General features: G+C 48.1%; 1 protein-coding gene across 1 annotated transcript; it reads right to left on the bottom strand.

The window, feature by feature from the left end:
- Positions 1–10,794: 10,794 nt before the first annotated feature.
- Positions 10,795–61,843, bottom strand: WNT4 (Wnt family member 4). Its single transcript, XM_035118064.2, has 5 exons — positions 61,547–61,843; positions 19,632–19,867; positions 15,623–15,754; positions 13,628–13,770; positions 10,795–11,831 (listed from the first exon to the last, which is right to left on the bottom strand). The coding sequence occupies exons 1-5, from the start codon at positions 61,621–61,623 to the stop codon at positions 11,364–11,366; spliced, it is 1,056 nt and encodes a 351-aa protein (XP_034973955.1). The 5' UTR covers positions 61,624–61,843; the 3' UTR covers positions 10,795–11,363.
- Between the last annotated feature and the right edge of the window lie 9,637 nt (positions 61,844–71,480).

Here is a 71,480-nt window from a genome sequence, read left to right as displayed (position 1 = left end):
TGACACCAGAGAGCAGATTTAGAACCATTGATGGGAACTACAGGGAGGTATATCTCAGTTAAATGTTAGGAGAAACGTCCTAGTGGCAAGTTCTGTTTGACAGTGGGACAGGCTGCATCAGGAGGTGGTGGAAGGCTTCTCCTTCGCTGGAGATGTTTAAGCAGAGACTTGACAGCTATTTGTCAGGCATGTTGTAGTTGCATCCTGCATTGAACCCATGGTTGTGCTGGATGACCTCTTAAGGTCCCAGGCAGTTATGTGATTCTCTGAGCACACTGCTTTTAAACAGGTGGAAGGTGCCATAAAGTGACTCGATCTTTTAAATCCAAGCTGAAGGCTCAGGGGCAAGAGCTGTGGGAAGACCAAACCAACAGTAAGCTAAAATCGAGTTCAGCATTTCAGTTGTAGTCAAATGCATCCCTTAAAGAGCTAAGGATTGTGCCCAACAAAGATCTATTCAGAGCAGACTCGTCGAAATAGATGGACATAAGATAGAGGTGCCCATTAATTCTGTTTTGTTTACTCTTGAGTAGGACTAGCACTGCATAAACCCTGAACAGCTGCCCTTCCTTTTAACCCTGGTGGATTTGCATTAAAAATGCAAATAGACCCTACAAGCACCAGCAAGGAGCAGAAGGCGACTTGTTGAATATACTCCCTGCTAGGCCACCAGGTGGCATTATTCTAAGTCGAGAAACAGTGTAACTGGAGCATTGCCTTGCTGGATCGGACTAGAGGGCTGTCACTGGACACTTAAAGAGCAGATGTTTGCACAGTGCAAGGGGGGGGGTCTACCTAGGGTCACACGAACAACTGCCAGGATGGGGCAAGCATCTTCCCGACTGTTCTCAAGTACATGTCATGTTCGGGATAAACAGTGGAGTGTCCTCACGGCTGTGCCCTGCCCTTGCCCTTGATTGGTCCATGCTGGAAAGGAATCTTCTCTTTCCGCTTCCCCAGGTTTTGCTCTGCTTTCTGCTGGTTTCCCCCCCTGCACACTTAGAACATGCTGGGTGCCCCATGTGTCTTTGTTCCTTTCCCTTTTCCCCCTTTGTTTGTTCCTCGGCTGAGGACAACTGTGGAGGGGTAAAAGAGAAGTGTGTTTCTGTTTCTGTTTTGTTTTAATGCTCCGCCAGCAACTTAACTTATCTTCCTCTTGCATTGAGAACATCCTTCTTGTCAGTCCCGCGGGGGCTTCTTGCCAGGCGCTCTCCCTTTCTTTTCAGGAGAGCTCGTCTCATTCTTGCTGTGATCTCTGACACTTTTGACGAGGCACCATGTGTGTAGAGACCCTCCTGGTGCCGGCAGTGACCCTGTCTATTCCCATGGGCACTGATGGGCTTTGAAAGCGGGTTGGACAGATTCATGGAGGATAAGGCTACTAGCCACCAAGGCTACATTGTACAGTTCCTACACTGCCAGAGGCAAGTCCAGCACCTAGTTTCTGATGGCCGCTAACCACTGTATGGTAGGACCAGAGGTCTGATTTTTAGTATAAATTAGCTGCTTGTTTGTATACACTTGCAAACATTGAAAGGCACTTGCCATGTCCCTACCCGTTCACCCAGTTTAGAGAACACTTTTTGGAGTTTGCTCGCTTTCTCTCCCTCTGGCTTGGCTGTTTCCCTCTGCCCTCTTTCCTTCCCAGCTGCTGGGAAAAGCAGCCAAGCTCAATCATCAGGAAATGACGGCATTTGGGCAGGGGTGCGCTCCCTGCTTTCTCGAGGCAGCCATGCCATGCAGCCCTTGGATCTGCTACCATTGAGGGACGAGGGATTTGCAGGACCTCCAAATGAGGTTGGAATTCAGTGCCCATCGGCATGGCCAATGGTCAGGGATGATGGGAGTTGTAGTGCAACAAACATCAAAAGTGTGCTGCATTGGCTACCTCTGACATAAGCCGATTTGGGGTCCCTACTGGAGAACACCTAGGTGAAAAATGCAGCGTTGACATTGCCGTATCGGACAACGATCAGGATTGTACTCTAGTCTAGAGGGTAGCCCAGGGATGGGAAACTGGGAGACCAGTGGGGTTCCAGATATTGCTGAACTACAACTCCCATAATCCCTGATATTTTGGTTATTCTGGCTGAGAGTAATGGGAGCTATAGTCCAGCATAATCTGGAAGGCCACAGCTTCCGCCACTACCTGGAACAGAGATGTTGCTTCTCCCACTGGTGGAATAGGGGAACCTCAGACCTGGCCCTTAGTCATCTCTACCTGGGTGTCGGGACTCTTCTCAGTCCACACCCTCTGTTCTCAGGCTGTGCCTCTCAGTGCCTCTGTTCCCTCCTTGAGTGCTTTTGCCTGGCTGGAATGTTTTCATGAACTGTGATAATCCCTCTTGTTTTCCAGGATGGAGGGGTGTGTGTGTGTGTGTGTGTGTGTGTGTGTGTGTGTGTGTAGTAACCTCTGACTTTCACTATGCAAAGGCAAAAAAGTCATGCCTGATCCCTCACCCACTTTTGCATTTAACCCCACCCACCATGGTTCTGCAGTCCCCACAGATTGCCCATGAGGGAACATGGCCTCTGGTTGCGAAAAGTTGCCTGCCCCTAGGCTACAACCACAGGGACTAGCCCCATGCTTCTAGTGAAAAGCTCAGATTTGGCAAACGGATATTCCAGCCTTTACTGAGCCTTGCTAAATGCTGAACATCTCCCTGTCCTCTCTCTTCTTGGCCCAAGAGAAGCAGAAGAGTTCTACATTTAGCAAGGAATATAAGCTCATATGAGCGGAACACATAATTGCCAGAATTACAGAAAAATCTCTCTCTCTCAAATGGGAAAGAACCACTAAAAAATGTGAGTCAGGCTACATGATGGAAATATTGCAGCCAATCATACAGTATAAAAACAAGGGAGACCAAGGTTCAAAAAACAAGAGTCAAAAGTACCATGTGGTTTGGAATAGTAGCATCCAAAGTCTCACAGCAGCCCAGCTTCCAAGCAAAAATTTCGTGCCACAGGGGGAAACGTACGAGGGAAGTGGTCAGCCTTGGCCTTCCCCTCTCCTGAGCTGCCAACGGAGAGCAGAGTGCTGTGACAGCCAAAATGATTCAGAGAAGGGCAGACCCAAAATTGTCTGCGGCAATTTGACATTGTTTCCCCCTTGGAAACGCCATCAAAGAGAATCACAAAGGGGTTTGCGTTGAAACCCCTGCTAAAAGGAAGGTTTCTTTCCTCTGTTTTACCAGCATCTTCCTGCCAGCGAGGTGCTTTGAAGCCCTGATATCAGGTGATTGACAGACAGACAGACGGCCCTGCCCACCTGCCCAGTGTGACCCACAAGACCTATTCTGATAAGGATTGGGTCCATAGAACCAAAATGGTTCTCCACCCTGCATTAGGGAATGATTGGCCTACTGGAGTTGCCACTCCTGCAGTGATGAGGAACCCCAGGCGGGTGTGTGTGTGTGTGTGGCAAAAGTCCCCCCTGCATGCCTCTCTACCTGGCCTGTGGGATTCTCTCAAGGCCCCATACCAACTAGAGCTGAGCCCCTCTTCAGCTGTCCTTCTGACGTATTTTTGACTGGCTGGAATGGGTCCTTGAGCTCTTATAATGCTTCTTCTTTACCTCGATGGGAGTGTAGAGATATGTACATGTAGAAACTGGCCTACCGTACAAAGGTAAAAGTCACCTTCATTTTTGCCCTTGGACCCTCCCACCATGGATGTGTGGCCCAAGAAGGTTGCCCAGAAGAGAATGTGGCTGTCCAGCCAAAAAGCTCCCACCCCCCTGCTCTGCTATGTAGTTATGGCTGGAAGTGAACCTTGACAAAACAGCAACCTCTATGAAAAGTAAAGTTTGGCCTCCGTGGGTGTCAAATGCTTGCCGTTGCAAAGGCCACCTGGACCAAATGAAGAACAGAAATTCCTTTTGGAAGATGTCCCTAGCTGGAGGATTGAGCATGAAAATTGTAAATAGTTATTAAGAGTGGGTTTTTTGGGTGTGTGTGTGGGGGGAGTGGGCTGCCTGCAGGTTTTATTATTGGGAGCAAGAAAACGAACTTGAAGCATTTAATTTACTTTGCATCACTTAGGTTACTTCTGAGTGTCACATTTTCAAAGATGCTTCTTCCCACCCCCTGCTTTTTGCTTTCCTTCCAGAGAGGATTGACAGAGTCGCACAGGAAGATGCAACCTATTTTTCTGTCTCTGCATTGTCTATGCCCTGCATCAGGGAGCCATCTATGATTCTATGTGGCCCATCTCCAGATGTTGATGAACTACAGCATCTGTCACCCTTCTCCATTGGCCATAGTTACTGAGGGCTGATGGAAGTTGGAGTCAAGCAATACCTGGAGGGCCACAGGTTCCCCGGCCTTGGCCTACACTGATTGACGGCAGCTGTCCATGGTCTTCCCCACTACCTACCTGATCATTTATTACCAGAGGGGGGGGGTTGAACCTGGGGCATGTATTCTGCTGCTGAACCATGACCCTTCCCCAACTGGGGGAGGGACCGTTGCTTGACAAATCGATCTGGTTAATGTCCAGGCGCCCAATCATGCACTCAGCAAACCCACAGCAGTGGAGAACAGCCCTGCCATTATGCTCTTACTGTCTGAGTTCCTTGAGGAGGAATCTTCTTGGTAGTGAGGGACTTCTTGGTACTGGCACCCACCCTGTGGAACCACCCTCCCACCAGATGTCAAGGAGATAAGTACAACTTTTAGAAGACAGCTGGAGGCCTCCCTGTATGGAGAAGTTTTGAATGTTTGATGCTTTATTACGCTTTATGTTTGTTGGAAGCTGCTCAGGGTGGCTGGGGCAACTCAGGCAGATGAGCGGGGTACAAATAATAAAATTTATTATTATTATTATTATTAGGCTAAACTTCCTGAATTGCTCAAGGCTCAGCCTGCATCTGGGTCCTTTGTGAACCTTTGGCTGGAGTGACTTTGTGTCAGCTGGACTCCGACACTTTGCTGTGTTTGTATCTGAACTGGAATCCGGCGTAGGAGGAAAGGAACTACACTTGATTCCGAATCAACAGCCTGTCCCTCAGTGATCCCTATAGCTCCAGGGAATTGGGATGGTTCTTTTGTTTTGGGAACATAGGAAGCTTCCTTATACTGACTCAGGCCATCGACTCAGGCCTAGCTCAGCGTTGTTAATGCCAGGGATTGAATTTGGGACCTTCTGCGTATGAAGCCTAGGCTCTGCCTCCGAGCTTTGGCACACACTGCTTCGCATGCAAAGGAAGACAGGTCTGCTGTTCTGCAGCTGCCTTGAGAGCCGCTGGAACTCCAAGGCCGGGGTTAACCTCCTACCAGGGTTAAGGAGGCGGCTAGTGATGGATGGCTTCGTTTATTCACAGGCAGGCCAGCCTTGCTCTAGAGCAGTAGATTGGGAAATTGAAACCCAGCTCATCACTCCCTGTTCCAGGCAGGCTGCAGCACTCCGCAGACTCTTCCAATTATTGCCAGCCAGCTGGAGCATCAGGAGAGGAGCCAGGGCCACCCAGAGCTTCCCAGCTGCCCCCTTATGTTGTGAGGCTACCTCTTGCATTGCAGAACAATGCCAACAGCTGGTGGGGGAGCCCATCCCACAATGCCGTCTCTGGCCGTGCATTCCCAAGAAACTGCTCCATTGCCCTGCTTTCTGCTACCACCCGTCACCATGAAAAATTATCCAACAAAGACCACGGGTGGCTCAAGCCTCATCCTTGTAGCCATCTTCTTTTTAAGTGGATATGGTATGCAAAGGCACCCACAACATGGCATTTGGAGGGATGGCACTGAACCAAACTGGCCTCAAAGTTGATAGGACAAGAGACAAGGAGACCAGCAGTAGAGGGAGCTAGCGCCAATGACAGGTGGAGCCAACCTATTCCAGTTTTGTCCCCATCCTTCTCATTAAGCAACACAAAGGCAGTGAGGAGGAGGAGGAAGCTAGCAGCCAGGGCCACCCCTTAAATTGGTTGTAAGAAAGCAGACAGGTCTGTTGTGATGAATTACAATCCACCTTGGCATGAATGAATGTCAGAAGCTACTTTGGTCAGACTAGTACATCTAGCTCAGTATTGTTGACACTGTCTGACAGCAGCCCTCCTAGGTTTCAGGCACAAATTTATCCCATTCTTTCACTATATTGCATGCAAGTATTGGTCCATCTAGTTCAGTATAGTCTGCACTGAGTGGCAGAGGCTTTCTGGGGTTTGAGGCAGGGACCTCTCCCAGCCATTCCCAGAGTCTGAACCCGTAACCTCTGCATGCAAAGCAGGTGTTTTACAAGTAAGCTATGACCCTTCCCCCAAATTTGCCTTTCATATTGTTGAAAAAAGCAAGTTACATTTTTGACTAGGGTTTTTTTTTAGCATCCTTCAGACCCATTGTGCAGGTATTTAATCCTCTTGTTGTTGTTTTTAAGGAAGTCATTTGTAGTAGAGGCCACTGCGGCATCTTTTTCAGTGAGTACTGTAAAGCCTGTTAGGTTTTTAAGAGGATGAAGGAAGAGGGAATAAGGGATCTTTGATGGAGGCTCTGTTGAGACTGAGGGGAGCCTCTTCCGCTCGTGACTGAGGGAGTGGGGCTGTTGGTCTGAGTCAGGATGATGCCGCAGAGCCGAAAACATGAGGAGCAGGGGGGCCAGTGTCAATGCTGTTTCATGTCAAGAAAAACAAATCCCTAAGCTAATTTCACTTTTTTTTAAAAACAGTCAACATAAATAAAAGAAAAAGCAAATCCTGGAGCAGGCTGACATTTACAAGGGTCACTCTTCAAGCGATGTGTCCAGGAACGCTAATCATACATGCTGATCTCGGTTGCCTTCTTGGCTGTTGTCCTAGCTGGATCCGTGCGGGAAGCCTGACAAGTGTCCTGCTGGCAGCCACATCGCCGGACTCATCCCCAAAAGCAGGAGAGAGTGCCTCAACTTGAGGAGCTGCATTCTCGTACTCAGCCTGGCAACAAGGTTTTGTGAGCAGGAAGCTGGAGCAGGAAACAGTGAGGCACTGTCCTGAAAAAAATGCCATTCTGTTGAATGGGGAACGGGGTGGCATCCCGTTGAAAACACTCTTCCTAAAGATAGAAGCTGACTTCTACCCAGGCCAATGTTTCCTAAACCTGTGTCTCCAGCTGTTTTTGGGCTACAATTCCCATCGTCCCTGACCACTGTTCTAGGGATGATGGGAGTTGCAGTCCAACTGGAGACCCAGGTTTGGGAAACACTGTGACCTAGCTCAATATCTACGCCAGCCTTCCCCAACCTGGTGTTCTCCGGATTTTGTTCTGACTCCAACTCCCACAAGCCCCGGTCATTTGGCCATGCTGATGGCAACTGGGATTCCAACAACATCTGGAGAACATCAGGCTTTGGAAAGGCTGGTCTGTGTTGACCGGCAGTGGCTCTCCACAGTTTCCAGGAGTCTTTCCTAGCTCTTAACCGGAAAGGCCAGGGATTGAACCTAGGATGTTGTTTATGCCGAGCACAATGCTTTGCATGAGGCAGTGATGGCCACCAACTTGGATGGCTTTAAAGGAGGATTAGACAAATTGATGGAGGAGAATAAGGTTATCAGTGGTGTTTTGCTTCCACTGCCAGAGGCAATATGCCTCTGAATGCCAATTGCCGAGAACTGCAAGTTGGGAGAGTTGCTTTGGAACTCAGGTCCTCCTTGGGACCTTCCCACTGGGGCATCTGATTGGCCACTGTGAGAACAGGATGCTGGACTATGATAAGCCTTTGACCTGACCCCACTGCTGGGTTGAATGAAGGGACATAAACCTTGTGGTTGTCCCTGACTTCAAGAGCATGACTATTAAGGATGCGTCGTCCTCATAGGAGCATTCAGCCATACATTTGGATTGGTGCTTAAACTGGAGATGTTCAGAATGTGGATTTTTTTTTAAAAAAAAGGAGGGCTAGGTTTTCCTTCTGTGCCATGAATCACACAGGGCAAATTCTACAATTCTACAGGGCAAAATCGCTCACCTAGTGGCGAGTATGCCAGAGACCGAACACTGGATGTATCCAACGGGTATCCAGACTTTTTTTTTTTTTTTTAAGTGCAGCAAGAAAGCATCATTTGCTAAAAGGCTGGAGATGATAGGGCAGGGATGCTTTTCAGCCCCCTTCTTTGCACAGCCACAGAAAATAAGCAGAATTGGCTTCTGCCACAAGGCAAGAGAGTCTACAGGGAAGACTACGGATGGGGCAGGATGCTAGGTCCAAAGCAAGCTTCTGCCTCCTTCTCCCTCCTGGCAGACAGAGAGAGCAAAGGGGCCCATTCTGGGCAATCGGCTCGGCTCCCAACAACTGAATTTGCTGCTGTGTCGTTCAGCAGCCAAAATAGTCCAGCCGGACCTCATCTGGAGCTTGTTCCAGTGACCACAGCACTCCCCCGCCACATCACTGCCACGGCAGAGACAGCCTTGACTGTGTGCCTGCATTCCCCCCCCCCAACCTTTCCCCTCACTCAATTAGGAAGAAGAAAAACGTGAGGCCCATAGAGCAAAAGAAAAAAGTGCTCTGCTCATCCACCAATCCTACAAACTGTCCCAGAATCAAGCAGCAGGAGGTTGGGTGGTAGTGCTTTTCATGGGACTTTGGCTGCCTTATTAAGCAAATGTCCCCGAGACAAATGGGCACAGAGGTCCCCTATTGCAGTGTTTCTCAACCAGTGTGCCTCCAGATGTTTTGGGACTACAACTCCCATCATCCCTAGCTAGCAAGACCAGTGGTCAGGAATGATGGGAGTTGTAGTCCCAAAACATCTGGAGGCACACTGGTTGAGAAACACTGCCCTATTGTATAGCAGTGGCAGGTAGGAGACTTACTGTATGTCTCATCTCAGAAACAAGGCCCATCAACTCCAGTGGGATTGACTCCTACCGCTGCAATGCAGGAATCTTTTGCCCAACGTGGGTCTCGAACCCATGACCCTGAGGTTAAGAGTCTCATGCTCTACCAACTGAGCTGTCTCAGCTTGCCCTCTGTCATGGACTGCCATCATGTGGCTTGCGGAGATTTACGGTTGTATCCTTTGCTAGCCCTGCTTGGAGTAGAGCCATTGAAGTGAATGACCTGACTAGGGTTTAGGCTGCTCAGCAAAGATGGCTCCAACCTTTAGATGGGAAAGCAGTGGCCCTGAAGTTCTTGCTAGACTCCAACTCCCATCATCCTTCACTTTTGGCCATATTGGCTGGTGCTGATGGGAGTTGGGAGTCCAAAAACATCTGGAGGGGCCACAGCTTCCCCCAGCCCTGCTTTAGATTTTCTGCTTCCACATGGGTGCATTTTTGAGGTGGACACTGATTTCTTCATCTACAACCAAATCTTCAATCTTGTAAGATTGGTCTTCACCGGTTCCTCTCTCCCTGTTCCACCAGCATCTCACTCCTACCTATTCATTTGTCCCATGTGGGTAGCGAATACCTCCTGCTGATCACTGTCTGGTCTGTCTGTGCTATCTTTGTTTGCCTTTAATATGTACCAGGGAAATAAAGCAACGAGCCCAGTCCAGTTTGGACAGCAGTTCCATGGTTCTGCTGTGGAAAGAACACTTTTGATTGATTGTGCGGGGCAGGAAAGCCCCCCCCCATATATTATTCAAGTTGGCACCCCTGACTGTAACTGTAAGTGGGGTCACGTGGTGCCTCTGTGCATGTGCAAAGTACCTTTCCCACACTCTGCCGAGGCCCCACCCCTCACTGGCTCCGTTCTATAACCTCATCAAAGGCAGTGTGTCTTTGAACTGTGATAAAACCTCTCACCTGGAGAGAGGGCATCCGATCACACTCACTTTTTGCCACTCCCACCACTAGCACGAGACCCCGGAAGGCTGTCCACAAGGGGAATATAGCCCTCAGGCTGACAAAGGTTCCTCACCCCTGGTCTAGAACAGGCATCCCCAAACTTCGGCCCTCCAGATGTTTTGGACTACAATTCCCATCATCCCCAACCACTGGTCCTGTTAGCTAGGGATCATGGGAGTTGTAGGCCAAAACATCTGGAGGGCCGCAGTTTGGGGATGCCTGGTCTAGAATCTACAACAGGTATAGGGAAACCTTTGGCCCTGCAGGTGTTTTGGATGAACTACAACTCCCATCACCCCTGGCCATAGCCCATGCTTGCTCGGGCTGATGGGAGTTGTAGTTCAGCAACATCTGCAGGGCCAAAGGTTCCTCACATCTCCCTACAGGACTCTACATCCAGAGTCCTGGCTTAGATTACCCCCCCCTCCCCCAGCAAGTACTGTATTACAAATAGCCTTGGGACTGGGGTGGTGTGGGGGAGATAAGGAAGCTTATCTACAAGGCAGTGTTAGAAACAGATATCAAAGCTAGGAGCTTAATAGCACCTTACACCTAGGTTATGGACGCAACCATGTCTAGGCGCACTTTTTCATAACAAGAATACAAAGCTGAAAATGAATGAACCACAGCTAAAATATGTTCATTTTTCACATGGTCTGGTCCTTCCCCTGTCCACCCCCCTAATATTCTTCAGAGGGTCTCTTCTCCAGTCTTCAGAGAGTAGCTGGAAGTGGGGAGGCAGAAACAGGTCCTCTTTTCCTTCCACTCTGCAGTTTTAATCTGACATCTTAGGCACAGCACAGCGCCCAGCGCTCAGAAACTGCTCGCGCTAATGAAATTCCCTGTCACAAAATGCGCCTAGAACAATGGGAGTTTCGAACACTGCTAACAAGGGCTTGTGATTTTTCGGGAAATTACTTTGGCAGAGAGAGAAAGAGAGACTCACAGGTTGCGAACCTCATCCTGCACAAACCCCATAGAAGTGACCCACAATGATGCAAGAGTTCATTTTGACGAGACGTGTCCTGGAAGGTGTCTTGGCAGATTGCACCCCGCGTTTATTATGTGGGGAGATGCAGGAAGGAAGGGGAACGCGGCCCTTTAGATGGTCTGCCTCAGACGCCCCCCAACCCAACCCCAACGTCTTCCTGGTGGAAAAGCAGTTGCATCCAAAATCGTTCCATAACACCACATTTTCTTTCTTTTTTAATTGCCCCCCCCCTTTCCAGGATCAGCCACTAGTCTCAAACATGCATCATTGCAAAGGGCAATTAGTTCCAGGCGTGACCTTTCCTTTCCATTTTAGGTCTGTAGGCGGAGGCAGGAGGGTCTCGGGGTGATGCAGGTTGGGGGGGCACACTTTTACCCGCAGCAAACCCCTGTCCCTTACTCCCCCCCAAAGCCAGGAGGAAAGGTTTCTGGTTCTGGGCAATAAATACAGCAGGCCAAAGAGGACAATGACAACATTGAAAAATAAAAAAAGACAATCACTATTGGAACTTTTAAATATTTTTCCTTAAAAAAAAAAATCTGTTTCCCTTTGAAGCATCTCCCAAGCGGTCTCTGGGCCCTCCTCCTGCCACGGAGTCTGCTCTGCCCACGTCACCGGCAGGTGTGCATCTCTGCCACGCGGTGGCACTGTTTACACTTGACAAAGCAACACCAGTGGAACTTGCAGCTGCAGCGCTCCACCACCTCCACCTCGTCCGTGTGGAAGCCGCGGCCGCAGCACATCAGCTCGCAGCCGTCGATGGCCTTGGAAGTCTTGTTGCAGTGCCTGCCGCTGGTGCCCAGGACGCCGTTCCTCAGGTCGTGCTCGCAGAAGTCGGGACTGGAGTCCAGGTAGACCAGGTCCTCGTCCGTGTGGGGCTTGAACTGGGAGTTCTTGGGGACTAGCACCTTGGTGGAGCCCACCTTCCGCTGCTCGACCTCCGTGGCCCCATCAAACTTCTCCTTCAGCACGTTGCCCACCTTGCGGAAGGGGGGCATGGCCTTCCAGCAGGTCTTCACCTCGCACGAGCCAGACACGCCGTGGCACTTGCACTCCACCCGCATGTGGTTCAGGATGGCCTTGGTGGGGAAGGAGCAGAAATTCATTTACTTACAAACATGTTCCTTTCTTCCTTTCATTCTTTAATTCCCCCACCCCATAGAACAAGACACGAACAACAAAGCAGAAAATGACGACAATAAGATGAGGGCGTGTCCAACATCTGCGACGCCTTACATCAGGCATCCCCAAACTGCGGCCCTCCAGATGTTTTGGCCTACAACTCCCATGATCCCTAGCTAACAGGACCAGTGGTCGGGGAAGATGGGAATTGTAGTCCAAAACATCTGGAGGGCCAAAGTTTGGGGATGCCTGTCTTACGTCAAGGCGGCATGGGTAGCCAGGGAAGCTGAATGTTGGAAGATTCAGGGCAGGTTTATTCAGCGAATGCTTCAACTGCAGAACGTGCTCCAGTTTGGATCAAGAGAGGATTAGACAAATTCATGGAGGGCAAGGCTAGCAGTGGCTGCTAGTCACAATGTGATGTAAGCCACCCAGAGTGGCTAGGGAAACCCAGCCAGATGGGCAGGTTTTATAAATTAAAATTATGCTTATTATTAAATCGGCTATCATCACCCTCCATTGAATACCAGTTGCCGGGAATTGCAGTTAGTGCTGTTGTGCTCAGATCCTGCTCGCGGGATTCCTATCAAGGGCACCTGGTTGGCCACTTTGAGAATAGGATGCCTGACTAGTTGGGCCTTTGGCCTGATCCAACAGGCTCTTCTTATGTTCTCAACCAGGCACCCCCAAACTGCGGCCCTCCAGATGTTTTGGCCTACAACTCCCATGATCCCTAGTTAACAGGACCCAGTGGTCAGGGATGATGGGAATTGTAGTCCAAAACATCTGGAGGGCCGAAGTTTGGGGGTGCCTGTTCTCAACTGTCTTTAATTGCTGTTTTAAATTATATATGAAACTGTTTTTATTGCTAATGGGTTTTTTGTGTTTGTGTGAAATGGCTTCAAGATATTTCATGGAATTACACAAACTGCAAACACTTTAGGATTTTGAGGCTTTAGGATTTCGTGACATCCACTACCCATATGTGAGCGGGATGGGGGAAGTACTTTTTTCTGGGGGGAAAGCAGGGGAACTCAACATGAAGCTTGTTTATTTGTTTGTTTGTTTGAGGCCCAGTCGCAGTGGCATACCGCACACACACACGGAAGTGTCTGATTAATAAATTCAAGCGGAGAATGTTCTGGATTAGAAATGGCCACAACTTTATTGATTACACATATCGGTGGATTTTTGGCTCAGGCATTGGGTATATATCCATTCCAGTCCCCTAGACACCCCAAGTTCCTGCTTAAAAAACAGAACAACCCTTGATAGTGGAGAAATGAAATATACCAAATGTACTGAGAGTAAAAGTTAGTCCACATCTGCTAATGCTTGTCCACGGAAAGACAGAAGACACCCCCTCCTCCCCCCAAACATGGCAAGTATTTTAGTTTCTTGCCAGTTCTGCAAACTTTTTTAAGCGTTGCATTGTTCACTTGGCCATGAGTGACATGGTAGGGCAACGCAGTCTTAACCGACCTGATGCCCTGCCTATGTGTCGGACTACAATTCCCATCAGCCATTGCTAGCCGTAAAGTTTTGGGGCCCAGAAAGAGAAGAGATGACACAGATGCACAGAGGAGGGCAATGCAGAGTGCTTGACCAGCTGTTTCCCACACATTCAAGTTCCTCTCTGCAGATTTAAGGGCTAGAAACCTGTTCTCTTCCAAAAGCCAGCAAGCGCAGGAAGAAGATGTCTGTGGCTGCCCCCCCCCCCGGGAAGCAAGATGCACAAGCCTGCTGCTCTTACCTTCCTCCCGGCTTCGTTGTTATGAAGGTTCATGAGTGCCCTGCTGGAGGAAGCCCCTTTGCTCCGCTCCCTGACGTCAACAAAGGACTGAGAGAAGGCCACCCCGTAGGCAATGTTGTCGGAACAGCCGGACCACTGGAAGCCTAGAGCAAGGAGGCGAAGGAAAACAAAGGGCAGCACTTACGTGGGGAGGATAGCACAACTCATTCCACAGCGCTGCAGCCCATTGGAGAGAGAGGTACTCCCTCCCTCTTTCTCCTCTGGGAGGCTACAGGGCAGGGGTGGGGGAACTCAAATGTGCCCCCCCGCCTCTATCTGGCCCTCAGGACTCCCCCAGGCAACACCTTCTGTCTTCACGAGACGCCCCTCAGAGGCTCTGCTCTGTGCACACCTCAATGCTTTTGCCTGTCTTGACTGTGTCCTTGAATTGTGGCACTGCCCCCTGCATGCCTAGGGGTGATGGAAGTTACTGTCCAACAACAGCTGGGGAACCAAGTTTGAGAAAAGCTCATCTATGCCAACAGTGGCCTTCCAGATAATGATGATAATATTAAAGGTAAAGGTAAAGGTGCCCCTGACCATCAGGTCCAGTCGTGTCCGACTCTGGGGTTGCGGCGCTCATCTCGCTCTATAGGCCGAGGGAGCCAGCGTTTGTCCACAGACAGCTTCCGGGTCATGTGGCCAGCATGACAAAGCTGCTTCTGGCGATCCAGAGCAGCACACAGTAACGCCGTTTACCTTCCCGCCGGAGCGGTCCCTATTTATCTACTTGCACTTTTATGTGCTTTCGAACTGCTAGGTGGGCAGGAGCTGGGACCGAGCAACGGGAGCTCACCCCGTTGCAGGGATTCGAACCGCCGACCTTCTGATCAGCAAGCCCTAGACTCTGTGGTTTAACCCACAGCGCCACCTGTGGGTGATAATAATAATGATATTATTATCATTTATATGCTGCCCATCTGACTGAATTGACAGATTCAGTCTGACTGAATCTGACTGAATTGCCCCAGGCACTCTGGGTGCCTTCCACCAAAATATAAAAACACAATAAAACATCAAACGTTAAAAACTTCCCTATTTAGGGTTGCCTTCAGATGTCTTCTAAAAAGTCATATAGTTGTTTATCTCCTTGACATCTGATGGGAAGGCGTTCCCCACAGGGCGGGTGCCACTACCGAGAAGGCCCTCTACTTGGTTCACTGTAACCTCACTTCTCACAGCAAGGGAACTGCCAGAAGGTCCTCGGAGCTGGACCTCCATGTCCGGGCTGAACGATTGGGGTGGAGATGCTCCTTCAGGTATACTGGGCTGAGGCCGTTTAGGGCTTTAAAGGTCAGCACCAACACTTTGAATTGTGCTCGGAAACGTATTGGGAGCCAATGTAGGTCTTTTAGGACCAGTGTTATAGGGTCCTAGCTGCCGCATTCTGGATTACTTGTAGTTTCCGAGTCACCTTCAAAGGTAGCCCCATGTAGAGCGCATTGCAGATATCCTGGAATTCCAACTCCCACCAGGTCTAGTCAGCATAGTCAGTGGTGAGGGCAGATGGGAGTTGTAGTCCAGTGATATCTGGAGCAGGGAAGTTGGAGAATTTAAATGGAGGTGGCAATGGGGGCTGAAATTGCCAACTTTTGCTTATTTTGTCCCATATCTGGGAAGGAAAAAAGTCCAGTGAACAATGGCCAGGATCTTCTGCTGCTGCTTTCAGTCTGCAAAAGAGCACGTAATTGCTGTTCCTTTGCACATACAGGGATTGGGGTAGAGTAGCAAAACAGCAATGTCATTTACAAAAGCAATTACATAAAGTATGCAATTTGGGCACAGCAGACAGCACAGCAAACAATGCAACTTTGGGTGGAATGGAAACAGCGCTGCATGCGACAAACTTGGCGCAGAGCAGAAAACGTCCTGACGTCCGTGCTCTGGAGGGCTGTCGGCCGCCCACCCCTTCAATGGTCCTACCTCCACACCCTGACCTCACACTCATGTACTTACCCTGTGGGCTGACCCCATGGACCGTGCGGTCGCACCCACATTTGTCGAGTTCCCCACTGCTGCATGCCCTCGTCACGGCAAAGGCAACACCAGCGGAGGAAATTGCATACACAAAGGCGGCCTCCCGCGTCCCTGGCGAGAAAGCAGAGAAGAAGAATAGAATTGTGGCGTTGGAAAGGGACCCAAGGTATCATCTAGTCTAGGCTTCCTCAAACTCGGCCCTCCAGATGTTTTGAGACTACAATTCCCACCATCCCTGACCACTGGTCCTGCTAGCTAGGGATCATGGGAGTTGTAGGCCAAAAAACATCTGGAGGGCTGAGTTTGAGGAAGCCTGATCTAGTCCAATCCCCGAAAACGAGGCACAAGTTAGAAAATAACCTGTGCTTGGGTGTTTTAGGGGTCAAACCTCACACGGATCTGGCCAAATGGCTTGTTGCTCTGTACCAGCCCTTCACCAACCTGGTACCCTCCAGATGTGTCGTACTGACAGGAGATGTAGACCAGAACATCTGGAGGACAGCAAGCTGGTGAAAGCTGTTCTGCACGAAACCTGCTTGTTTATCTGCTTATCTCTCTGTTTGCTGTTCATCTTTGCATTGTTGTTGTTGGGAGAAGATCCACAGGCCCCTTTTGAAAACAAAACAAAGCATGGCAAGCAATGGTCTTCCTTGCACAGAGATGCAGTCTGTGGGTAAAACTGAGGTTTATTTATTTACTTAACCTCAGTTTTACCCACAGACTGCATCTCTGTGCAAGGAAGACCATCATCAGGTGAATTGCTCCCGATCTTCCCCGACCACTGGTCCTGTTAGCTAGGGATCATGGGAGTTGTAGGCCAAAACATCTGGAGGGCCGCAGTTTGGGGGTGCCTGTCTTAAACCTTTCTTTCTCTTCCATGGTTCCAGACCCACCCTGTATGCTTACTTGCTGAGTCAGTATTTGAACCCGTGTAGTTCCAATTGTAAAGGGACCCAGGTGGCGCTGTGGTTAAACCACTGAGCCTAGGGCTTGCTGACCACAAGGTCAGCGGTTCGAATCCCTGTGACGGGGTGAGCTCCCGTTGCTTGGTCCCAGCTCCTGCCAACCTAGCAGTTCGAAAGCACGTCAAAATGCAAGTAGATAAATAGGAACCGCTACAGCGGGAAGGTAAACGGCGTTTCCATGTGCTGCTCTGGTTTGCCAAAAGCGGCTTTGTCATGCTGGCCACATGACCTGGAAGCTATACGCCGGCTCCCTCGGCCAATAATGCGAGATGAGCGCGCAACCCCAGAGTCGGTCACAACTGGACCTAATGGTCAGGGGTCCCTTTACCTTTACCTTAGTTCCAATTAAAGCCTAGCAAGGAAAATTAAACACACACACACACACACACACACCCCTGTCTAAAACTCCTCTCAGTAGAGTCCAAACTCTGCTCCCAGGCTGGAAACATCTACCAAGCCAGGCTGAGAACTTCTCTTATTGCTTTCTCTCTGCAACTCTGCAAAAGCAGGGGGTGGAGGAAGAGAAGAAGAAGAAGAAGAAGAAGAAGAAGAAGAAGAAGAAGAAGAAGAAGAAGAAGAAGAAGAAGAAGAAGAAGAAGAAGAAGAAGAAGAAGAAGAAGAAGAAGAAGAAGAAGAAGAGTTGAAGCTATGTTGGTGGCTCTGTGTGTTCTTCTCGCTACCTCCCCCCCCCCCGCCAGTCACCCTCATGTGGGTAGGTGCATGCGGGTGGAGTTAACGAAAGAGGAATATTGGTTTAGCAGTTCTCAATTATGTCTTGCAACACTCCGTTCCTGCCAAGGGGTGGTTAGACTGGAACAGACCCTTCTGTCTTGGAAGATCCTGGCACAGGCCCCACCGAGAGGCCTTTGCTCCATTCTCACAGCCCCAAACAGCCAGCAGGGGAAGGACACAAATGCCCTTGAAAACACACACACACACCCCAATCCCAGAGCCTCAACAGGAGAGAGGGGTGTCTGGGAAGGGGGGTGGGCGCAGAGAAATAAAACGTCCCGGCGGTCAGGACGGCGCAGGCACCAGAGACTCAAAGCAACCGAGCAACCTCCGAGTTAATCAAGGTTAATAGCAGGCCTAGCGTCCGTGGGTTTCGCTCTGTGGCTGCCCAAGAGGGAGACGACTTCACTCGCTGGTATTTCTGGCATTTCCAGGGCGAAACCTTTGCAAGCACAAATCTGCAGCCCTCCTCTGAAGACGGCTGGAGGAAAGTTAAATAAGGAGGTGCAGCGGTGGCGAGGATGGCAACCTGAGTGTGGGTGGGTAGCTGTAAGGTGGTGTGCAGTTCACAGAGAATGGCAGAGGCCTCTGGGTTGTTGGTTCTCTCTCTGTGTGTGTGGTGTGTGTATATAACTGAGAATCTGAAGGATACTCCCAAACCAATCCCAGACCTTAATCCTGGACCTTTGAACCCTTGTGCAAATTCATGGGAGGTTGAACGGTCTGATTTGGTAGCTATCAGCTGTGCAGGCCAAACAGAACCTCCACATCCAGGTGCAGTCTACCTTGGAAGTGACAGGAGAAGTCTGCCGCCTTCGTGCCCCGCTTGTGAGCCCCTTTCCCAGAGGACCCTGCTAGGCTGCTGTATCTAGCGCACCTGAACTATGAGACTCCTGAGTGGGGGTGAGGGGGGGCGCTACCTTGTGGCCTCGCATGTGTTGCTGGACTCCAACTCCCACCAGCCTCATTCAGCATGGACAATGGCCGGAGATGCTTGGATATTAATCCTGCCCATCTTCAACTTTGTAATGCATAATGCTGGGTTGGTCGGTCGGTTACGTATCTTATGCATTGGATTGCATTATTTTTTTAAAAAGGATTTTAACTGTGAATCACCACCTTGAAGGCAGGGGAGGGGGGCACGCTTTGGCCCTGAAAGCCTTCATAGAAATATGTGTGTCCCCCAAAATATCTATAAACTCCCCCCACCCAATCTTGCTATGTCCCAGATGTCTGCATCTCCCCTAAACAATCTGCTTATTAAAATAGGATAGCTGCTGCCCGAGTCAGACCATTGCTTAGGGCTGGGCGATAATCAGTTTTTCAACACTGCGATGCATTGCCAGCCAAACATCGTGGCTTGGCAATGTACCACGATGTTGAAAACACAAGATGCATGAGCCTCTGCCTGCGAAACATTGGGTGAAACTGCCCTAGTTCTCATCTCAAGGCAGTTTTACCCAGGCTTGCAGGCTGGGACAATGCAGTTTGTTTGCACTACTTAGCTGGAGGGAGGGAAGGGAACTGCTCCAGTTTAAAGATACAGAGGGAGGAACAAGCTGTATCTGTGCCTCGCCAACACAGCTTGTTTCTCCCTCTCTGTCTTGTGAGGGCAGAGTGTGATGGCGGTTTCACTCAGCGATATATCGCTGCTGAAACTGCTGCCGCTTCCGAGCCCCTCTGCTAGCAGCGCTGCTGGAGGAAGGAACTCTCGCGGACGCTGTTAGCAGAGGGAGCGGTGGCGATTTCCCCAGCGATATACCGCCGAGCGAAACCGACATCACGGTCTGCTCCTCATACTGGTCCTGAGCGATATATCGATATATCGCCCAGGCCTACCATCGGTCCAGCTATTTCGTATTTTCCACACTGACCGACTGCCGCTCTACAAGGTTTCTGGCAGAGGACATTTCCAGCTCTACCTGGAAACGACAGGGATTGAACCGGAGAGCCATTGCAAGCAAAGCAGGTGCTTTTACAACTGTGTCATGGCCCTTCTATTAATAAAAAAAGCAAGACTCCGGTCCTCATGATTCTGAGAAAAGCTTGCTTAAATAGGGAGACGCCTCCATCAGGCCCATCAAGCTCACCGACTTGTGACAGCTCTCCAGGGTTGTCGAACAGGGGTATCTCCCAGCCTGGGGGTTGAACCCAGGACTTTCTGCATGCAAAGGGGGGGCATGCATGTCACTGAGCTATGGCCCTCCCACTACCCAGAGAACCTTCTGCATGTGCCCCAATGCACCAAAAGGGGGGGGGAGGCCACCTCACCAAAAGGGGAGAAACCTCACCTTGTGTCACCACTTTCCCAAAGACTGGCAGGCTGTCCAGCATGGAGCAATTCCAGCGGCGGTTGCGGAACTGGAACTGGCACTCCTCAATAGCCAGCTGTGCCCCCCGGCGCACCGAGTCCATGACCTCCAAGTTCCTCTTGCACATCTGCACCTGCCTCTGGATCAGACCCTTCAGCTTCTCGCAGGTCTCTTCCTCAGAGATGCTTCCCACAGAAGACAGCTTTGCCAAATATCTGCTAGGACGATATCGGTGTGGGGAGAGAAGGGAGGAGGAACAAGAACAACAATGAAGTGAGCAGTGGATCCCAGCCACCTAACAGCAAACCCAGGAGCCAAGGACCAAACTGCAGGTTCATTGCATTTATTTTTTTTACACTGAGCACCAGCAGGTTTTAAGAAATGCAAATAGCAGCGGTGTGTGTGTGTGATTATCAGCATTACAGCAGGGGTCAAAAGATCATTTAACCCTTTCCTCCATTGCTGTGGCCCAACCGTTTTGCCAGCAGAAGGTCTCAGGTCTGATCCCTGGAATCATAGAATCACATCACTGGAAGGGCGCCCCAGGGGTCATCTAGCCCAACCCCCTGTAATCTGCATGGAGGAGTGAGATATATATACTCTGAAGTGGGGGCTGAAAACCTTATCAGCTCCACGGGCCAGGAGCTTATCAGGATCGGCTTCCTGAGGCCAAATTTGACAAGTGGGTGGGGCTGCTCAGCTGTCAATCAACTGATGTTCGAAATGACATCAGGTGCAAGGTGCTTTGAAGTCCTCAAGTCTCCCCCCCCCCCACCATGGAATCTTGTGAAACTGAGCAGGATTCAAACCCTGGCCCATCAGGTGTTGAGCAAAAGGGTTAAATCCTGCCCCATCTGTTCCCTAAGGGGAAAAGATGCACACATCCAATGCAGGGTTTAACCTTGCTCTCCTGCCCATCAGATGAAAATCACAAACCAAGTCAGGTTTGTGGTTCCTGACAAATGGCCTCAGGGCTTTCCAAGATGGGCCCATGGGATAGAGGTTCCCCATCCTGCCAAAGGGAGTTATAGCAATAATGATCAGAATCACGATAGACAGGGGGGGGGGTACATAACTGTTGCTGCAATCCTGATGAAAATCCCTTATATTGCTTGCTTTGCGGGGAGAAACTCCCCATTTCCCCCTTCCATATCTGTTGTGGTTCTGATAATTATATCAGTATATCCCCTGCCTCATCTGATGCTCTTTTGCATTTCCCCCCAAAAACTTGCACGTTAAATGCAAAGGTGCCCATAACGCCACGTCTGCTTTGGCCCCCAACTCTTGCTATCTGTTCCTTTACAACTTCATTCTCTTTAACAGATCACCCATATTTTGCTCAAAGAGCTCCCCATGGTGGCTAGCCATATAAGATCATTCAAAACTCTAGTAAAATACATTGGAAGTACCCATGAAAAGAAAAGAAAAATCCACAAAACAGCAGCAGGAAAACAAAACAGCAGCCGTTGGCTACTCCTACTCTGACCCTGTCTCCAAATGCTTAGTGAAATGAAGATGCCTCCGCCAGCTTTGAAAAGGTTAAAATAAAAGTGAGTTACATACATCACTTTGCCCAAAGAATCCTGGGAACTGTAGTTCACCCTAACCCTAACCCCCAAAACTCTGATCAAACTACAGTTCCCAGGATTCTTTGGGGGAAATGATGCACTCTAAGTATGCTTGAAAGATATGGGTTGTGTGCAGCCATGCAGCCAGCTCACATTTTGCTGTTTAGCGTGAAAGAACATTGGAAGCTGCCTTAGACGGAGTCATCCTGTTAGTCCATCTAGCCCAGTAATGCCTACACTGACTGGCAGTGGCAATCCAAGGTTTGGGGCAGGGGCCTCACCCAGCCCAGCTAGAGATGCCGGGGATTGAACCTGGGGCTCTTTTGCTTGCAAAGCGGAGCCCTGCCACTGAGGTACAGTCTTTCATCAGAAGGTTCCCCACTCCTTGGTTCTCAAATGCCGAAAACCCGGAAGCAAGTGTTCCAGTTTTCGAATGTTTTTCAGAAGCCGAACGTTCCGGGGCGCCTGCACCAATCAGAAGCTGCACCTTGGTTTTTGAACATTTCAAAAGTCAAATGGACTTTCAGAATGGATTACGTTTTGCACTTTTGATTTTGTGTTTTTGAGGCTATATCGGTTAATTTGTTTTTGTGACTGTGTGGAACCCAGTTCAGCTACTGATTGATTGATTGTGTGACTGCGAAAATGGATAAATGCCCCCCCCCCTTCCAAACAATGACTATCATCAGTGCAGGTAAGAATTTTTTTAAAAATTTTTTTATCATCTACAATACTGTCTTATCTATTTTATAGTACAGTACATATTGCTTTCATTTTATGGATCAATGGTCTCGTTAGATAGTAAATTTCATGTTAAATTGCTGTTTTAGGGGTGGTTTTTTTTAAAATAAAAGTCTGTTTTGCATTACTTTCTATGGGAAAGCACACCTTGGTTTTGGAACAGACTTCCAGAACGGATTAAGTTTGAGAACCAAGGTACCACTGTATAGAAGTTGACTCAACCGGCAGCTGAATGGACTTGCAGCGAGACAGGCTGCTCCACTGCACCCAGGCCAGCAGGCTAACTTAGGGAATCAAGGACACACACCTCTGACTTCAGACACCAAGATGCTATTGCCTGTCCACCCCCTGCCAACACCCAGTGCTTGCATTTGCCTAACAGCAGAGCCGGCCCTGCAAAGACGTCTCCCTGGGGATGGGTATCTGACCCAAAAAGATTTCATCAACTGTCCACTTTTAAAGCATTACTGTCACAAGAATGAAAGAGAAGTTCTAAAAGCTAAGATTATGATAGCCACCCACCAAGGAAGCGAACCACTGTGAAACCACGACAATTTCTTTTTTACAAATAAAAAGTCGCAAATTGTTTTATTGCATTTTCATCCTCCCGTTCCCCCGCACAGCCACTGAAAAAGCTCGAGCTGACATACACAGTTCCTCCCATTTTGCCCTCTCAACAACTCTGAGAGGTAGGCAAAGCCATGAATGTATGACTGGCCCCCAGCGTCACCTTGGCTGGGCAAGCACTTGAACCTGGATCGCCCTGATGCTAGGATGACCTTTTGCTGATTAGGTCACTCTTGCCTTTCCCCCCCCTGGGTAACTGTGGCGAGGTACTGCCTGGAGAGGCCTTCCACAATCCTGCACCCTGCTTACTTGGAAGTAAACCCCACTGAATTCAATGGGACTTACTTCTGAAGAGCTGCGAACAGGATTGCACCATGAGCCAGGAAGAGAAGCGCTTTGTGGATGCCAGGAATCCCCCCCAGCAAATTGCCCTCGCTGCTCTGCTTCCTAACAAACGGCACTGTCATGAAATAAAAAAGGAAAGCTGGCACCAACGCCATAGCACTCTTTTAATCCAGTGAATGGGAACCTCACACCCAGGAGCCAAATGTGGCCCTCCAAACCTCTGTCTGGCCCTTGAGAGTCTCCGCAGGCCGCACCCTCTAGCAACCCTGCATTACACTCTTCTGGAGTGTTTTCTGCCTAGTTGGAAGGTGTCCTTCAACTCTCATAATGAAAATATCATCCCCCCCCAACCATCTCCGTCCCTCTTTCTCCCCCCTCTCTTTCCCCCCAATGTCTATGACAATAGTGTCTCATACCGAATGTATACAAATTGTGAAAAAAAGACTCTATGGCTTGAAAGTGGGGACGCTATATGTACTTTCCCTTGTTTATTTGTTTGTTTTGTACCACAAATCTTTAATAAAAAATAATACTTCTTGCTTACGCGGATAGCGAGGAAGTGTGTGTGTAGAAACTAGCTTAGTGTACAGAATAATATTTGCATCCATTGCTCCATCCACTTTGGGCCTCTGCTCCTGCCCCCCACTGGCATGTGGCCCTTGAAAGGTTGTACAGAAAGGAATGTGGCCCCCGGGCTGAGAAAGGCACCTCAGCCCTTGACTAGTCAACTCATTTCGCGGGCTTCATTTTACAAAGCAGAAATAGACCTATGCTTCCCACTTCCTCTTGCCACGGGATAGTTGCCCGACTCAACTCGAGTTCAAAAAGCTGTTGCAAGAGCTAGATGCTTTTGCAAACACATCACCCCGCTTTGAGCACTGGCCCACCGCTGTTCAAGAGCTTCTTTTGCTGGTCTTGCCAGCTCCCCTTGTACTTCACCTCTTTGGGTGCTAGAGGGCGCCAGGATCCCTTCCCCCGACATCCCGCAGGCCCCAGAAGTCAAGAGGTGTAGCATTTACGTTCCACCCCAAAGCATGCAGAAGAAAGTGTGTCTGCGCGACACACTACTGTCCTAGAATGCCACGCCTTAGCATCACACACTATTCGAAACTGCACCGCTTTACGCGCTCTGCTGGTTAGGAAGAAATTCAATTCCGTCCACATCTAAAAGCGAAGCTACTGAATTTACACTTTCTAAAACAACACACTAAAGAGAAATGCACACTTCTAAATGCACACGCCTCCAGACTTTGCAGTGCAGTTCGCCAGCCAAGTAATGCACACAAAAATTATATAGGCAACAGTCAAGTGTGCGTACAAATATATTAGTGAAAACGGCATTGGAAAATGCATTGGGGCGCATTCAGCTAAAATGGTGCACTAGTGGAAGCCAGAGCAAGGGCTCTTGCTAGTGCGGTGGGGATTTCCCCTCCCCTCCCTTCCCCAAATCTGCTCTGGGGAGTCAGGAGAAGCCCCAGAACAGCACAGGGAAGGAGACGGGGGATTGTTCTGCTTGGCAAGCACAAATACTTGTGCTAATGGAACAACCAGAAGACTATGACACTGAATTCCTCCCATTACATTAGGGAAAATTGCTTTGCAAAAAACACGTGTATAATTACTGAAGCTTACATGCAAACATGTGTCCGTTGGGAGGAATCGGAACTGAGTTGCTGATGAATTTTTCGCGAGGACCCCCCATCTTTTAATCGCAATCCAGCATGAAAATATAAAGAATGGAACTTAACAGCGGAGAATCGAACCCGAAACAGAGAGATTTCACTTCTCCCTAGCTGCTACTGTACACAAGATGTACACATGGGCCTGGAGGTATTCCCTCCCCTCCCAGGCTCTTCTCTCCCCCCCCACGCCCTGCCCTGCCCCCCCCCCCCCGGCCTGGGAGCCTGCTGCTCTCCCGAGCTCAACAGCTGTCCTTTGTCTCTCCAGAATGGAGAAGGATAGGACTTGCCCTGTCAGGGCTGAGGAGTCACAGTGTATCCAAGGGCTATTAGGAGAAGCCAAAGTGGTGGAGAGCCGGCCAAAGTCAGCAGAGCGAAGGACACTGGCTGCCAGCGCTGGCTGCCACAACCCTCCCTCAGCACGGGCAGCGTTCTGATCACCAGAGGCTCCCTCAAAACCACTTCCCTCCTGAAGGCCAGGCTGAGCTTTTCCTGGCTCCCTGTTCTCTTCACAGAGTCAGGCCTTTCAACCACTGGGCAAGCTGCGCCTCCAGGACAAGCTCAAGATTTGGGCAGTAACATAGAAGGCCCCATACAGTGTGAAGCCCAGGTTACTCGAGAGGCTGCCTTGCTCTTTACAGACCCAGGAGGTGACAGGAGAGACCCTCCTTCATCCCCTCTGCCCCCCCCCAAAGACTAGAAGCCCGCCCAAATTAACTTGGCACAGGGCTTTCATCGTGGCTGCCCCCGTATCTCTGCTGAGATAAGGCAAGCAGAAGCATTTCGAGACATATTTGTTTGTTCTTTTCAGCAGGCTTTTCCAGGTGGGTGGAAAGGGTCTTTTCTGTGGTTTGTGCTGATTTTTTAACCAGCCATTCAATTGGGTTTTTTTTGGGGGGGGCAATGTTTTCCTAAGTATTTGTGTGTAGATGATTTCATGGTGTTTGTGTGGAGGTTGCTTTGAGACTCATGCGGAAGATTCCTTAAGCTAGTTTATTAATGAGAAGAAAGCTGATTTGCAACAATGCTTGCGTCCATCTGGCACCGTGAGGTTGGCACGGACTGGCAGTGGTCCTCTGGTATTTCAAGCAAAGGACATTCCCAGCCCTGCCTAGAGATGGTCATTGGGGGTTGACCCGAGCTCCTTATTCCTGCAAAGCAGATGCCCTTTACCACGGTGTCCCAGCCTTTTGCTGGGACTGGGCACATCCTGTGGGGTCCCTGAGGCCCCAAACACCTCCAAGTCTCTCCCTCCTTTCTTCCAAGCCAAGCTGGGTGGTGAGGGAAGCAGCCTAAGGAGAGGCCTCCTCCATGTTTGGTTGTGAGAAGAAGCAACTTGAGATGGAATGGGACCAAGCCAGAAGAAGCCTTCAATCGAGAGAGAGCGCTCTCAAACAGAGAGCTCAGTGCACCCACCCATCGAAACCTCCAGCTCCTTCTGTCTGCCTGACTTGTTTGCTTTTAAAAAATAAATAAAAGTAACTCATTGGGAACCGTCGCTCTTCCTCTTGCAGTCAAACATGGAGCAGAGGAAGCTGCCTTATACTGAGCCAGACCATTGGTCCATCTAGCTCTCAGTATCACTCACTGGTTGTGTCTCTCCAGAGTTCCAGACCAGGATCTCTCCCTGTCCTACCTGCAGATGTTGGGGATTGAAGTTGGGACCTTCTAGACTCATAGAGCTGGAAGGGATCCTGAGGATCATCTGGTCCAATCCCCTGCAATGCAGGAATATGGAAGTGTCCCTTACGGGGATCGAACCTGCAACCTTGGTATTATCAGCACCATGCTCTAACCGGCTGAGCCATCCGGGAGCTGTACCCAGAGCTCTTCCTCAAACATGCTATGGATTCTTCCCCTTCCCATAGCCTGCTACCAAACAGTAGCTCTTCTCTGCTGGCTCCAACGGTGCATGGACCACCCTAGAAAGATCTCCATTCCTCGCTCTTGGTGATGGCTTTGCTGACTGTTCTGCAGCCGTAATGCCCACCAGAAGCTGAAGGGGCAGCAGCATTCCATGCACTTCCGACTTCCCTTTTCATAGGATCCATATCAATAATCCTGGCTGTCGGAGGCATCAGAAATGTGTCAATTTCACATAAGAATCTGGTGGCCTCTTTTAAGGTGGACATACGAACCGGCCATGCTGAGCCCGTTGCACACTCTTGAGTTCATCATTACTTACTCTAACTGGTGGCAGTTCTCAATGGTCTCAGGTCACCTGCTGCTTGGCCCTTTTGAACAGCATATGCTGAAAACTGAGCCTGGAAGATCTTCCTTCTCTGGGCAAAGCATGTGACCCCTTCTCCAAGTTACAGCCCCTCCAAATGGAGCAGTTTTGATGGGGGCAGGCATGCTTTTCAGAGATATAACTCATTATGTTTTCTGGCAAAGGGGTTTCTTTCTTTCTTTGCTGGATATTAGGGGTGAAGGAGAAATTCAATTCAGTGTGTGTGTGTGTGTGTGTGTGTACATATATATACACACACAGTGGTACCTTGATTTCTGAATGGCGTGACTTCCGAAGGTTTCGACTTACGAAGTCGGCAAACCTGGAAATATTTTCGCCATGCGCTCGTTCTGCGCATGCGCAAAATGGACGTTTTGACATCCGAAGGTTTCGATTTACGAAGAGCGCCGTGGAACAGATCGCCTTCGTTAGTCGAGATATATATATATGTGTGTGTGTGTATGTGTGTGTGTGTGTGTGTATATATATATATATATATATATATATATATATATATATATATGAATTACAGTCATACCTTAGAAGTCAAATGGAATCCATTCTGGAAGTCTGTTCGACTTTCAAAACATTCGGAAACCAAAGTGCTGCTACTGATTGGCTGCAAGAAGCTCCTGCAGCCAATCAGAAGCCGTGGAAGCCCTGTCGGACATTCGACTTCCAAAGATAGTTCGCAAACTGGAGCAGTCATTTCCAGGTTTGAGGCGTTCGGGAGCCAAAATGTTTGGGAACTAAGCTGTTAAAAAACCAAGGTATTATTGATCCACACAGACCAATAAGCAATAGGAAAAATTCAATAATATGCCCAACTAAAGGCAGGTGTGGGAAACAAGAACATATCAAATATTAACACCCCTTCTAAAATCATGACAACTGTATTTCTCTAGATGACACAGGGAGGGAATTCAGTTTGCATTTAAAGGCAAACATCTCTAATTTTCACTTTCTGAAACAACACGCAAAGCATCCTTTAAAATCCACACTTCTCGGAATTTTGCAAGGCAGCTCTCCAGCCAAGCAGCCTGTACACAAAAACACCTACTATGGTAAAGTGTGCCTACAGAGGCCTATTTTCGTGGAAAAAATGCATCACATTAGGAGAAATTGCTTTGCAATGATGTGAACATTAGGCAAAATTTCGCACAAAAAATTGCATCTCTTAGCAGAAATTTGCACTGTAATGCCAGTGGTTTTTCACAATTTTTTTTTAAAAAATGCAAACTGAGATGGAACTGTGGAGAACTGACCTTAAGAGTGGGAAAAATTAGAAAGTGAAAGAAATCAATTTGGACAGTTTTGCCCATCCATACAGTATATGCACCATCAGCAAGCAATCACAAGACTGGACCTTTGGAATGCCAAAATCTTGCTCACGGCTCTTTCGGCAGTCCTCTTCTGCCCATGACCAACCTGCCGGAAATCCCAGATGGGGAAACCCCATCTATTGCTCATATGGGGAACTGCAGCCTTCTAGACATAGTTGGACTAGCCAGCATGGTTGCCATAAGCCAGCATGGCCAATGTATGACCAAAGATGCTGGGAATTGTAGGCCAAATGACACCTAGCAAGCCACAGATTTCCCCCACCCCCAGCCGTGTCCTATGGCCTCTGCTGCAGTCCCTTTCCCAAGGCAATGTTGAAAGCAGCACAAGATATCTCCAGCAGCAGCAGTAAGAGGTGCCAGGGAAGCATGAGAGAATTCCAGTTGGCAATGGACGAGAACGCCCGTTCAAAGGCCCAAGATATTTCCCAGATCTTTCCAGACGCTGGGAGCATCCGAAACTCAAGCGCAGGAGGAGCCCTTTCAAACGTTTCCAAAACAGATGCTCCCGATAAGAGCCTTCCCAAACAAACACTTATTGCGGCTCCAGAGGATGAAAACGAAGATAAGGCGTGTGGTTTCAACGATAGAGTGGAGTGTCATGGCATCATCGTAACCAGCTCTAGAAATACAGTTGCCAGATGTTGCTCCTTGCAGCTCACACCAGTGCCAGGGCCTCTCCTGCACTCTGCAAAAATGTCTTAAATAGGTGCCCCAGAGACTCCAATGGTATCCCAGTCACGGCCCCAAATAGCCTTATGATTAACTCATCTGGTCTCCACAGACGACCAAGGATTCTCTGAAGGCTAGTGTACATTGAGCGTGGAAACCAGCCTTGTAAATTAAACCTGCAAAAGTTACTAGCCCATAACCCACCCACCCCTTTTCTTAACAAGTGCAAAAATAACAAAAAATCCAAAATTTAAACTACAAAGCGCCGTCGCCTGGAAGGATGAAAGTACAAAGATCCAGCCCAGCTCCTATGGGATAATAAACTCATACAAAGATTCCCTTTACAAATAACACAGCTTTATAAAAAAGAAAAGAAAAGTATTATCCATTATTATTGAGAATAAAGGTTCTATGCAGTTAGAGAAGGTTCTGTGTGGCCTCAAAAGAGCCAGACATCTAAGCCATATTCATTAGCTTCAGTGGGACTACTCTGAGTAAGACTAGCATTTCCTGCAACCCTTAAAACCCATTGCACAAACCTTTAAATATAAATACAGTATCCATGCTGTTGACATGATCTATGAATTTTATTGATCTATGAATTTTATGACATTTATATGCCCTCATCTTAGCCAAAAAAGGCTCTCAGAGCAGCTTGCATAAATCAGTTCTCTCAGGCTGACAATTTAAAAAGACATAGCACACGAGGAAAAAGGAATGGAAGGGAAGAGGAAGCAAGGAAGCGTACGCCCAAGTTCTTAAAGTTACAGTTCTTACAACACAAGACTTCACACTTCAAGTACTTATTTATATAATTTAAATGAGCTCCATTGTTTTTTTGCAGCTATTCCCATATAAATATACAGCAAATGTGTGAACGGTCCAGTATAATTTTACTGTTTTGATGGCATGTTGCAGAATGCACCCACAACAACAAAGCCCAGTATGGAGAGACTCACAGATCAATCCCTCCTGAAGTATTTCCCCTTTGAATGAAAAACAAGCAGTGCAGCGAGAATTACAGCTGACTTAATTCTTACTCAGGGTAGACCCATTGAAATTAGTGAACCTAAGTTAGAACCACAGAACTGTAGAGTTGGGTCCATGCAATGCAGGTTAGTCATGACCACTGATTTCAGCAGGTCTACTCTGGGTTTTAAAAAAAGGGGGGACGTGGGTGGTGCTGTGGTCGAAACTATGGTTACCAATTTTTTTTAAAATTAATCCAGGGACACTTTTTTTGGGGGGGGGGGGAAGCTGAGTAGCAACAGGGAGTCATTAGTGGGGATGGTGAGGCAAAAGACCCTGGGCCCAAGCACACATGCATATTGTATAAAGGTACAAAGTCCTTCTTTCACACCCTGTGAAACATAAATGTGCAGTTTTTTTTTAAAAAAAACTGGGCAACGGTGCGCCACATGCCCATGACTCCCAAGCTGTCCCCTAATCTCCTTCCCCGTTCCCCCTTTGTTCTGGCAGATCAGGGGAGGCTCAGGAGTTACGGGCGGCCGGCCATTGCCCAGGAGGGTCCAGCTTGTTAGCGCAGTTGCCTCTGGCTGGGTTCAGGAGCTGCTTGCGGTGCAGGAAAAATGGTGGGCAGATTTGCAAATCTGGGGACATTCCGGGGGCGGAATTTGTCTGGGGACAGATTTGCCCCCGGGAACCGAGGACGTCTGGTAACCCTAGTCTAAACCACAGAGCCTAGGGCTTGCTGATCAGAAGGTCGGCGGTTCAAATCCCTGTGATGGGGTGAGCTCCCGTTGCTCGGTCCCAGCTCCTGCCAACCTAGCAGTTTGAAAGCACGTCAAAGTGCAAGTAGATAAATAGGTACCGCTCTGGCGGGAAGGTAAACGGCGTTTCCGTGCGCTGCTCTGGTTCGCCAGAAGTGGCTTAGTCCTGCTGGCCACATGACCCAGAAGCTGCACGCCAGCTCCCTCGGCCAATAAAGTGAGATGAGCGCCGCAACTTCAGAGTCGTCCGCAACTGGACCTAATGGACAGGAGTCCCTTTACCTTTACCTTTACTCTGGGTAAGTCTAGCACCAGATGCAACTCTGAGTTTCTTGCATGTTCTAGAAACAAGCTTAACCTGCAATGAGCTTTCAGCCGTCTGGCAAAAGTAATGTAAGGCGGTGGAGAATAGTTTTGCAGGTCAGTTAAGATCTGGTGCTTATGCAGGTAGGAGCAGGTAAAAGTAGGTTTGTGGGGTGGGGAGGGAGAGGAGAGGAGAAATAAATTGCAGAGAAAAGGAGAGAGGTTTTCAGGGGAAGATTGTTTTGAGAGCAAAGTCAGTTAGTTCCCTCTAGGCCGAATTCGCTCACGCCAATTGGGGGGGGGGGAATGCGAGCAGCGACACGTCCCGTGAGCTTTTCGCTGTCTGACAGTTTGACAGGTTCTCCTCCCTTTCTTTACGGACAACAAACAAAATAAATGTTCTGCAGCTTCTCAGGTTTAGGAGAGTCCAAACAGAGGGAGGGAGGGAGGGAGAGAAAGCATCCTTTTCGCCTTTGGAAGCCAACTGCTGGGGCATGTGTCTTGGCACAGAACTGAACAGGAGCGTTTTTCATGCAGGTTCCCGTCTCGCTCAGGTTTCCATCTGTGCAGCGCAGCTCTGCCCAGGCCTGGCCTGGCACCAGCACCCAGCACCCTCAAGCACTTGCTGGGACCCCAAGCCAGACCGCCAGCAGGAATCGCCAGCACCGACGCCTATTCTAGGCATCTGACTTGGCAGTGTTAATGGCGGCAAGCAGCCATTTAAATCCCCCACCATGGCCTAGAGCAACAACAATGCAACAGGCACACCAGGGCATTGTGGGAAATTAAAATGGCGGCCCTCGAGGGCCAAGGGCTCCCTCAAACCTGGAGCCAGCCCTAGCAAATGCCCAAGTCTCCTCTAGACTCTGCTGCCTTTAACACTAATCTCCTGAGTCACACTCTCTTGGCTCGAAGCTGGTTATCTCACTCATTCCTTCTATCCCAACTTTCCTCCAAGGAAATGGTGTACATACTTTTATCCTCACATCAACCCTGTGGGGCTCAAGCCCAAGCAACTGGCTCACATTCTGCCAATGAGCTATGTGGAAGAATGAGGATTTGAACCCAGTTCTCTCCAGTTATAGCCCCACATTCTTTCCCAGTCTGGTGCCCTCCTTCAGATGTTTTGGGTTGCGGCTCCCAGCATCTCTGACCATGGGCCATAATGACTGGAGCTGACTGAAGTTGCAGCTCAAAACATCTGAAGACAACCAGCCAGGGAAGGTTGCACCATGCCATAATGCCTCGTTCAGGGTTATTGTAAGGTCTATGAGATCATCAGAGGGCAGGACCCAAAAACCAATGGATTCAAATGACAAGAAAGGAGATTCTGGCTAAACATTAGGAAGAACCTTCCGACTGTAAGAGCTGCTTGACAGTGGAATAGACTTCCTTGGAAGGTGGTGGACTCTCCTTCCATGGAGTTTTTTAAGCAGAGGTTGGTTGGCCATCTGTCAGGGACTCTTTAGCCGTGATTCCTGCATTGCAAGGGGTTGGACTAAGATGGCGCTTGGGTTCCCTTCCACTCCGACAATTCTGTTTGTCAAGAAAAGGCATAGGCAAACTTGGTCCTCCAGATGTTTCGGGACTACAACTCCCACCATCCCTGACCACTGGTCCTGTTAGCTAGGGATGATGGGAGTTGTAGTCCCAAAACATCTGAAGGGCCAAGTTTGCCTATGCCTGATCAAGAAACTATGGGATCGATATAAATTGTGGCTAACATTGTGTGGACGAGGCTTCAAAAGCTAGCAAATTGAGCACACCGGATATGGAGTATGTGGCTCGTGGACATGACCTGATTCTGCCACCACCATTTGCACAGCACAGTGGGGGGGGGGCGCAGCCATATGAAGCCTCAACACAGGATCTGGTCATGTGGCACAATAAGTCTATTTATTGGTTGGTTGGTTTGTTGCTTGTATAGGGATCCTGCTTGTTACAGAGAACAAGGCAGAGAGCCTTCTCGGTAGTGGCACCTGCCCTGTGGAACGCCCTACCATCAGATGCCAAGGAAATAAACAACTACCTGACTTTTAGAAGACATCTGAAGGCAGCTCTGCTCAGGGAAGTTTTGAATGTTTCATGTTTTATCGTGTTTCTCATATTCTGTTGGGAGCCACCCAGTGGCTGGGGAAACCCAGCCAGAAGAGTGGGATATAAATTTAAAAAAATATTATTATATTATTATGTGGCACAAGACTCCATGGGCATGCTTTTGAACCAAGAAGCTTGGATGGTGAACAAGGCCCTCATCCGCCATGAAATATTTACTCTGCACAAACCATCTTAAGACACTGCTCAGCCACTGCTATTCCAAAGAGCAACTCCGACATGCTTGGGTTACTCATTATCAGACCAGAAAAATGCCAAGAGGCTCCCCCACAGACAGAAACACCTCATCAGTTTAAACAGAAACCCAGAGTCCCATTTAGGTTCACAACTCCGAGCTTCTCTTTGCAACCATCGTAATTTAATACCTAAAGGGTAATCTCACTGCATTCTAGGAGACACTTCTGCAGATACATTTTTATCAGGAAGACCGTTCCATATGCTATAGGAACGGGGCCTTCAGAGTGGTGGCCCCCATCTCTTGGAACACGTGTTAAATATTAGATGGATGACGTTCCTGTTATCTTTTCGGCACCTACTAAAGACCTTCCTCTTTCAATAAGACTTTCAAGAAGATATTTTGATCCTAATCCACATCTGTACTGCAACTGTTTTTAATTGTATTTATATGTGGGATTTTTAATTGCCTCTACACTTTCTTTCTTTCTTTTAGTTGTTCGACTTTATTGTTTTATTAGTGATGTATATGCCACCTTGGGCTCCTTTGTGAGGAAGGGAGAGATAAAAATTTAATGAAGAAGCAAACAAACTCTAAAGCGCTCTCAAAATCAAGGGTGGTTGGGTGACCACAGGCAGTTCCTAATCATAATCATAAATCCAAAATATTGGTAAGCAGTTGTTATTAACCTGCTTCAGTAGGAGCTTCCACATACAGTGTGGACTAGGACCTGGGAAAGACTCCCCCCACTCAGCCATGAATCTCACAGGGTGGTGTTGGGTCAGTCGCTGCCTCTCAGCCTAACCTACCTTACAGGGTCGTTGTGGGAATCAATCGAGGAGCGGGACAACCCTAAATGCCACCTTGAGCTCCTTAGAGAAAATGGTGGGGTATAAATGCAATGAATGAAAAATGAAATCTACACTGGGGCAGAAGACAGGTTGGGAGCTACTGCTTCGGTACTTGCCAGAGAATGGCGATTTCTTCTTCTTCTTCCCAAACCTTCATATCGGGCAAAAATTACGTAAACATGTCAGAGGAGGTTCGCGTCATAATGTACAGGACTGCATTATTTTGCAAACAAGAAAGAAAGCGCAGCCTTTCAGTACAGGTTTCGTGAAATGCATGGATCACAAAAGTCTAAAATCTTACATAGGACCCAAAACCCCCTTCTGAATTCCAACAATTTGCTCAAGATGATAAAAGGAACGACAAATATGAAATTAGTCTCCTGAAATCAAATGAAACGAAATAGGTGTAAAAGGAGTTCAGGTCAGTTCTGGTACTGAAGCAACTTATGAGGCTCAGAATGTGCTCCAACAAGGCACTCAGCTCTTTAATTCTAACTACATGTCTTTTGCACATGGCTCCAGCTGGTTCTGGTAAAAAATAAAAAATCCAAACCAAACTATTTCCCACAACTCTGAAATCTACCTACCTCTGCTTAAAGGACTGACATGGTCACGAGACAGGTCTAAGCCCCGAGGTGCTTACATATAGATCTGGGGCTGGACAGAGAGAGCACTAAACCCATTGGAATTAAACGGCATCAAATGCAGCTTTCGGAACTGCATTTTAAAAATGATTGCCTAGCAGCCCTTAGCGCAGGGAGGCAACCCGTAAACCTCAAAATATCAAGGAAAAAACAAAAAAAGGGGGGGTTTTCCCTTTGACTCAATTGCATACGCCAAGTTGTGTGTTCCTGGAATGCCGCTGAAGTCCAGGTTGCAATTTGCTAGGTGAGTCGTTGGCAGCTAACCTCTGATCACCCAACGAGACCTCTTGTCTGCTTGGAGGTACCGCCAAGCCAGGGCTGCAGAGAAGGTGTTGCCAGCTCCGAAGAGGAGCCCTGCCTACTCCCGGCTAAGCCCAAGAGCTTCTGCTGGGAGGAGAAAAGGATCCCTTAAACCCACTCTTGTTTTTCTTGCAACACTAAAATTAGCTGCTTGCAGGACTCAACAGAGGGGGGAAATTCCTGTAGAGTTAAGTGGTAGCTTTTCTCCGGCTTTACCCTGCTGGAGCCTGCCTCCCCCTGCTCCCCGCTTCCCAGGTCATTCGCCCTACCAGCACAACCAGACTATTGTCTACATGGGGGGGGGGGGAATCTATTTCTTTTTTTAAAAAAAAAGCCTCTTCGTCACCTATGGGTGCTGTAAAGACAGTGTATCAGAGAACAGCTGACAAATATGTTGCAAGCCCATGCTATTCAAACAACAACAGCCCACAGTTCAGTGTTAGGGCATCTGCTTTGCATGCAGAAAGAAGGTCCTAAATTCAATCCCTGGCATCTACAGGTAAGGATTGTCCCATGCCTGAGAGCTGAGATAGAGTCAGTGTAGACAGTGCTAAGCTAGATGGATGTTTGTCTGATGCGGTATAAAGCAGCTTCCTTTGTTCTTATGTCTTAACCCCAGCTCTAAACAGAACCGTGCATGGCTCTACGCTTAAATAAAATTGCAATCCCACACCAAGAGAAGCTTAATTGCGACACTGTTCTTAATTATAATTAGAAGTCTGGTGTAGTGGTTAAAGTCGGTAGAGCATGAGACTCTTAATCTCAGGGTTGTGGGTTCGAGTCCCACATTGGGCCAAAGATTCCTGCATTGCTGGGGGTTGGACTAGATGGCACTTGTGGTCCCGTCTAACTATACAATTCAAACTGGGCAGACCTGGGTCCAAACCCCTACTCAGCTGTGAAGCAAGCTCTCTGCTGTTCCATATAGGACAGACACTATCTCTGTAGTCTCTTGGGCACCCGTTGAAGACTTTGTTCTTTCAACAAGCCTTCTGAAGGGGAGGTTTTAAAAATATATCCCAATGTATATGCATTTTTAGAACTGTTTTTATATATGCAATTCTTGCCTTTTATAGGAAGCGATTCATAAATCGTAGAGTTGGGTGGGCTACCAAGGGTCATCTAGTCCAACCCCCTGCAATGCAGGAATCTCAAATAGATCACACATGACAGATGGTCATCCAACCTCTGCTTAAAAACCTCTGGGGAAGGAGAGTCCACAACCACCTGGGGGAGACCACCCTACTGTTGAACAGCTCTTACTTTCAGAAAGCTCTTCCTGACGTTTAGTCGGAATTTCCTTTTTTTCTTAATCGAAGCCATTGGTTCAAGCCTACCCTCCAGAGCAGGAGAAAACAAGCTTGCTCCATCTTCCAGCCCTTCAGATATTTGAAGGTGGCTATCATATTTCCCTTTTTCCCCACGCTAAACATACCCAACTCCCTCAACTGGGTTTCCAGACCCTTGGTCATCTTGGTCGCCCTCCTCTGTACAACTTCCGGCTTCTCAATACCCTTCTTAAATTGTGGCACCCAGAACTGGACCCGGTATTCCAGGTGTGGCCTGACCAAGGCAGAACAGAGTGGGACTGTTGCTTCCCTTGATCTGGACAATAGACTGATGAAAATTAAAACAAAAATGGAACCATAAGAACAGCCTGGGTGCTGGATCATCTCATTGACCTATCTCACCCAGCATGCTGCTCTCACTTCGGCCTATCAGGTGCCACAACGGGGAGCCAGAAGCCCGTTCCATTCCCCTCGCAGTACAACGAGGGGAGCTGGCTGCCCAGGTAACAATGTTTTCCGAGCATGCCCAGGCCAGAAAAAAATTGCAGAAACCTGCTGTCCCTCCTCTGCAGACACTGTATCTCCCGTACAGACAGCCCTCGGGCCATCTGCGTAAGAAAAACATTTACACAAAAACATCCAATCCGCTTAGCAACCAAAGCGCCGTTGCCTGGGCTCTTCTCTAAGTCAAGTCTTTGCCCCCAGGGCTGCTTCACCACACACGCACTCTCGTAAAAAAATAAGAGGCAAGGTGGCGCCACGCCCTCGACCCAGCCCGAGGTGCCACAAACCCCTGTCCTGCGGTGCCCTTTCCAAGGCCAGGAAGGAACCAGAATGGGCGGCATTCCCTGCAGGATCAAGCCCATCTAGTCCAGCATCCTGCTCTCACAGTGGCCAACCAGAAGCCCGCAAGCTGGACCCGAAGGCAGCAACAGCAAGTCTCCCCACCTGCAATTCCCAGGAGCTCGTATTCAGAGGCACCCTACCCTGCCTTTGAAAGCGGCAACGGCAAATAGCCATTGTGGGTAGTAGCCATGGATAGTCTTACCCTCCAGGATCGCTGTCCAATTTGGTGGCCATCCCTGCCTCTTGTGGGAGCCTAGATTTTTGGCTGAGCATCTTCTTGACTGTATGAATCAATTGCCCAGAACAGGGGGTGGGGGAGTCATTTTTTTTGCTCCGCTGAGCAAGCCACATGTCGTTATTGACAGGTGGGTTGCCCTGCCCCAACCTGGCCAAACTCTACTGCACAGGGTTCCTGCTGTAGCTCTGGATTTCTGCCATCAAGCAGGGTATTTAACTTACAAGACTGCTCTCCCCCACCCAAACAACAACAAAACCCTCTATCCTGGTGGGGGAAGGCTTAAGACGTCTTTGGCTTTTCCACCTCTGTCCCTCAAAAGTCATTCCTTGAAATCACTGTAGCGCAGCAGTGGAGAAACTGAGCTTGAGTTCGAATTTCGCCTCTGCTTTGACATCATCAGGTGGCCTCAAAGCAGGGGCTGCCACGGCAGTTCCTCCAGATTTTGCTGAGCCACAAACCTCATCCCCGCTCACCTCTGCCTGCGCTGGTTGGGGCTGATGGGAGCAACTCCCAGGACCAGGTGCGCAGCCTGGGAGTCATTTTGGACTCACAGCTGTCCATGGAGGCACAGGTTAATTCTGTGTCCAGGGCGGCTGTCTACCAGCTCCATCTGGTACGCAGGCTGAGACCCTACCTGCCCGCAGACTGTCTTGCCAGAGTGGTGCATGCTCTAGTTATCTCCCGCTTGGACTACTGCAATGCGCTCAAGGTGGGCCAACCTTTGAAGGTGACCCAGAAACTACAACTAATCCAGAATGCGGCAGCTAGACTGGTGACTGGGAGTGGCCACTGAGACCATATAACACCAGTCCTAAATGACCTACGTTGGCTCCCAGTACGTTTCCGAGCACAATTGGTGCTGACCTTTAAAGCCCTAAATGTCCTGGTCTATGACCGTAATAAAGATATTATTATTATTATTATTATTATTATTATTATTATTATTATTAAATGTCATCAGCCCTGTATACCTGAAGGAGCATCTCCACCCCCATTGTTCTGCCTGGACACTGAGGTCCTTGTGGCGATTCTCTCGTTGCGAGAAGCCAAGTTGCAGGGAACCAGGCAGAGGGCCTTCTCGGTGGTGGCGCCCGCCCTGTGAAACGCCCTCCCATCACATGTCAAAGAGAAAAACAGCTACCAGATTTTCTAAAAAGGCAGCTCTGTTTAGGGAAGCTTTTAATATTTGATGAATTATTGTATTTTAGTATTTTTTTGGAAGCCGCCCAGAGTAGCTGGGGAAACCCAGCCAGATGAGCGGGGTATAAATAAATAAATTACTACTACTACTACTACTACTACTACTACTTGGAAACTGCTTTCAGCAAGTCGAGGAGCTCAGTGATAGCAAGGATAGGCTCTCTACCTGATCAACAGTTACTATTAAAAAAAAACAAAAAAACATATTAGCATATTATATGTAACATTCTGGAAATATTAAGAGTATGAGAAAAAAAAGTGTAAAAAAGGCAATTCTACCAGTATTACAAAAAGCTTATAATGAAAAGTTCACGAAGCTATTCATACAATGGTCCGGATTATATCCAATGTACTGTTGAAAAAATAAATCGTTCCAGGTGACAATCATATATCGATATGGTATTTCAATAGATGTAATTGTGTTATCAAAGCATCCCAATTAATTTTAACGCATCATGCATATCCTGAACTGATCTAATCGAACATTGCAAACCGATGTGTACATTTGGCGGTAACCAACATTTCTTGCGATATTTAAGGAATATAATTCAATTAGCCATGAAATTATCCTGGTTTTGGGTTGTGTCTGAGTCCTGCTCAGAGACGAACCATTAGAACAAATGGACCTAAGTTAGTCATGCCCATTAATTATTAGTATTAGTATTAATATTAGTATTATTTAGGGTGTGGGGCAGGCAGATGTGGTTGGAGCTTCACAGGCCATATTTGAACCCCTGTCAGATCACATTCCCTGTTTGGTGTGTGTGTGTGTGTGTGTGTGTGTGTGTGCGTGCTGCCCATCTGACTGGGTTGCCCCAGCCACTCTGGGCGGCTCCCAACAATAAGTATTGGGAATAAGTATAGCACTGCATTTAGGGCTATTTCTCATCTTAAAAACTTTAGGGTTGTATCCCACTCTAGTCCTACTCGGAGGACAGCTACTGAAAACAACAACTTTAGTCATGTTCATGTACTTTAATGGATCTACTCTGAGTAGGACTAGCATGGGATACAACCCAGAAATTTCTATGAGTCTACTCTGAGTACAGCTTAGTTGGGCACAATCTGCAAATATTTTATTTTTCTCTTTAAAAAAAACACCTCATACTCCAACCACACATAGAAAAATTCATATATTCCCCCCCTTCCTATTTTTGTGGGGGGAGTAATTAATGATTTTATGCATTAGCGCAAAAGTAATATAGTCCCATTAGCTTGTAACAGTTCTCTGTAATTGCCACATTTTAGGGAAGTGCCTGGTTTTTTTCATCTACCCACACCCCCTCCCCCAAAAAAAACCCTTTGTGGGAACCCTAAGCCCAGTTCACCCTATATTCCCTAATTCGTTCTGGCTCTGTATCATGTTTGACAAGCAGCTGATAACATCTTTGCAAATCCATGTTTGTTGTTTTTCATTATTAACTTCTCAACTTCTCTTGCTTCTCTTAATTGCTCGTGTATGCTGAGATATTCCTGAACACAATAGAGAACACAGAAGTGTTCACACCAAAGGGAAGGAATCCTTTTCAATCTCTGAGTAAGAGACTATATTCCTCTGGAATATTATATCCTGAAACATAAAATCACTCCATATTTTAAAGTTTTTACTTGTATCCATCCTTTATATTGGTAATTCCTGACTCAAGTGTAGACGGGCTTGTACTCAGCACCTGTTTATATCAAACTCATTTTCTAAACAGATTTGACTTTAAGAAATTCTCTTCAACAATCATTATCCCACCTAACATCTTCTGAAAGCGTGCCTTCATTATATGCTGCTCAAACCTTGAAATGAGAGAATTTGGTTCTCTTACTAAATTTGCAGAGTTTGCAATGTACGCTAAACTCTAATTTGGGATGAAACTAAAGCAGAATAATTAGGCAAACTGAATACTCTGAAAAAGCATCATCTGCTCATTCATAAATGCAACACAGGGACTTGGAGGTACCTTAAACACAGGGACTTGGAGGTACCTTAAATTTATGATGCTCAAAAGCTTTTGGGAGCTACAGTCCAATAATGAGAAAGATGTCGTGCTTGCCTCAGTTTTCAGGTGTAGAGAATGGGCATGTAAGGAGGAAATTGTAAGCTGTGGAACCGGATGGAAATGAGGTACATACCACCTTCTAGTAGTAGTAGTAGTAGTAGTAATAATAATAATAATAATAATAATAATGCTTTCAGTTCAATTTTTATCTCTTTACCTGTAAGCATATATGTGTGCCAACTGGGGATAGCATTGCATATGAGGACATATGCTCCAGATACCTGCCATTATAAATCTTAGTTTTTAATGTAGGCACAGCCCTCTCTCGTGTCTTCACCAAACGCGCCTTTGAGGGTGGCGGGAATGAGAGAAAGGCCTCCCCAGACAAGTTCAGCATTAGTGAAACCTTTACAAAATTAATATTCACCCTTCTCTAATTCTAACCAAATTCTTTACCATGGTCTTTGGTAGTTAAATAAAAAAATTCCTTCAGTAGCACCTTAAAGACCAACTAAGTTTTTATTTTGGTATGAGCTTTCGTGTGCATGCACACTTCTTCAGATACAGTGAAATGGAAGTTTCCAGGCACTTATGTAGAGAAGGGGTGGGGAGGGGTGGGGATGGGGATGGGGAGGGGGGATCACTCAGAAGGGTGGTGGAAATGGGTGATTGACTGACTGATAGCTGTTGATGACCGCAAACGACTGCAAATGGTTTTGCATGAAAAAGCAAGGGTTGAGATGGCTGAAGATCGCTTATCATGTATAATGTGATAAGAACCCGATATCTCTGTTCAAACCAGGTCCCTCCATGGTTTTGAGCTTGGTGATAAGTTGCAATTCAGCAACTTCTCTTTCCAGTCTATTTCTGAAATTCTTTTGTAGTAAGACAGCTACTTTGAGATCTTGTATAGAATGTCCTGGGAGATTGAAGTGTTCTCCTACTGGTTTTTCTGTCTTCTGGTTCCTGATGTCAGATTTATGTCCATTTATCCTTTGGCGTAGGGTTTGGCCTGTTTGTCCAATATAGAGAGCTGAAGGGCACTGTTGGCATTTGATGGCATACACAATGTTAGAGGATGAGCAATTAAATAGTCCTGAGATGGTATGTTGGATGTTGTTGGGGCCAGTAATGGTGTTGTCTGGGTGTATGTGGCAGCAAAGTTGGCATCTGGGTTTATTGCAGGCTCTGGTACCAGTGTCCATGTTAAGTCTGGTGGTTGTATTATTGTGGGTGAGGAGTTGTTTAAGATTGGGTGGCTGTCTGTAGGCAATGAAAGGTCTTCCTCCCAGAGCTTGAGAAAGGGAGCGGTCATTGTCCAGGAGAGGCTGTAGATCTCTGATGATGCGTTGTACTGTTTTAGCTTGGGAGCTGTATGTGATGACTAGTGGTGTTCTGTTATTTTCTTTTTTGGGTCTGTCTTGCAGCAGGTTCTCTCTAGGTATCTGTCTGGCTCTGTTGATCTGTTGTTTAACTTCATCAGGTGGATATTTTAGTTCTAAAAAGGTTTGCTGTAGATCTCTTAGGTGAGATTCTCTGTCTGTAGAGTTGGAACAGATGCGGTTGTAACGTAAGGCCTGGCTGTATACGATGGATTGTTTGGTATGTTTGGGATGGTAGCTAGAAGCATGTAGATATGTTTGTCGGTCAGTTGGTTTTCTGTATAAGGTGGTGTCTATACGTCCATCCTGTATTTTTATAGTAGTGTCCAAAAAATGTATTTCTTGCATAGATTGGTTCATTGTTAGGTTGATGGTGGGGTGAAAGTCATTGAATGTCTGGTGGAAGGTTTCCAGGGTCTGTTGTCCATGTGTCCAGATAATAAAAATATCGTCAATGTATCGCAGGTACAGGAGAGGTTTGAGTGGGTAGGAGTTAAGGAAACGTTGTTCTAAATCTGCCATGAAGATGTTGGCATACTGTGGGGCCATGCGGGTGCCCATGGCTGTGCCGCTGATCTGGAGGAACAGGTCATCACCAAATTTGAAGTGGTTGTGGGTAAGGACAAAGTGGCAGAGTTTGGTAGCAAAGTCCGCTGTGGTTTTATCTGAAATGGTGTTCCTTATGGCTTGTAAACCATCATTGTGTGGGATGTTGGTATATAGAGATTCCACATCCATAGTGGCTAGTATAGTATTGTTAGGAAGATTGTTCAAATATTGTATTTTCCTCAGAAAATCTGTGGTGTCACGTACGTAGCTGGGAGCACTGATAGCATATGGTTTCAGAACAGAGTCCATATAGCCGGAAACACCCACTGTAATGGTGCCAATACCTGAGATGATGGGGCGTCCTGGGTTTCCTGGTTTGTGTATTTTGGGTAGAAGATAGAAAGTTCCTGGCCGAGGTTCCGCTGGTGTGTTTGTGAGGATCTGTTCTTGGATGTGTAGGGGTAGCTCCTTAATAATCTTGTTCAGTTCTTTTTTGTATGCTTGTGTGGGGTCTGAGTCCAATTTCATGTAAAAGGCAGTATTGGAAAGTTGTCTGTGGGCCTCTTGGATGTAATCAGTTTTGTTCATGATGACGACAGCTCCACCCTTGTCTGCCTCTTTAATTATAATGTCTGGGTTGTTCCTGAGATTTTCCATGGCTCTCCTTTCAGCATGGTTTAGATTTTGTTGTAAGCGATGGTGTTTTCTGGTCACATCCGTTTGGATTCTGTGGCGGAAGCATTCGATGTACAGATCTAGTGTGGTATTGCGTCCATCAGGAGGGGTCCATGTGGAGTCCCTTTTTGTGTAACTTCTTTTCGGTGGTAGTTGGTGGTCAATGTTCTGTTCATTGATGCGTTTGGAGGGTGATGGTTGTTCCCCAGTAAGTTGAGAGGTGTTGTGTTGTGGGGATGTAGTTTGTTCTACTTTGTCTTGTTCTTGTGTGTGATGAAAATACTCCTTCAGGCGTAAACGGCGGAAAAATGCTTCCAGGTCCCCGCAGAACTGAATCATGTGTTGGGATTTGGCAGGGCAGAATGATAGTCCCCGTGAAAGGACGGATTCCTCAGCTGGGCTGAGTGTTTGCTGTGAAAGATTGACAATGTTGTTGATCTTGTTTTGATTGGTGGCCTGTAGGTTGGAAAGGTTGCAGAGTTTTTTATTTTTCTGGTTCTTCAGTAACTCCAGTTGAGAGTGGTAAATGGTTTGTTTTTCCTTGTGGAACTTCTGCCAGGCCGGGTGATTCCTAATGGAGTTCTCCAGTGCAGAGAGTTCCTCCTTTATTAACTTCTGTTTGGAATACAGAACGCCGATAAGATGTTTCAGCAGTTTCTTAGATAAAGTGTGGCATAGTTTTCTGGCATATTCTGTGGTAGTTAAGTTACTGTTACGAGACTCAGCTGCTTTTGTTTTGGCTGTTTCTATACTATGCTGCTGTTGCATGGAATCGTTGTCAAACATTTTTCTGCAATTGTATATAGGCTGTGTTTGCTTTTTCAGAAAATGTTTTTAATGGTACAATTGTGTTGCTGAAACCCACCCCTGGGACCTTACGGTGAAGGGGGCTGCAGTGAAATCTGGCAACTGAATACATAAATTGACCCCACCTTTTTGTTTGTTTGCTTGCTTGCTTGCTTGCTTGTTTTTGCAAAATTGCTTCGAGGCAGCTTTGCCACCGGAATTGCAAAAATACAATAAGCCATGCAAAATGAAAGCAAGCAAGGGGTGTGCACACGCACACACACATATATCCATATGCACGCACAACATCAGATAAAATTGCCAGTAAATATGAAGACTGTAGGAGCCAAGCAAAGTTAAAGAAAAACCCAGATAAGAGCAGCCGAGGGGGTCAAGCATCATTAAAAACCAGTGAGGTTGAACTGAATATTTCTTCTGTGCCTTTATTAATCCTTTGCACCAGAATTTCCTTGGAGATAGATATATGTATGAATGCAATAACACCCCCACACACCTTCCCACCTCCTGGGTTATTGCTAATAATTTTTTAATGCATAGCATTCTGAATAGAAGTTTCAAAAGCTTGCAGCACTTCGTGTCTGTTTTCTTGCTCCAGTTCCAACGACGACTTTGTAAGGCGGACCAGTTTTGTTCTCGCCCTGTTGCAAATGGGAAGCAGAGGGCGGGCAGAGAGACTGGCTTGCTTGAAGGCAGGCACCCTCCAGACAGTATTATTATTATTATTATTATTATTATTATTATTTTATTTATACCCACCCATCTGGCTGGCCAGATGGAGCTGATAGACAGCTGCCCTGGACACAGAATTGACCTGCGCCTCTATGGACATCTGAGTCCAAAATGACTCTGGTTGATAGTAATCAAGGTAGCCGCTTATGCATTGCCCCCTCCCTCCCAAGGAAAGAGATTTGCACAACATGTGCATGTCCTGATGTTAGGTGTGCAATTTAGAAACAATTGCTACCGTTAAAATAGAAATGCAACATACCTTCCCACACTGAGGAAGACTGGGACAGTGTGGCTGGCGTGTCTGCCGAGTCTGCCCTCCAGGCACTAACTATGCATGGGCCGCCTCTAGGTCCTTCCCATTCTCCCTGAGAACTGAACTACGGAACTCACTGCCACAAGAGGCAGCAAAAGCGGCAACAAGAGTTTAAAAGAGAATTAGATAAATTCATGGAGGAGAAGGCTATAGCCATGGCTATGAACTAAGATGGCGATGCTATACCATTCCTGTCAGAGGCAGTATCCTTCTGAATACCAGTTGCTGGAAACTTCAGGAGAGGAGTGTGCTGTAGTGCTCAGGTCCTGCATTGTAGGCTTCCTAAAGGCGCCTGGTTGGCCACTGTGGGAACAGGATACTGCACTAGATGGGCCATTGGCCTGATCCCGTAGTCAACCTCTTCTTACGCTATTAACTATGATCTCCTTTGATGGCTTTAAAAGGGGATTTGACAAATAAAGGTAAAGGGACCCCTGACAGTTAAGTCCGGTCGCGGACGACTCTGGGGGTTGCGGCGCTCATCTCGCTTTACTGGCCGAGGGTGCCGGCGTACAGCTTTCGGGTCATGTGGCCAGCATGACTAAGCCGCTTCTGGCGAACCAGAGCAGCGCACGGAAACACCGTTTACCTTCCCGCTGTAGCGGTACCTATTTATCTACTTGCACTTTGACGTGCTTTCGAATTGCTAGGTTGGCAGGAGCTGGGACCGAGCAATGGGAGCTTGCCCCGTCGCGGGGATTTGAACCGCCGATCTTCTGATCAGCAAGCCCTAGGCTCTGTGGTTTAACCCACAGCCATCTTCAAATATCTAATGGGCTGCCACATGTGGGATGGAGGAAGCTTGTTTTCTCCTGCTTCGGAGGGTCAGGCCCGAATCAATGGATTCCAGTTACAGGAAAGGAGATTATTACCGTGTTTCTCATATTATAAGACATGTCTTATATTTATTTTTTCCTCAAAAAAACACACTATGGCTTATTTTCAAGGGATGTCTTATTTTTTTCCTTCTCCTCCTGCCGCGGCCGGCATTGCTGCTGCGCCTATCACTATGTCTTATTTTCGGGGTATGTCTTATATTCCTTGAATGCTTAAAAATCCTGCTATGGCTTATTTTATGGGTATGTCTTAAAATATGAGAAACAGGGTATTACTTAGGAAAGCTTTTTAAGGTTTAATGCTTTGTTATGTTTTTGTATGTTCTGGAAGCTGCCCAGAGTGACTGGGGCAACAGAGTCAGATGGGCGGGGTACAAATAAATTATTATTATTATTATTATTATTATTATTATTATTATTATTCCTACTAAACATCAGGAACAACTTTATGGCACTAAGACCTGCTTGACAGTGAAATGGACTCCTTTCAAAGCAAAGATTGGGTAGTCATGGATGTTTTAGCTGAGATAGTGTTGTAGGGGGTTGGGCTAGATGACCTCTGGAGTCCCCTCCGACCCTACAATTCTATGATTTCTATGGAATTCATGGAGACAAAGGCTTGCAGTGGCTATTAGCCATGATGGCCAAATACTACCTCCGCTTTCAGAGGTATTATGCCTCTGGTGACCAGTTGCTGGCAATCGCTGGTGGGCAGACTCCTGATGGACTTAGGGCCTGCTGCTGATGGACTTCCCAGGGACATCTGGAAGAACAGGATCCACTGGCCTGATCCAGCAGGCCTCTTCTTATGTCTCTAGCACTGAGGAAAAACGAAACGCACGGCTGCGCATAACGTGCCATTGGCACCGAGAATCTGACAGAACGTTCCCTTCTATATTTGATTTCTCCGAAATGCTGCAGAGTGCGAGTCACTACAGGCTTTATTTTTACTTTTTTATTATTATTTAAAGGGCTTGTGGGACATGGGGAGCGGGAAGGCGGGGGGGGGGGTAGTAGAGAAAGAAAAACCAAAGAAACACCCTCTTGTCTTGTGAAACGCTCCCCGAGCTTAACCACTAATCCGGCAAGTTTTCTGAAAAAGGAAGACTCCACCAAGCTGCCCGAGGAGACAGCAAACACCTCCCCGCCATGCTAAAGCAACAGAAAATGCCACACACACCTGGGCATGCAGCAGGCAGGATCTGGGCCAAGCGCAGGCCCCACCCCGCCGTTGGGGGGACCCCAGGTGACCCACACAGGCCTATCGCAGCTCAGAATGGGACAGCAGTGAAGCAAAAGTGGGGGAAGAGAGAGGGGAAAAAATGCTGCAAGACCAGATTCATTCCAGCACGGAAGCCGTCCAAGCATTTGATATCTCCTGAAAGTCGTCTAACTCTATGTTCGCTGGCCCTCTGGCAGTCTCTCGAGTCCTCCTAGATGTGGATTGGAAGGGTGGGTGGGGGAAAAGCTCTCCATCCAATAAGCCCAAAATGTAATAAAATCTGCCACCTGTGGTCTCCTCATCTTGCAGCCTTCAAGACCCCTACTTGACCAGAAAGGTCCGATGTTTCCATCCCTTTGCCTCTCAAGGTGAAAGGACTATAGGGAGGTAGGACATTGGGAAACAAGTTCCAGGGACTGGATTGGAGAGTCTCTGTGTCAATCAAGAGAGGAGGGTGGGGACAAAACCAGAATTAGTTGTCTGTCCCCCAACTTTGGCGCCACCTACTGTTGGCCTCCTTGCCCTCTGCCGCACCAGCCCCAATGGGTACCAGCTGCCATTGAGCGGTCAAGGTGCCTGCCAGCTTGGAGGAGACAGGTCTGAATTTCAGCTCATTTTTAGATTAACCATTCCTAGCAAAGTTGAAGGGAGGCCCGTCAGGAGTGCCTCACAGGGACTAGCACCTTAACATAGCTGTCAAGTTCTCCCTTTTTTTAGGGGAAATTCCCTTATGCTGAATAGGCTTCCTCGCGAGAAAAGGGAAAACTTGACAGCTATGCCTTAATACCACGTGGAAGAACAGAGCAAGAGGCTTCCTGCTAAAATGAGAGAGGGTTCCTTTTCGGTATTAAAGGGTGTGCCATTTAGTTTCAGACAGAGGTGCCTCCTTTCCAAGGAGGCCATTCAGAGGAAATCTCATTCTGTTCTATTTCAAGACAAACCTATTTGCACTTTCTGAAACATAGCCATCCTTTGAAATTCCTGCTTCTCCGAATTTTGCAAGGCAATTCTCCAGCCCAGCAATGAGTACCCTATTATATATATATATATGCATGTAACAGTGTAAAGTGTGCACAAAGGCACACATAATAGAATATTAGAAGTGTAGGGCTGGAAGGTACCCTAGGGATCATCTAGTCTAACCCCTAGCAATGTAAGAATATCTTCCTGAAAAGGACATACCAAAAATGCATTCTCTATTAGGGTGGGATTTCTTTGCAAACATGAGTACAGTGGAACCTTGGTTCTCAAACGGCTTAGTTGACGAACAAATCGGCTCCCGAACGCCAAAACCCCCAAAGTAAGTGGTCTGGTTTTCGAATGTTTTTCAGAAGCTGAACATCCGACACGGCTTCCGCTTCAGTGCAGGAAGCTCCTGCAGGCAATTGGAAGCCGCACCTTGGTTTTCAAACGGTTCCGGGAGTCGAATGGACTTTCAGAATGGATTAAGTTCAAGAACCAAGGTTCCACTGTATATTAGGCAAAATTGCTCACCCCAAAATGCACGTTAGGAGAAATTCGTACTCTAATGCTGACAAATTTTCATGAGGCCTTGTTTTTCAATTGCAAACTGATGTGGAAAACTCGGCTTAAGGTGGGGTTGGGGGTGGGGAAGAAATGAGAAAAATTTAACAGACAGAAATGCCCATCCCTGGAGTGCAGACAGCAGGCCACGGGAAGAAAAACCCAAGGCAGGCTTAACACCCTCCGTCGCTACCTGCTGACACAGATCTGCCACACTCAGGAGCGAGAGACAGAAGCCCTCTGGCGCATTTTCCTCCAGCTCGCACCCAGAACGAGTCGCAACAGTTTCACGCTCATCTCCAGTAATGCTTATGGTATGTGGTCCCCCCCCCCAATCTCCCTTTGCCCTGAGGCTAGAGTTTATCTCCAGGTTAGGCAGTGGAAGTCTAATGGCAAGGAGAAGGCAGTCCATTTAATCGCATCCCACCCAGTTGGCAACACACACACACACACACACACACACACACACCCTGCTTATATATCTTCATTCCAAGGATAAAAAGGTAAAGAATACCTAGGCTGCTGGATCAGACCAAAGGCCCATCTATTCCAGCACCCTGTTCTCAGAAAGACCAATCAGGTGCCTCTGGGAATCCTATCAAAAAGGATATTGTAGAGTTGGAAAATGTTCGGAAAAGGGCAAGCAAGAGGACCAAGGGGGTGGGGAGGGACACCCCCATCAAGAAGAAAGGTTGCAGCTTTTGTGACTTTTTAATTTGGAGAAAGGTGGAGTAAGAGCATGGTGCCGATAATGCCAAGGTTGAAGGTTTAATCCTCATATAGGACAGCTGCATATTCCTTGGACTAGATCTGGGTTTCCCAAACTTGGGTCTCCAGCTGTTTCCGGACTACAACTCCCATCATCCCAAGGTAGCAGCAGCAGAACTGTAGTCCTAAAACAGCTGGAGACAGCAAGTTTGGGAAACCCCGGACTAGATGATCCTCAGAGTCCCTTCCAGCTTTGCAATTCTGTGCTTCAAAGAGGCGGTGGATAGAAGTTTATAAAATTACATGTGGCATGGAGAAAGTGGATAGAGAAAAGTTCCTTCTTCCATACAGGCAACACTAGAACTTGTGGCTCTCCAATGAAGCTGAATGTTGGACAATTCCAGACAGGTCCTTCATGAAGTGTAACTATGGAACTCCCTGCAAGGAGGTCTCAAGGACAACTGAAACTCTGACCACTTTCAACTCCCAGCAAGTGGAATTCGGTTTTTGAAAATGACTGGCTGGTGATAGCCCTATCCTCCATGACTTTGCATGATCTCCTTTTAAGGCCATCCAATTTTGCCACCATCACTACTACCGGGGCAACCCAGCAGATGGGTGTGGTAAAAGTAAAATCATCATCATCATCATTTTACAGGAGTCCGGTGCAGTTAAAGTAAGAGAACAAGAAGAGCCCTGCTAGATCTGGATTCTATTCCAAATTCCTCCTATTTCATTGGCCAACCAGAGGCCTATGGGAAGCTCACAAGCAACAGCACCCTCTCTCCACTTGCGATTCCCAGTCACTAGTATTCATGTGAAGCTTTCTTATACCGAGTCAGACTATTGGGCTGCCTAGCTCAGTATTGTCTGCTCTGACCGGCGGTGCTTCTCCAGGGTCTCAGAGATGCCCGGAGAGGTCAGCCACCAAACCCTGGGACCTTCCTTCTAGCTCAGTCGGTAAAGCACGAGACTTTTAATCTCAGGGCTGTGGGTTTGAGTCCCAGGTTGGACAAAAGATTCTTGCATTGCAGCGGGTTGGACTAGATGAGCCTCGGGGTCCCTCTTCCTATGATTCTGCATTCCAAGGAAGATGTTCTACCCTGGAGCTATGACCCTTCTCCAAAAGCTGCACAAACCTCCCGCTTGCCGCAGCCCTGCCATCTCATCCACAGCCTGCTGTAAATATGTAGGGATGCCAATCCATTCTTATAGCCCTTCTCAGGGATCTCGGAGGCTGTCTTCCACTGAATCAGTTCTAAGCTCGGTACTGTCTGCGCTTCCTGGCAGTGGTTCCCCGGGATTTCGGGAAGGGGTCCTGGAGGTGTCGCAGCAGATGTGCCATCTCCATGGAGCAAGCTCCTATCTTGCCTCTTCCTGGCAAGCAGCAAGCACCGCTCAGCTCCCTCCACACACAGCTGTAGCCCCCACGCGGCCAGCTGGATTTAAAAGGAACAGGCTCGGCAGGAACTCTGGATGCTGATAAATAAGCAAGGTCCACCCCCCACTCCATTCCCACCTCTTCTGAAGGACAAGCTCAAAGAACTGCGCCTGGCGAGTCTCTCTCTCTCACACACACACACATATTTCGGGGACTCCCAGTTGAGGGTCACCGTCAGAACCACATCAAAAGGACAGCTGTGCCGGGAAGCCCAGACTAAGAGGCCATCCTCGCCTCCAAAAGCCAGCCCCGGAGACACCTTCAATGAGGGTTCGTAGGATACGAGCCAATAGTTTGTCCTGCTTTATTCATTTAATTTTATTTACTTATTTATTAGCTTTAGGTACTGCCCTCCCACATCATAAGATCTCAGGGCAGCTCACGGAATAAAAGAATACAGGATAAAAACAAGTAAATAACTAAAGGCACAACAGCTAAACCTCCCCTTCCAACAGACAGGGAAGCCTTTTAATGTGTAATGCTTTAATATGTTTTTATATGTGTTAGAAGTTGCCCAGAGTGGCTGGGGCAAACCAGTCAGATAGGCAGGGTACAAATAATAAAATCTATCTATCTATCTATCTATCTATCTATCTATCTATCTATCCAGTGCCTTTTCCCCAAAAAGTGTTTAGGGGTACTCCCATTTTGACTTAAGAAAAATCACCATTTTATAGTTCAAATTGGGAAAAATAAATACAGTAAATGGACAAAAGTACAAAGATTCACAAAATGTTTAGGGGTATACATACCCCTGCATCTCCCCAGTTAAAGCACTCTATCTATCTATCTATCCATCCATCCATCTATCTATCCATGCATCTATCATCTGCTTGCTAAAGGCCTTGTTGAAGAGGAAATGTTTTTGCCTGGCACCATGGGCGTACCCAGGATCAAAACTAGGGGGGGGGCAAGGGGAGGGGCCAAGGCACGGAAGGGGAGGGGCCACAAAGTGGGCGGGAACGGCGAACTCGTGCTCCGCCGGGCTGTGCCCCTCCCTAGAAGCAGGGCTGGTGGGCGGAGGCGGAGCCCAGCCCAGCAGAGCGCGAGTTCAGCGTTCCCGCCCGCCGCGCCGCGCTCTCTGGTTCCCCGCCATGCTTGGCCTTGCCAGAGGGCGCGACGGGGAGCTGGAGGGAGGGCGCAGCGCGGCGGGCAGGAACGGCGAACTCGCGCTCCGCCGGGCTGTGCCCCTCCCTAGAAGCAGGGCTGGTGGGTGGAGGCGGAGCCCAGCCCAGCGGAGTGCGAGTTCGGCGTTCCCGCCCACCGTGCCACGCTCCCTGGTTCCCCGCCGCGCTTGGCCTTGCCTGAGGGCGTGCCGGGGAGCTGGAGGGAGGGTGCGGCGCGGCGCGGTGGGAATGGCGAACTCGCGCTCTGCCGGGCTGTGCTCCGCCTCTGCCCACCAGCCCTGCTTCTAGAGTAGGGCAGCTGCCCTAACTTGCCCCGTGGTGGGTACGCCCTTGCCTGGCACCTAAAAATATTAAATGAAGGCTGCCGGTGAACCTCCCCGGGAAGAGCACTCCACAAATCGGGAGCCATTACCGAAAAGGCTTGTTCTCGTGTTGCTACCCTATGGACCTTACGCGGAGAAGGCGCACGAAGAAGGGCCTCAGAGGATGAACACAGAGTGCAGGACAGTTTATATGGGGAGAGGTGGTCCTTTGGGTTTTGCGGTCCTGAGCCATTAAAATCATTGCTTTGACTTTGCACACCATTGATGCAACAATAATGCATTACTAAGGGATTCACGATGGACTGTCCACACATCCTTTCCCTTTGTTAATTGCTCTCCATTGCTACCTCTGCCCCCGTGCCGTCTTGCACTATCACAGCACAACAAAAGCGGGCCAAAAACAAAAATCAAATGAACCGGAAAGTTTTATGGCATGAAAAGGGACAGGATCTCAGCAGGGCACACACACACGCGCTGGAAAATGAAGCCACGCATCTGCCCCGCAAACCTCTCGCAGGTGCAAAAACAGTATTGACAGCAGGATCGTCTATAACCGCCCTGATACCGTCATTGCTAGTTCTCGTGACTGCGTGATGAAAAGGATGTCTGGAGGGGCCTAAAAGCTGCCTTCCCCAAAGCAGCCCAGGTCCATTTAAAACAATAAAATAAAAATAAGGGAGGGAAGGAGAAATCGTTGGGATCCCAGAATACAGTGGTGAGCAGTAAAATGGTATTTACATCCTGCTGGACCCAAGCTGTGGTTGTCCTGTACAGAAGTTGCACAGAATTAATGTTTAAAAAGGTTTTTTTTTCGGTTTGGGGGGGGGGCAGAGATCTCAAAGTCTCGAACATTAAAACAGGGGTGGAGAACCTCAGTCCAGAAGTTAAATGCGGCCCTCCAGGCCTCTCTACTTGTCCCTGAGGACTCTCTCCAGGCCACACCCCTCACTAGTTGTTCTTCATCTCCTCCCAGAGTGCTTTTGCCTGGCTGGAATGTGCCCCTCAGCTCTGATAACATCTCTCACTGGCCTTAATGGTGCATAGAGAGGGGTGTGTCAGTGTGTGGAGAAACTAGCTTATTGCACAAAGGTCACATTTGCATTGATTGCTCTGTCCACATTTGCATCTGCCCCCCACCCCCCAAGAAGGTTGCCCCGAAGGGACTGCAGCCCTTCAAGTGAAAAACAAATAATTAAAAGTCCTCTCCCTTAGACATCTGGAAGGTGGCAGAGAGGCCACAGACAGGCACCCCCCCACCCCTTCACATAGAGGGAACCTGGAATATGCCCTGAAGCAGGTGAGCAAGGTTTCAAAGCAGACAGTGGCTGACCACCCAGCAGATGCTGTAGCTGTGGATTTCCTGCACTGGCAGGGGGGTTGGGCTAGATGGCCTCTGGGGCACCCCCCGACTCTCTGATTCCACAGTCCCAGGGCAGATAAAATGATCACAATGTGATCTATATGGTTTGTGGTGCAGGGCCCCACACAGTTCTGTGGGGCTTACTCAGCACACTGGCTGGGGCTGCTGGGCACCAGGTTGGCGATGGGCACATCTACTGACCAAGGCTGGGCCCAACCCAACACTTATCAGCTGTATTTCTGCTTGACTAATTGCTCGAACCTGTAGGTGCTTCCTCAGAAGTAAACACTGTGCTCGATAGGACTTACTCCCAAGTAAGCTTGGAGTGGCTACTACAGTTTAGGCTGCCTTTCATTAGAAGGCAGCCCCATTTATAAAGGCGGTACCTATAGATCAGATTAGAAGTGAATCACGTACATTATCTAACAAATTCCTGAATGACAACCCTGTTTGGCAAGGTTAATATTTTTATACCTATATTATAGACCAAAAAAAATGAGACTGAGAGGGTGGCTTTCCTTAGAACCTTCCCCCAACGTCAGTGAATTCACCAACCGGCAAATCCCTTTGTGGGTGCGGGAGCGGGGTGGGGTGGGGTGGGGTGGGGCAGGAAGAAATCACACAATCTGATATAAATAAAAGTGGCAGTATTCAGAATCTGGCAGAAGCTTCCAATGTAATTCGGGATCAAAAGGAGCCATATTTGGACAGCAGAATTTGAAAGGTAGACTCTCGCATGAAACTACTGAATTATATAACTCATCAAGAAGCTCAGCACTATTCATTTGGGTCTGAATAAAGATAATGTTTCCCTGTATCATTGAAGGCTTTAACGCAATTATCTTAGCCTTAGCAGTGCTGAGTGAATCATCACTGGTTTGCTTCTGCAAAGGGTAACTGTGCATATTTCACACACATTTAAGCACCAGCTCAATTACCACCAACTGTACTTTTTTGTTTGTTGGTTTTGCATCTCATTGCCTTTCAGCTATCGCCTAATCCAATTATCACCAACTGTACTTGTCTGGATCTCATTGCCAATCATCTCCCTCCTTACATTCCTCTCCTTTCTTTGTGGCCTGTCCTACCTCCAGCTGCCAGCTGAGATTTCGCTTCATCCACCTGACAACATGGACTTCTTAAAGTCCACAAAAGCTTCTGCCACAATACATACATTGCCTAGGAGCGAACTCCTAGGGACTGAGGTCCCTTCAAACCCCCCCCCCCCAATATTTGAGAGGGCTGGGCTCCCCCAAAGCTGATGGGCGTTGCCATTCAAATGGTGAGCATGCACCATGTCTTGTGATCAATTATGTGCTTACCTACCTCTCCCGATATTTTATTCAAGTCGGCACCCCTGTACATTTGTTAGTGCTGTGGCGCTGTGGTCTAAACCACTGAGCCTCTAGGGCTTGCCGATCAGAAGGCAGGCAGTTCAAATCCCTGCGACGGAGTGAGCTCCTGTTGCTTGGTTCCAGCTCCTGCCAATCTAGCAGTTCGAAAGCATGTCAAAGTGCAAGTAGATAAATAGGTACCGCTGTGGCGGGAAGGTAAACGGCATTTCCGTGTGCTGCTCTGGTTCGCCAGAAGCGGCTTTGTCATGCTGGCCACATGACCCGGAAAGTCTGTCTGTGGACAAACGCCAGCTCCCTCAGCCTGTAATGTGAGATGAGTGCCGCAACCCCAGAGTCGTTCGCGACTGGACTTAACTGTCAGGGGTCCTTTACCTTTACCTTTTTTAAGTGTCACAGGGTTCCTTGATGTTTTGCCTGCAACAGACTATCACAGCTACCCCTCTAGAAATAGCAGATTCATGGCAAAGTGACTATACGGCTACCAGCTCAGCTTTAAGAGTAGATAAGACAAATTCTAGACCATCAGCAGCTTCAGCTGTTTCTGAATACCATTTGCTGGGGAGCAACAGCAGGAGAGAGCCAGAGCACTCATGTACTGTCCAGAGGCATCTAGTTGGCAACTGTGGGAAGAGAAGATGAGCCAAGCTGGATCAGGCCAGAGGCCTGCCATAGCCCAGAGTTCTCACAGGAGCCAGCCATATACCTATGGGGAACCCCCCTCCTTGCAAGCAGATCCTAATGCAACAGAATTCAGTACAGATGTGTTCTGCCTCGGACAGTGGAGGAAGACCGTAGACTTCATAGCTAGTAATAGCCGTCTCCTCTGTGAACTTGTCAAATCCTCTTTTAAGGAGGATAGTTACCTTTTGTGGGAGCAACTTTAACTATGTGCTGAGAAACTGGCACAGACAGGCCTTTGGTCTCATTCAGCGGGACGGTTCTGGTTCTTCTTCCTTATCTTTTTTTACTGAATAGGAGATGCTCTGCTCATTCCTCCACCTCCTAGCAGCTTTGATACACCAGGCAAGTTGCATTCAGTTCATCCAAAGTGAGTCAAATCCCTGCCACGAGCGCTACCATGGAGAATGCCGACTTTGGCCATACATGGGAACAGGAAGCTGCCTTATACCCAGTTGGACCACGGCCCAATATTCTCTCCATTGGCCACCAGCAGTTTTCCAGAGTTTCACATGGGGAAGAGTTCCAGTCCTAGCAGGAGATGCCGGGGATCGAACCTGGGACCTTCTGCATGCAAAGCAGATGCTCTAATCGCTGAGCTACAGCCCTGTGCTTGTACAGATCACACCAGTTGTGACTGTGGAAGGGTGATGGGGGAGAAATAGGGGACCTTGGTTAATCCCTGCTCAGAAAATTTCAGCACAACTCCACTGCCATCCCAGCCCAAGACCTAAACACATATCCACTCAAGCTGTTTGTAGCTCAGCTCCAAAGGACTCCTTGAACTTGACTTCTCATGCCTTGCTCTCAACCATGTAGGTGTGATCACTGCTATTTGAGACTCTAAGGGGCTAACATGAGGGAAGTGCTCTAGCTTGCAACCAATAATCCATGCATTCAGAAAGCACATGTGTCACACAGAATGCACATATTAAACATGCACAGTAAACACGCCTGGCTGGCGCACGTTGGGACTGATAGGATGGAAAGGAGGGAGCCCAACAGTAGGTGGCGCCAGAGCCAACAGCAGGCAAAATAAATTCATTCTAGTTTTGTCCCCATCCTTTTCTCCTGCTGAGTTCTGCAAGGGTAATACTGAGATTAAGGAGGAGAGGGAAGCTGACAGACAGGTAGGCAGGCAGAGTCGTGTGAAATCACAGCGCTTCAACACATGCAGCACAGAACACAGCACTTCACCCCCATGCAGCCTTGCAGCAGGCATGCGCACAACACCACCAAATGCATGAATGTTAAGTTGAATTTCTAATTCGAGAATTAAGACTAGGAGACAATGATATGGATAAATGTAAAAGATAAATTGTAAATACAACAAATGTAATGAGATTAAATGTTTGACTATGTAATATGCTTTATGTGAAAATTAATAAAAAATATGTGGGGAACAACACCAAATGCAGATTGGATTGTTTTCTTTAAAAGCCATGGGTTGGTGTTGGTAAGAAAAAAACAGATGCAGGGGGTTAGGGCTGTGGGAGGAAGGAGGAGGTATCTAGGACTAGTTGCAACACGCAGCACCCAAAAAACTCCTGCTGCAACAAATGCAAAAATGGCACTTGCAAACTTGCAGCAGTTGCACAAAGAGCCACCTTCCTGCAGGTGCCTTATTTAGCACCACACGGAAATTCAGCCAAGGCCCCTTGTGCAAAAAGTATTGCAATGAAATGGCTTGTTGAGAAGCTGTGGTGGGGAAAGAGGTGTTTTAACCCTTTCTCACCCCCTTCTTCTGCGTTTGCTCTGAATTGCTCACACACAGTCCTTCACGAAGATGGCAAAGGCATGGTTTTTTCAGGGGTGGGATGGGGCTCTGTAGGAAGGCAAGAGCATCGGGGGGGGGCAGTTTGGAAAAGACATGAAGCAGGCAGCAAGTGGGGAAAAGGGTTAAACACACACATATGGTGCCTTTGCATTCTAGATTCACCCCCTCTTTTTTTCTTAGAAAAAGCAGCCTCCAGGCATCTCTTACAAGTGTAGCTCCACCCTAAATTGGTCACAAATCTACAAGTCAAAGAAGCCATCACTATTTGGGGAAGGGCCATGGCTCAGTGGTAGAGCATCTGCTTTGCATGCCCAGCCCAATCCCAAACATCTCCAGGTAGCGCTGGGGGTGTCCCCCGCCTGAAACCCTGGAGAGCTGCTGCCAGTCAGTGTAGACAACACTGGCTAGATGGACCAATGGATCTGACTCAAGATAAGGCAGATTCCAAGGTTTCAGTGTCTGAAGGGAAGGGCTGGTAGAGCACCTGCTTTGCATACAGAAGGTCCCAGTTCAATTCCTGGCATCTTCAAGTAGGGCTGGGGATGTCCCCTGCCTGAAACTCCAGAGAGCTTCTGCCAGTCAGTGTCGACAACACTGGCTAGATGGACCAACAGTCTGACTCTGCATAAAACAGCTCCCATTATGAAGGGGTTTTTACATCTCTACTCCATCTTTTTTCCTGCGCTGAAAATCAAACATAAGGCGTCTTGAAAATAAATAAGACAAAATACAGTAAGATAAAATACACAGCATTCACCCCCCCAACCCCACATCAGCCTAAAAATGTCACCACAAAGGTTCAAATTAAAATAATTTAAAGCTTTAAAAAGCATGTTAAGAGTTGGCAAAGAGATGGTGAGACATACCTCTCCTGGGTTGGAGGAGGGCTCTTCTGCTCTGTACTGCATAGCTGAGATAGCTCACCTTTAGAGCATCAGACTCTTAATCTCAGGGTCATGGGTTTGAGCCCCACATTGGGCAAAAGATTGGGCATTGCATGGGGTTGGACTACATATGACCCTCATAGTCCCTTCCAACTCTACCATTCTATGTCCTGTATATTATACCCCAGAATCAAAAAACAAGCAAAAGCAACAAGGTCCCACTTACAACTTTAGAAAGAGGAAAAGATTATATCTTCCACTTGTGTAGGTTACAGCCAAGTTTAGAACAAGCATGGCTGCTGGATCAGGCCAATGGCTATCTCCCAGTGGCCCACCTGAGCAGGACAGCAACTCACCCCACCTGCAATTCCCAGAAACTGGTATTCAGATGAATACTGCCTCTGGCTGTGGAGGTACAGCCTACCCATTGTGGCTAGGAGCCATCAATAGCTTTATCCTCCACGCATTTGTCTTTGAAAGCCACCCAAGTTATTTGCCATCTTGGATTCTTCAAGTTAATCATCAACCCAAATCAGCAATCTATGGTTAATTATGCATGGTAAACCACAAGCTGGATAAAGCATGCAAGCCAAACATTTTTGATGCTATTTCTCTCACTGCGAATAGATTCACCCTGCCTCTGCCCATGTCGGGGAGAAAACCGGAAGCCTTAAAAGGTGCCCCCCCCCATAAATCTCTCTTGTCCATTTCTGTGGCTTCTGGGATTTCACCTTTCTTCTGTGCCCACCCACTCTTAAAGCATGAGGTCTAGAAACTTGACTGATGCTTTTTAAACGAAAAGCTGAATTGTAATATTTGAGCCGTGTGCACGCGGTGAATGGGGTGCAGAACCATCACATTCCTACAGTCCTCCAAAACAGATAGCCCTACGGTGCAGTTTAAAGTCCCGCAATGGCTTGCCTCAAAACAGGCACCAACCCCCAAACAAATCAGACTTGTCCACAGCTTTAAATCAGATCATCACTAAAGTAGCTTTGAATGTCACAGGTAGCCAAGAGTTTTTAACTAGGTAGGGAAACCCTTCCATCTGGACAACACCAGAGACTGGTAGTGACAGGCGACAATCCCTTTCTTCAGTTATCTACTGCAATGCCACAAGGAGGTTAGCAAAGAGTGGCATTGGGAGATAGGAGAATTTTCACAGCTCCCTCTCTTTAGATCTGTTGCAAAGACTCACACTAAGAGTCCAGCGACTTTTGGATGGGGTAGCAAATGCTGTTGCAAGCAGCCCAAGAACAGAAAACTTCAAGCCAATGGACTGAGCTAGGTTGACTCAAAGAGTCAAAAGGGGGTCTCCCTCAAAGGACATACAACAGGGCCCTTAGACATTGCCCTTGCAAACTCCCAGATGCCATAGTTTCTTGCTTGGCTTCTCTTGAATACTACAGAATGCGTAAGCACATAAAAAGAGCTTTGCTGCTGGAACAAGCTAGTGGCTCACCTAGTCCCTCAATGTGCTATCACAGAAGCCAACCAGATGCCAACGGGAAGCCGGAAAGCAGGAGCCGACCACAACAGCACTCTCCTCACCTGCGACTCCTAGGCAACACTGCTTCTGACAGTGGCAGCAGAACATTTTCCTTAGACTACATTTTGCCAGATGAGCAAGCACAACAAGGCACCCTTCTGGAACCCAGACCTGTGAATTAAGCTGCGCAGAACCTCCGGATTCTTCAATGTTACATCAGCACTGGCTTCCAAGTGGGATTTGCTTCTATTGACAGGGCGGAGCGACTTTAGCAAAACTTGAGCATCGTGGGTGTTCGACGGCAAAATGCTAACAGGCTAAGTGGGGAGCTAACTGCACAGACTCCGAAAGCTTGAGAGATGTACATTTGTGCGGCCAAACAGCATAACCCTTGCAGTATACACAAACCCCAGGAACTGTGTGCTATTCTTCTCCCCTGCACCCAATTTTCTGCAAGCTTGGAATCACATCTAGGTCCTTCCCCCTTCCACAAAAAGTGGCATTGTCCACAATAAAGTGAACAAGAGTTAACACACTCTGAACAGCTCATTTAGAAACACCCAGAGGACAGAGTGGGTAGCAGAATTCATGTTTGGGTTAAGCAAAGTTGGAAGTACAACAGGTGGCCATCAAATTCACAATCTTATCAGCCCTGGTGCCCAACTATTAAACCAAGTGAAAACAAAACAAAACCTTATTTTGGGAAACTTTTTAACTGAATCGGCTTTAAAAGCAGAAGTCCTTGCTCGTTTTTACTTAAAAAAAAAGTTACAGTGGATTTTTTTTGCTTTTAGAGATTGAAAAGTTCACTGAGAGCGATTGCAGAGCAATCACTGTTTTATCAAGCCTAAAAATATTAACTTAATTTTGCAGGGTGTGTGTGTGTGTCAGATTTTCCCATGAAACCACACCCTCTGTTCCAAAAACTGCTCTACAATAAGTTCTCATTTTTGTTCACAAGAGCATTCGCCAAGGCACTCTGGCTAACATACATCAGGTTATTTCATGTCACAACGATCCCACAAGGTAGGCCAACCTAAAAAAAATCACACCAGCTCTTCAAGTCAGGCCCTCTGTCTGCTGCCCATGTTCCAGGAGTCAAAGACCATTAATTAAACAAAATAACACAAATCAGATTCTGGGGCTAATGTGCTCACAGCACAGTAAACCCCATTGAACCCAGTGGGAATTCTTCTGTCCTACTGAATTCAATGGGGCTTACACCCAGGAAAGTAAGCAGAGGATTCTAGCCTGGGAGACCTACAGCCTTGACACTCCTTGGAGCTTTATTGAAGGGGTTCTGACGGCCAAAACCCCGATGCTGGGATAGGGAACGTTACAGCGATTGGGAGGAACAATCACAGCAAGACTGCCCTTGAGCGCGTGCAGAAGGCGCCCTCGCAGCCTCCCGGTGGAGGTCCAGGATTGGATCTCTAGGCTGCTTCGAGTCCCGAAATACTATTGCCTACAGAAGGACGACTTTTTAAAACAAAACGTGCGTTTGCAGCTAAGAGCAGAGCAGCGCGCCGCCCTGGCTCATCGAAGGGACGGAGTGCGCGGCAGATAATTCCCAGAAACAGACCCCCGTCCACGCAGCAGGGTCCGATGAGGTAGGCAAATGGGACCTGCTCGGGGTCCCAATCCCCCTTCCCGAGCAGGGTGAAGCCAGACAACACGACCAGGGAAGAAGAGGGAACCTCGACAGCTCCGTCTCCGCCGCTGCCCGCAGACTGGCTGGCTCGGCAAGGCTGGCGCTTGCTCCGGCTGCCGGCACCTGCTGCAAGCGAGGGCGGCGTCGGCAGCTCCCGGCGGCCCCTAGCTCTCCTCGGCCGGCGGGCCAGGCTCGGCTTCTCCTCCGCCTTCCCTCCCACCCCGTCGCGGCGCCCGCACTCACAGCCAGTTGCTGGCGTTGGCCGAGAAGGCGGCGAGAATCAGCAGCAGCAGCGAGCGCAGGAAGTAGCGCGGGCTCATCCTGGACGGCGCGGCCGGGCGGGCGAGCGCGGACGGCGGGGCAGAGGAGCCGCGGCGGCTGGAGGCAGGGCCGGCGTGGGGCCGGCGGCGTCGGCAGCGGGCCGCAGCGCAGCCGGACCCGCGGCCGCCCGGGCTCAGGTGCTGCTGCCGCAGCCGGCCGGCGCTCCGACCCGACGGCTCGAGCAGCAGGGCGCAGCCGGGGCTGATGCGCCGGCGGCAGCTGCGGAGCCGGACTGTCAGCTCGGCCGGGAGCTCCCGGGATGGAGCGGCGGGCGGGCGGGGCGCGGCCCCAGGAGGCGGCTCTCGGGGCGGGACCGGGACACCCCTGAGGCGGAGCGCGCGGCGCCCGGGAGCCGCCTCGCCTGCTGCCGTCCGCGGCCCGAGGGGGCTTACTCGGCAGTAAAGCGGCGCGGAGCCCACGCGCGGGCTACTCCCGAGTAAGAGAGCGCGCGTCCGGGGAGGCGATCTTCCCGGAGCAAGTCTGAATTATGTCTATTTCCAAAGGACATTTCTCTTCTTTCTCGTTCTCTCTCTCTACAACTAGAGCTCTTCTGGGTTATTCTGGAAATGCGTTAAGCATTCTGCACTAGCTCAGAGAAGCCCTCTTCCTTTAATTTTCACCGCATGTGTTTTCTCAAAGGGGACATGCTTTCCTGAAGCCTCTCCCATCTCTCTGCCTTGGAAGTCCAAACTTCCTGGATGTAGATGCAGGGGACTTCTTAGCTTGGGGAAGGGTGGCGGTTGAGAAATAGGGCACTCTGTGCATGATTAGAGTGTTCTTGCTTTTGTTCGCTTGGTATGATATAGAGCTGACAGCTCTGGCAGTGAACACAGCTTTAAAAGATTAGCCAGGGCGAGCTATGGGAATGGCTAAAGAGCAATGGTCTGCTTGCTATGTGAGCTCATTTATGAAATGCTAACTGTTTCTTAAGGGATTGGGACATAAACTGTACTGTACTACCTTCTTGGCTGCAAAATGTGTTGGGTGTAGAGCTCTGCCCACACAACCCCCCTCCTTCCTTTTAAAGGTCAAGTTTCCAGCCCTCAAGGCCAGAGAGAGAGAAGGTTGAAAGTCTGCAGGCCCTATTCCAAGGGGAAACCTCAGCAGCACAGGGGTGGGGCTGAGCAGGTGAGAGTTCAGGGACAGCTGTAGCTCTCCCCTTCCCCTGGATTAGCAGAACCAGCAATTTATGCAAAACAAGCAGAATTCCGCTAAACTGGGTATATAGCCGAAGGTAGAACAAGGAAAACTGGCATGGGCTGAAACGACGGGCAGGCCTTGACCTGTCCTACAGTGGTGGTTCTTTCTGCTTTTCAGACTTTTAAAAATCCATGCAGAAAAGGCACGCATTCCTTCCATTGTCTCCTTGCCCAGAAAGAGTAGCTGCAGTAGATCGGTAAAAAGAGAGAGAGAGGGAGAGCATGAGAGAGAGAGAGAGAGAAGCTTCCAATACTTGTTTTAAAGCCCGTTGCCTTTCCCCAAATGCCTCAGTTTGGGCTTGCACTAGTAATAGGATGGGGAACCTCTGGATGCCGACAGACTCCAGCTGCCATCTTGCCTGGTCCATGGCCATGCTGGCTGGGGCTGATGGGAGCTGTAGTCCGACAACACCTGCAGGGCCACAGGCTCCCCTCCCCTGCGGTATTATTTTGGTAGAAGAAGGATCATCAGAAAAGATGTACCATATAAGCTGCTTTGCGCTGAGTGAGAACATTTGTCTATCTAGCTCAGCATTGCAACTGGAATCATCAGTATGGTGCCTGTGGACACAATGCACCCATAAAGACTTTCATTGGTCTCCCTAGGTAGGTCCCCCAGATGCTAAGCTCCTCCTCCTCCTCCTCCTCCTCCTCCTCCTCCTCCTCCCCCCTCCTCCAAAAGTCCATAGGCCACTTAGAACCATAGAATGGTAGAGCTGGAAGGGACCCTAAGAGCCATCTAGTCCAACCCCCTTCAATGCAGGGGTCACAGCTAAAGAATCCCCGACAGATCCCTCACCAAAGTCTGCTTCAAAACTTTCCAGTGAAGAAGAGGCCACCACCTTCCGAGGGAGCCCATTATCATCTCAAGTAGCTCTTTCTTAGAAACAATGTTATGGGCCGAAATGCGCAGGTACCCGCTAAGAGGTTTCCTTGAAATGATGGTGTGATGTGGGCATGTTGTATATTTTTCCTGGTGATGTTGTTACTAGGCAGCAAAAGTATCAGTGTCTCTCTCTCTCTCTCTGTGTGTAATCAATAAAAAGAGCCTGGCTGCTCAAACAGCCATTGGCTCTGGCGCCACCTACTGTCAGGCTCCCTGTCTTCCACCCTACCAACCCTGTTTTCCTTGGAAAGTGTGTGTGTGCTTTTGTAGTGGCTTTTGCTGCTCCCCTCCTCCCTGGAAGGCCAAACATGGGCACCCCTCCCAATCAGCAATATTATTGTTATTGGTATGGAAGGAATTTTTTTATTTTGTTTTGACTATGGCAGACCAACACGGCTACCTACCCGTAACTAGCAATGTTGTTGTTGTTGTTGTTGTTGTTGTTGTTGTTGTTGTTGTTGTTGTTGTTATCACCTGGGCTTTAAAAAATCTTCTTCCTCCAACAAGCCAGCAGTTGTGTTATATGTGGAGTCCTCACATTTCATCCTCACAACAACCCTGTAAAGTGGGTGAGATTAGGAGACAGTGGGTTGTATCCAAGAGCAGTCCTATTTGGAGTAGATCCATTGAAATTAATTGACCTAGATAACTTATTCCTGTTAATTTCAATGACTCGCTTTGGAGTGATCCACATGTGATCCACACATCCACATTTCCCCCCTTAGCTCTCTGGTCGAAGCCCAGCGCCTTTTACATACTGACCCCTAAGAAATCCATGTTCGCTAGCTGGGATGTAGTGGACTACTATTTCCAAGGGAAGTCTTGGAAGAGACTATCAGTGAAGCGCAGAGGTGATTTTGAGGTCTTAGGCTATTAGCAGCTGCTCGACTAGCCACTAGAGGGAGACATGATCACATATAACTTAAGGCTTGAGCACCATCCCCCTTTGGGGCTGGGCCTGAGTATCTCCCACCCCCCATCCCAAGGTTAGAGAGTTGGGCCCTCACAACCATCATTTCTGGAAAGAGGCTGACATTTAAGTCGGCCATTGCCGCAGCAACTCACGATTCCTCATCTTGTTCTGGAGAAGTGGAAGGCTGGTCTCACTGGTCTGGAGGTGTGGAAAGCTTCTTGCTATTTCTGGAGAGGGTTCTGAAGGCCTCTGAAGAAAGGCGGTCTTCCCCCTTCCGACTGATGGCAATGGGTGGGGGCAGACCATCACGCTTTGACATGACTAGACCTGGAAACTGGTAAGTATCCCAAGTCCATGTTAAAGAGAAGAAGTGGGTCTACCTGGATGGTCCTCCTACCCCATTTAAACTGTTTTCAGAATCTAAGGTCACCTTCAGCTTGATCTCTGCTGGTTCAGTCTTCCCAGCTGCCTGCATCCTAACCATCAAGCACATCTGCCTAGAGTGGCAGAGGAATGACGCTCTACATACCATGCTCTATGGTTGCATCCTGCCTCCCTGCTGGATCTTCTGTTTTTGGGGATGCCTGGCATAGAGGTACCAAGGGGCTGGACACAGGGAGGCTGAGCGCCAACTTGTGCCTTGTAAGGAAGATGCCACAGTGTGAGGTGGATTCTTTAGCTGTGATTCCTGCATTGATGACCCTTGGGTTCCTTGTCAAATAATGCCTGGTCCCCATGAAATGGGAGGTGTGCTATGCAGAACTGAACACAGAGAGCGCTTCCAGACTCTTGCTGTGTTTGAGTGGGATTCAATCACATCCAGTCAAATTCAATCAAAGCTATCAACGCTGATTGGGGGCTCTTTTGAAACAGAGCCACTTCCTTTGCAATATGGAAAATGCTGGGATCATCTATTCTCCCCAGAAACAAATCAGGACGAATACTCATTAAGCAAGTTGCCTGGATCCGGAAACATTTATTATGTTATTGTTTTGCCATTCTCCTTGGCTCTGTTATCAGAGTCTATTTATTTATGCACACGAAAGCTCATACCAATGACAAACTTTGTTGGTCTCCAAGGTGCTACTGGAAGGAATCTTTTTATTTTATTTATGTATTATTCAAGGAGAAGCAATGTATATAGCTGTGGGCAGGAGATTGCAAGAGGGTGAATTGAAAGAGGAGTTATTGTATATTAGTACCAAAACTGGTATTGACCTACCTTTAAGGGTTGTTGCAAGGAATACTCAAGTGAGCACAAGTTAGGGTTGGATGCTGTGCTGTGTAGCCGGTTACCACATTTAAAACCAGAAGCAACCTCTGCTTATCCTCAAGCCTTTGTGGTGGGGAGAGAGTTACTCAGTCTCGTCCTCTTGAAACAACAACAACGGGCTGGGTTCAAAGCGCCACATTTATGCTGATGGCATTTTTCTTATTATTTGCTTCTTCCTGTTGTTTCTCATGTCCAACCTGTTTTGGACATTGCGACACAATTCTGAACCAAAACGGAATATAACAGGGTGAAATGTAAAGTACTACACTTGGGCAAAAAAATAAATAAAATAAAAATGAAAGGCACAAATACAGGATGGGTGACACCTGGCTTGAGAGCAGTACATGTGAAAAGGATCTAGGAGTCTTGGTAGACCACAAACTTGACATGAGTCAACCGTGTGATGCAGCAGCTAAAAAAGCCAATGCAATTCTGGGCTGCATCAATAGGAGTATAGCATCTAGATCTAGGGAAGTAATAGTACCACTGTATTCTGCTCTGGTCAGACCTCACCTGGAGTACTGTGTCCAGTTCTGGGTACCACAGTTCAAGAAGGATACTGACAAGCTGGAACGTGTCCAGAGGAGGGCAACCAAAATGGTCAAAGGCCTGGAAATGATGCCTTACGAGGAACGGCTTAGGGAGCTGGGTATGTTTAGCCTGGAGAAGAGAAAGTTAAGGGGTGATATGATAGCCATGTTCAAATATACTAAAGGATGCCATATAGAGGAGGGAGAAAGGTTGTTTTCTGCTGCTCCAGAGAAGCGGACATGGAGCAATGGATTCAAGCTACAGTACAAGAAAGAAGATTCCACCTGAACATTAGGAAGAACTTCCTGACAGTAAGAGCTGTTCAACAGTGGAATTTGCTGCCAAGGAGTGTGGTGGAGTCTCCTTCTTTGGAGGTCTTTAAGAGGAGGCTTGACAGCCATCTGTCAGGAATGCTTTGATGGTGTTTCCTGCTTGGAAGGTGGTTGGACTGGATGGCCCTTGTGGTCTCTTCCAACTCTATGATTCTATGATTCTAACATAAGAAGTGTCCAGCTCGATCAGGCCAAAGGCTCATCTTGTCCCAGTGGGACACCTGCAAGCTGGACCCGAAAATAGATCTCTCCCTCCTGCATTGCAGTTACACTGATTGTTGCTCATGGTCCCTTTTCAGGTTGTGTATGTGTGTGTGTGCGCGCGTGCCCACTAGGGCTTATTCCCCTGTCAGCAGTTTTCAAGTGTTATCAGACTGCAATCTATCTTTTCATCACCACTCTAACTTTGTTGTGAAGGCTTCTGAGTTGTTCACCTTGGAGAAAATAACACCCACTTCTTCCTTTTTGATGTCGCAAAGGTTCTGCATCGTGTTTAAGATATTTCTCATCTCCATGATGCCCACATTCCTTTTATTGACTGGCAGAGGGCCTTGTAGGTAGTGGCCCCTTTCCTGTGGAACACCCCTCCCATCAGATGTCAAGGAGATAGGTAACTATACAACTTTTAAAAGACATCTGAAGGCAGCCCTGTATCTGGAATTTTTTAATGTTTGGTGTTTTATTATGCTTTTACTGTACAGTGGTACCTTGGTTTACGAACTTAATCCATTCTGGAAGTCCGTTCTTAAACCAAAGCGTTCTTAAACCAAGGCTTGCTTTCCTATAGCAGTGGGGGACTCAATTTACAAATGGAACACACTCAACATGTTCTGCTTTCAAGGCAAAGCTCATGAACCAATACACCTACTTCCAGGTTTGCAGCGTTCTTAATCCAAGTTGTTCATAAATTAAGCTGTTCATAAACCAAGGTACCACTGTATATGTGTTGGGTGGGGCAAAAATAAAAATAAAAATTGCCTACAGCTGGGGCAAGATGCTGCAGCCCAGGCAGTGATTTCCACTAAGGGATATGCTTAGTAACCTCTGAACCAGTTTTCTTCCATTGCCAGATATGGGCTTTAGATCAGCAAATGGAACCTGCTTAGCTTTGCTGCAGCCTGATTATTATTGCCTTGTGGTAACCTGGAGGTAGGCCTCTTCACTAGTGGCCCCGGTGTTGCAGAATGCTCTTCCTGCTGAAATAAGGGGTGCCCCATCCATATTGGCATCCTGCCGGCTACCGATGACACAATGGCTTAGACAAGCGTTTCCCCGATGTCCAGACTTGAATCAGCAGTTTTGATTTATTGTTTCATTACGCTGTTTTAATGGGCTTGTCATATTGCAGGTTGTATCCAACGCCAGCTCGGAGTAGACCCATTGAACTTATTTGATTGTGACTACCTTGGGTCCATTAATTTCAGGATGGACTTGGTTGGATACGATCCATTATATTTGAATTACGCATGTTTTAACACAGTTGTTTTACTATGTATTTTAATTACTGGGAGATTCTTCTTTGAAAAAATTGTTATTCTTGTCATTTTGATGTTCACTTTTGTATGTGAGATGCCTTGGCATTTCTTCCTGAAATGACAGTATATTCTTCTTCTTGAAATGAAAGATTATTATTTTTATTATTATTAATCCAAACCTGTTTGCTAAGGTGGCCATGTGATTACAGAGGACAACCTTCCGTTTGATGGTGTCGTCTCTTTGAAGCGAATAGCAAACACCCTCAAGCCAAGTAGGGAATAGTCTGTTCCCTTAGTTAACTTTGGACTGCCTTCCTCGCTTAAGATTTTAGTTCTTCCTCTGGAGACCTTGAGAAGAAGACTTGAGCAGCAACTCCATACAGGCTTTCTAGGGCACCCTTCCTCAACCTGGTGCCCTCCAGATATTTGGACTACAGCTCCCCTCAGCCCTCACCAACATGGTCAATGGTCAGCATTGATGGGAGTTGTAGGCTAAACATCTGGTGGGCACCAGCTTGGAGAAGGCTGCTCAATGACACAAGTTCCAATGAGATCAGTGTGAGTTATTCCTTAATAAACATAAACATAATAATAATAATGATAATAATAATAATAAATTTTTATTTATACCCCGCCCTCCCCAGTCAAATCCGGGCTCAGGGAGGCTAACACCAATAAAATTACAATAAGACATAAAAGAAAAACAAACCCAATTAATTAAAATACAGAATAAAATACAATATTAAAATTTAAAATGCAGCCTCATTTTAAGTTGTCCATAAATCCAAACCATGAGGGAGGAAAACACAGGGGTCAGACTGAATCCAACCCAAAGGTCAGGCGGAACAGCTCTGTCTTGCAGGCCCTGCGGAAAGATGACAAATCCCGCAGTGCCCTGGTCTCCTGTGAGAGAGCATTCCACCAAGTTGGGGCCAATACTGAAAAGGCCCTGGCCCTAGTTGAGGCCAATCTAGCCACCTTATGGCTCGGGATCTCCAGGATATTGTTGTTTGTGGACCTTAAGGTCCTCCGCGGGGCATACCAGGAGAGGCGGTTCCGTAGGTACGAGGGTCCCAAGCTGCATAGGGCTTTAAAGGTCAAAACCAGCACCTTAAACCTGATCCTGTACTCCACCAGGAGCCAGTGCAGCTGGTAAAGCACTGGATGAATGTGATCCCGCGGCCGGGACCCCGTAAGGAGCATTCTGCACCCGCTGGAGTTTCTGGGTCAGGACTGCATTTCATGCAGAAGTTCCCATGTTCAATCTCCAGAACCTTCAGGGAAAGCTAAGAGAGGTTCCCTGCCTGAGACCCTGAGGAGATGCTGTCAGTCAGAGCAGGCAGTACTGAGGTAGATAGACAAATAGCCTGAAGGGAGGAGCCATAGCTCAGGGGGAGAGCACCTGCTTTGCATGTGGAAGGTCTCAGGTTCAATCCCTGGCATCTCCAGGTAGGGCTGGGAGAGACTCCTGCGGAGCTGCTGCCAGCCAGTTTAGGCAAAATTGAGCTAGACGGACCTCACAGTGCAAAGCGCAAAGGATTGTGCTGCAGAACTCTGAAACGTCGGGCCGAACTTGAGACGTGGCAACAGCCAGCACAGCCTTGTACATCCCTGCCCTGTGATGAGGCCCTCATGGGAGAGAGAGAGAGAGCCCAGAAAGCTGACGAGAGTGATTCTGTTTCCTCCTCCCTCGGCTCCTCTTCACCCCCTTTTTGCTTCGACCCAGGCTATTTCTGGAGCCTTTTATAGCTGCAATTTGTTTATGAATACAGTAAACAGTCAGTGCGGCCCAGGCAGACGCAAACACATCCGCGGCCGGCAGAGAGGCGAGTTGGGCCTGGGCCACTCGGAGAGGACAGCACAGCTGGTAGATGGTTGGAGGTTGCCCTTTCTAGAGGTTACAGATGTGCACTGGACGTTTGCGGGGATTTATTGTTTCTAACAAGAGGAATTGGTTTATTCCTGAGGTAAGCTGTATAAATAGGAGGAGGGGGAGACGATGTTTCCTGTTCCAGCGCAAATGCGAAAGTGGCCTACGAGCATCGCTGCATTGGCTATAAAAGCAACAGTGCCCATTAGGACTGGAGGTCAGGGAGGTCCAACAGTAGGTGGCGCCAGAGCCAACGACAGGTGGAGGCATGCCATTGTAGTATTTATTTTACTGTTTTCCTCCTCCTCCAAGGAGGTCAAGGGAGGCACCTGTGGGTCTCCCCTTCCTCATTTAATCCCCACAACAACCCTATGAGGTAGGTTAGGCTGAGAGGCAGGAACTGGCCCAAAGGCCACACACCCAGTGAGCTTCCTGGCTGTGTGGTGATTCAAACCCTGGTCTCCTAGGTCCTCATTTGACTCTCTATAAGCCCTACACCGCACTGGCTCTCTTGTGTCAGAAAATGTGAATTGGGTAGTGTAAGGGTGACTCCCTACAGGGAGCCAGCCCCCATCATCCTGACGTCCACCTCGCCAAGTACAGAGAGCACCAGTGGTTCTGAAGCAGCCAGAACGGGAGGGAGAGACTCGGAGGAGGAGAGAAATCAGAGGGAGGAACAATGGGAAAGCTCGGGGGCGGAGGGATGCAGGCAGATGCTCAGGGATGTTGCAGAGTCAGGGCACTGACCGCTTAGGTAGGAAGCTGAAAGGGCATCACTCCTTCCGGCGCTAGAAGTAAGGAGAGCGCCGCAACGCAGGTCAAGGGGGCGGCGTTTTGGGGTGCCCAGACTACTTTGCTGGCGTAGGAACAGACATACGCCATTGCCGGATTCTGATTTGGGATGAGAGGTCATGTTTTAAGCTGTCTCTACACTGTAAATAAATAGCACAATAAACGTCTTTGAAGACAAACTGGACTCAGGCGGAGTTACTCTAGAGTAGCCACGATCTCCCTCTGACAGGTTGGTTTGCAGCAGCAGTGCCATCTATATATATAAAAATGTAAAAAGGGCATGTGGGTGTGTTTCCACTTTTCACTGAAACCGCTTGACCGATAGCGTTCAAATTTGCGCACAACGTCCCATGCTACCGTGAGATTAATCTTGTAAAGTTTGCTAAGACAGATGTCACACCTACGCCACGTAAAACCCCCAAACCTCCGTGTTACAGAACACACAACTCACCCAAAAGTGCATGCTGGGAAAAGAACCAGGTTGCAAACCAGCGCCCTCTAGCAGTGGCTATACTGGTACTACACCTATAGAACCTTCCCTCTCGACAGCACCTCAGCTGCCGTTTACAGCTAGTCTCGAATAAA

The sequence above is a fragment of the Zootoca vivipara genome, chromosome 6, assembly GCF_963506605.1.
Source record: "Zootoca vivipara chromosome 6, rZooViv1.1, whole genome shotgun sequence".
NCBI classification, from domain to species: Eukaryota; Metazoa; Chordata; class Lepidosauria; order Squamata; family Lacertidae; genus Zootoca; species Zootoca vivipara.
The sequence above is the reverse complement of the archived record's forward strand: the minus strand, read 5'-3'. Positions and strand labels throughout refer to the sequence as shown.

What these genes read in the sequence shown, in the direction of transcription:
- WNT4 (XM_035118064.2), bottom strand. Translation starts at nt 61,623, where the DNA reads ATGAGCCCGCGCTACTTCCTGCGCTCGCTGCTGCTGCTGATTCTCGCC. An exon ending in CCATGGGGTCAGCCCACAGG is followed by an intron (nt 13,771 to 15,622) that starts GTAAGTACATGA and finishes TCCTTGCTCTAG; the next exon opens with GCTTCCAGTGGTCCGGCTGT. An exon ending in ACAACGAAGCCGGGAGGAAG is followed by an intron (nt 11,832 to 13,627) that starts GTAAGAGCAGCA and finishes TTCCCCACCAAG; the next exon opens with GCCATCCTGAACCACATGCG.